General features: G+C 32.9%; 6 protein-coding genes across 6 annotated transcripts; 2 read left to right on the top strand and 4 right to left on the bottom strand.

Annotated features, from left to right (window-relative positions):
• The first annotated feature begins 663 nt into the window (after positions 1-663).
• Positions 664-1,281, top strand: LOC122586876 (histone H2B.5-like). The gene has a single exon (XM_043758891.1). It carries the CDS (start codon positions 745-747, stop codon positions 1,159-1,161), a length of 417 nt encoding a protein of 138 aa, XP_043614826.1. The 5' UTR covers positions 664-744; the 3' UTR covers positions 1,162-1,281.
• A 13,324-nt stretch (positions 1,282-14,605) lies between these two features.
• LOC122587920 (cyclin-dependent protein kinase inhibitor SMR2-like) lies at positions 14,606-15,001 on the bottom strand. Its single transcript, XM_043760073.1, has one exon. It carries the CDS (start codon positions 14,999-15,001, stop codon positions 14,606-14,608), a length of 396 nt encoding a protein of 131 aa, XP_043616008.1.
• A 73-nt stretch (positions 15,002-15,074) lies between these two features.
• On the top strand, positions 15,075-15,888 carry LOC122587919. Its single transcript, XM_043760072.1, has 2 exons — positions 15,075-15,250; positions 15,393-15,888. Exons 1-2 carry the CDS (start codon positions 15,075-15,077, stop codon positions 15,886-15,888), a joined length of 672 nt encoding a protein of 223 aa, XP_043616007.1.
• Positions 15,889-43,763: 27,875 nt separating this feature from the next.
• On the bottom strand, positions 43,764-46,790 carry LOC122586309 (protein SIEVE ELEMENT OCCLUSION B-like). The gene is made up of 7 exons (XM_043758311.1): positions 46,305-46,790; positions 46,112-46,216; positions 45,552-46,000; positions 45,353-45,468; positions 45,115-45,257; positions 44,544-45,035; positions 43,764-44,410 (listed from the first exon to the last, which is right to left on the bottom strand). The coding sequence occupies exons 1-7, from the start codon at positions 46,788-46,790 to the stop codon at positions 43,769-43,771; spliced, it is 2,433 nt and encodes an 810-aa protein (XP_043614246.1). The 3' UTR covers positions 43,764-43,768.
• A 1,630-nt stretch (positions 46,791-48,420) lies between these two features.
• On the bottom strand, positions 48,421-53,666 carry LOC122588559 (phosphoglucan phosphatase DSP4, amyloplastic-like). Its single transcript, XM_043760695.1, has 14 exons — positions 53,602-53,666; positions 53,428-53,500; positions 53,230-53,304; positions 52,300-52,405; positions 52,133-52,209; positions 51,973-52,049; positions 51,717-51,797; positions 51,438-51,570; positions 51,287-51,346; positions 51,003-51,059; positions 50,158-50,253; positions 49,842-49,901; positions 49,447-49,554; positions 48,421-48,979 (listed from the first exon to the last, which is right to left on the bottom strand). The coding sequence occupies exons 1-14, from the start codon at positions 53,625-53,627 to the stop codon at positions 48,848-48,850; spliced, it is 1,161 nt and encodes a 386-aa protein (XP_043616630.1). The 5' UTR covers positions 53,628-53,666; the 3' UTR covers positions 48,421-48,847.
• Positions 53,667-56,299: 2,633 nt separating this feature from the next.
• On the bottom strand, positions 56,300-57,214 carry LOC122587918. Its single transcript, XM_043760071.1, has one exon. The coding sequence runs from the start codon at positions 57,212-57,214 to the stop codon at positions 56,300-56,302; it is 915 nt and encodes a 304-aa protein (XP_043616006.1).
• Between the last annotated feature and the right edge of the window lie 14,875 nt (positions 57,215-72,089).

Genomic DNA, 72,089 nt, shown 5'->3' with positions numbered 1-72,089 from the left:
AAAGGCATTTGTAAATACACAACACTTGAAGAGTATAAATTGAAAATATCATAAAATACTAGACTAAAAAATCATAAAAAGACAAACTCACTTCATCTTCTTCATTCTAATGACCGGATAAAAATTTCTTCAAAACCACAAAAATTTTCTTCTTCAATCAACACACATATACCCCACACACATATTATATATATATAATATATAAACAGATTAAATAAAAGAAAAAACTCCACCCAACATTACTTTTGTCTCGGTCAACGTCAAAATCAAAAGGAAGGAGGGCGAACTGTGGAGGTCGGGCGAGAAGGAAGTCGGCCAAGGGGGTGGTGTGAGGGGCGACTTTTGATGACTTGGGGCGAGAGTCGGGCAGAGTCTGTACCACTCCGTTCAGTCTAAACAAATTAGTTAAATTTGTAATGAAAGATTCAGGATTTTTTGTAACCAAGGATCTTGTAGTGAAGATTGTTCAAATGTTTCAAAGTTTAAATTTTTACCAATAAATAATAGTGTACCATTATGCGCGAAAAGTGATTGCCCAGCACTCAATCTCATCGTTAAATCACATGGTCTCACAATCAACGGTTGTCGATCACGATCCGTGTGATAGAAAACCCACCAATCAAAACATCTTCCTAAATCCTATATAAACAAACTCCGCTCAATAATCAAAACCCATCACCACACCACTCTTTCAAAATCCCTCATCAGTTATCATCACGCATTCCATCTCTATTTCCTCAAAAAATGGCACCAAAGGCGGAGAAAAAACCAGCTGCCGAGAAAAAACCGGTCGCCGAGAAAGCCCCAAAACCCAAAGCCGAGAAGAAGATTCCGGCGAAAGACGCTTCATCTGCAGACAAGAAGAAAAAGAGGCACAAGAAATCGGTGGAGACGTACAAGATCTACATCTTCAAGGTCCTCAAACAGGTCCATCCCGATATCGGGATCTCCAGCAAGGCCATGGGGATCATGAACTCTTTCATCAACGACATCTTCGAGAAGCTCGCCCAGGAGGCCGCCAAGCTCGCCAGGTACAACAAGAAGAACACCCTTTCTTCCCGTGAGATCCAGACCGCCGTCAGACTCGTTCTCCCCGGTGAATTGGCGAAACACGCCGTCTCCGAGGGCACCAAGGCCGTCACCAAGTTTACCAGCGGTTAGATGAAGGTTTTATAAGTTTCAATTATGTTAGATTAGAATTTAGAATTCCTTAAAAATGTCTTTTGTAATATCCTGCTATTATTGGAAATCTGGTATGATAAATGGAACAGTTTGTCCGTATTCCGTTTTTTTTTTTTTTTTTTTTTTTTATCATTTATTGATTTATTGTTAAATTGAATTTGCTGCATAATCTGGTTTAATCTTTTAGTATATGGTTTTAGAAAATCATAACCTAATTACTATTAAGAACAAATGATCAGATTAAAATGAGGGATAATAATCCTTTTTTATACATCCAACTATGGTGTGAGTTAGTGTTCTAATTTGTCATATTTGGTCCTTCTTAGATATCCTTTTCATGAATGTAGATCCTTTCTGTGTTCTACCAGGTTTAGTCCCTGAAACTCAAAATCTAATCAGTAATCACATTATTTTGTATATTTAAATTTACTAAATGTTTTTAAAAAAAATAGACCACAATTATAATAAGATATATAGTCATATACCACTCCATATGCATACATCATACTTGTATATTCTATAAATTTAGTAAAAGAGTGGGGTATTTCACTATTTCTGTATGCATAGATGAGGCTTAGCTGTAGTAATGTATGCCATAGTAATTGGATGTTTCTAAAAAAGATCATTATATATCATTTGGTTCTGATTCAACATACTTTTGGATTGAAATTGTTTAAGTGAAGAGTTGCGTATATGGCTTTTGGTTGAACGTCTGTTCCATTTAGTTACGTATAGACGTTTGTTTCATGATGTTAACTTACCAGGCCGGGCAGGCAGAGCCATTATCGATCATCGTGTTTTGAAAATCTTTACATGGCTATTATCAATCCTAATGGTTTACCTATTAACAATGCATTTCTGATTTCTGCTCCTAGTATTCCATTTGAAACCTAAAATCTTATCTTTGAGGGGTGCTCTAGATAATTCGTTTTGACGTGCCTTACTGCCTTTGAGATGAGTCAGTTTCTTCTATTGTTTGTGCACATAACATATTCACGGCCCGTATGTTTTCTATCTAATACAATGATTCATGCCTCTTGACTGTACTTCGGTTCTGTTTTGAGGTTACAAGTATGATTGAAATACAATCTTCTGTCTCAACATTGAAGTTTGAAACTTCAGTGTAATAGTGTTTTGAGGTTAGTCTTTTTATGAAGCCCGGGAAATGAAGATGCACGCGATGGGCTCGTGATAATACATAGACCAAAATAGCGTGTCCTGTGAAGCCAACGTGTTACATAAGCTGCGACTCACCCATCTTGCTAACTAACTACTATATTGATTGGAGCTTCTACAATAACCAATATCTCAGGTTCTTGATTTTTATTTTTCTTATTTTTCAATAAGAGCTATTTAGATTTTATCTTGTTTTTTTTTTTAATTTATTTATTTCAATTGAGCATACTATCTTTTCATCTTTGAGTTGTCAAAAGTAGCAAGAGCTAGAGCTGTTTTCAAAAGTCTAAAGATACTATTGTTGAATGAGGCTACAAGCGCACTGGATGCCGAGTCAGAAAGAGTGGTTCAAGATGCTTTGGATCGGGTAATGGTTAACAGGACCATAGTGGTGGTTGCTCATTGATTATTGTCAACCATCAAGAATGAAGATGTGAATGCATTGGTCAAGAATGGAGTGATTGTTAAGAAAGTAAAGCATGAAAAACTAATCAATTTCAATGACGCCTTCTATGCATCTTAGTTGCACTTCACATGAGCTCTAACCATTTGCCATAGTTGCTTTGTTGCCAATCTGAATAGGCTATCAGGTATAGATTGATAGAGCGATAGGCTACCAATAACAAGTTCTTATATTCCTCATGAGTCTACCAATGCTAGAGTACAAAATGTCACTCAGCTCGATTCATTCATGAGTAAATGGAAGTTCCTGCATGTAAATTTATTATTATATGCTTTACTTTGTCTAGATATGTATCTAAATTTTCTATTAATTGATAGGTCTAGATATGCCGTCAGTTGAGTTGCCTTTGTTTACTGGTTTACTTGCATCAACAGGTTCTGGATTGAGATTCAAAAGTGAAGATCCGGCCAGCATGAAATATTTTATTGTTAGCATACAGAAGGTGACAGAACTGAAGGCTGCTTCTCAGGATAGACTAGAAGTAAACGATATTTTAGTACTTAACACTCGCTAGAAATAAACAAGTATGTACTTCACTGATTCATTTTTAACATTTTATTTAAATTATCTTCTCATTTAAGCTTGGGCAACAGGATATGATCCATGCCACGCCTCATGAGTCATGACTATTATTCAATAGGTTTACTAATAGAAAGATATTGCTAAGCGGGTCAGACATCAAACAAGTAAAAGGTAGACGTTCCTGTAAATAAACATTATAGTTAGGGGAGTAATGGATTGTGCTTCTGTTACAGTGTTTTCAATTTGCAGACGTTTAAATTATGGTGAAATTGATTATGTTTTTCCAAATTATACATGGGCCAAATGACCAGTTTAGGAGTAGGTGCAACATGACTGATTACTTCCAAATTCTGACTGTCATTTTTGTAATTACTTGGTCCATTAGTCTGGGTTTGTTGATGGCAGTGGATTATTTGACTGTCCCCAACAGTTTCTAGGTTCTATCTGTATCAAATATTAAATTTCTAGGTTCATGTACTAATATGTATCGCAATGAAGTTGTGTGCAAGGAAGATGATACAGTGCTTTCTTGTGACAACTTATTCAGGGTCTTCAACGAATACAAAAACTTTCTTATGCACGGAAATACAGAGGATTTATTTCTTTTGTCCCTGCTCCTGATTTTGAAGATACAGGAAACCCAACCAGTACAGGGCCAAAGGCTTGGAACCATGGTATGTATCTCATTTCGTTCATATTCAAAACACTCCGCATTTTCAAATTAATCCACAATATAATGTGTGGTTGTACATTTCTTAAGAGTTCTCTTTACGATGCTGGATTCTAATATATGGAAGCAGATGTACAAACTAATATAATTCTAGTTGCAATTAACACAATTATTGCCAAAGCCTCATTAATTTGATTAAATTTAATCTCATTCTATCCTACACCATAGTCAGGTTTATCTCTTATATGTGAATAGAGGAGCCTAGTGATATAGAAACTAAACAGCGACCAATTAAATAAAGATGAAACATACATCAAGTACCAATTGAATACAATGAAAAGAAAATTTTCCCCCCAAATTCACCAGAAAAGACATTATTTTCTTTACCCAGTGTACGCTGCCCAGAGTTGCCCATGACCATTTACCATCTCCGGACGGTTATCACTAAGATTGTACCTAAAATAATTTAAACCTGAGACATCCTGTAAAAATATCTAGAGTTGGTTGGTTTCAATAGTATGTGAAAATGAAAACCTTTGTAAGCAACTTTTGACAAGTCTGATGCACAAGCATTTAATTTTAAGTATCTACCCATGTCAAAATGGAAAAAGTTCTTTCAGTAAGCCTGAAATAAAATAATATATAAATGAATAAAATCAGTTATATCATCTTGTTCTAGAAAACAGAAGTTCATTAGTTCTGGCGTAAATTGGAAACAGATTTACATGCGTAAAACACATATAGAGCCATTATGCCAAAGAGATGACAATTTTGACAATACAAGTGTCAAAACACCACCAGGCACCATCCACCTCCTCTCTATATCTATATCTATAAATCTCCGCCATTTCTCAAAAGATGTGGTCTGTTGCGGCTTCAGCAGCTTCTATGCCAGCAGCACCAGTACAATAGCTGTTCCTAATGAACTGCTTGCCACACTTTTACCCCATTGATGGTCCTTCCACCGCGAGCCCAAAACAGCTGTGTGCTTATTAATATAAACATCCTCTGTGTATTTGCTCTTTGTAAGGGCCATTTCCTGCAAGACGCTCATCATTCATCAAGTCAGTTATATAATAACAAAGCTTCTTTAAAGATTTGAAGATAGGGAACATCCGTATTTTACAATAGTTAGGTCATTCAAAAGAAGGGCCCTATTTTAAAACATGAAAGCCTTCTTTGTTATAGTCTTTCTTTTTTTATATTCTAGAAAACAAAAACCCCTTTTATTTTCTAGAAAATTAAAATGAAAAACTAGAAAACATTTTCAACAACTAAACGCGTCCTAAATGTTTTTTGTGTCTGCAGTTATTATTATTATGATTTTATATGAAAGTATATGTTTATTTATTATATTTTGAAAGAGATATTGGTTCAGATTTCATTAGTTTTCGTGTTTTCCCAAATTGGATTAGGTTTTTGAAATTTAGGTTACAATTGAATTAAATTGTGTAAAGCGAGCTGTTTCTCAAATCTCAATATTTCCCTTGTGGTAATCATCGATTATATATCGTTGGCATGGTTAATTTGGTTATTGAATTTTGACGTGATTTTGTGGAGGTCCGTTGATATGATTGGCCCATACTTATATTTTTTTGGTTTGTATTGATATGTTTGGCCCGTAGTTGATTTCTTTGAAGCCCAACAAAACTTATGAAGATAAAAGGAATAGAAGAAACACGTTGTAAAACTAAATCTAAACAAAGTCCGAGTACCGTTTTTTATGAGTTTCAACTTTCAATACATTTTTGACGGTATATATAAAACTTTATTGCGATCTAAGGTGGAAGGGTTTTTAATTTAGGTCTACTTCAAAACAAAACTTCTGAGTAATGATCGAATTCATGCCTTCAATCTTTTGATTCCACAATATTATTCACTTAATTCCAGCCTTGTATCTAACGACATAAATTGATGTGACAAGGTTAAATAATTTACCTTATGATCCATATGCATTTTAAGGAGTTTTATATTTATGAATTTTGAGGTGTAACAAAAACAATTATATTATCAATTAATACTCCGTATAACTTATCATTTCTAAAATTAATACGAGTATAACTTATATGCATGTTCTATCGAGTCATTTCTATTTTGAAGTTTTTATATATTATTATTCCACTAAGAAATATATATACTCATGTGTTAAAACAATTGTACCGACGATTGGCGAAACCATTGACGGGGCCAACCATATTCACCTCGTATTACATGTACTAAATGAAGTTTAATAATTTGAATTTGAAAATATCTTAGAGAATGATATTCTTGTTATTGTGTGAAGTATAGTTTGATGAGAATTTATTCGGTAACAAATATGCAACATGGCTAAAGTAACAATATAATGAAAATAAACACGTACCACATGTACTTCTTACCATGGCTCCTTTGATCGAGGCATGTTAGAATTTTAACAGTTAAAACTATAAGTTCGTGAATTAACCTAGCTAGTGTCAAAATTGTTGTTGATGCTAGCTAGCCAAAGTTTTCCTATATCTCCTTTCTCACTCCCTCTCATCCAGTGTCACGTGTTAAGATAGCTTGCACCATATCTTTCATCATCTTGTACGCGTTATCTGTAAATTTGTACAAAAAGTTACAACCTCTGGTTAATTAAGTTCAGATTCTTTCGTGAGTTTGTTTAAACCGTAGAAAAAGATTTCTACGATCTCTGCCTTGTCGAGCCTGTGCCCATGCATGACGGTTTCTAAACATCGAATCAAACACGTGCCTCACACGTGAGAGCCAAAGCAAATAAGATAAGTTTCACATTGTCCTTCATGACATTGGCATATTTGAACATTGCATAAGGTAGTGAACTTGCTTATGTATTTGTGTGGAGTGTGTTTGGGGCGCCCGTTGTGTAGGTTGTCTTTAATCATCTTGAGGTGATGTCGATCGATTGACCGAGAACAAGTCTCTTAAGTTAGGAGGCAGGATGGACGATCCTGGTGCGAATGGAACAACCCTCGTTCTCTCCATCACCAGCTGGTCAAATCTATCCACCATTATGGTGTCGTTGACTGGTGAGTTTGGTTGAAGGTGTTTTGGGTGAGTTTGATATTGGTGATTCAGATACTCAAGTTGACTCGACTCAAACGGACTCAGATTAGATTACCAAACCACAAAAGATTATTAAGTGTTACCTATTAGCTAGATTGGTCATCAACAAATCTATATATACATTACAATGTTTGGAGTAAGAGTTGAACCTTCTTGAAAGTAACAAGTCCTTTGGTTATCGTTGGGTAATTAAGATATCGGCTAGACAAGTAGTTCGCAATGAAACTCAATGCAATGATTTATGTTTCTTGGAATTCATTTTATTTTGAGTTTTTGTTATTAGATTATATCTGTATTGTTGATATTAATGCTTTGCTATTATGTCATTGTTTGAGTGTTTTTCTCTCCAACTTTGACTGTAAATAAATTTGTATGTATTATATAATATTTGATTAATATTATACTAATAAATAATATAAATAAAACATTATCGATTCATATATTTTATAAATATTGTGCAACACATTTTAAAGTAAAAATTTAAAATGTTAAAGACATTTAAAGTAAAATGAAAAAAGTAATAAATATGGCATTTCAAAAAGAAAATCACAAGTAGTAACGTATACATTTTCAATGCGAAATGATTATCCACATAACTAAATAGCCTAAAGAAAACTAACTAAACTTGAAAAAAGAAACAACTAGATCTTGATGAAGTTATATATCACTCTACTTGATCTGGTAAAAAACCAGATTGTTGGTGAAAAGAAATATCATAAAAAGACATGGAAAGTGCATTCTAAATTGTAGAATAGATAGCGACATATAAAACTGTGTTTTGAATAAAATATAAGAAACTGGTTAGACACGTTTGTCACCAAATAAACATTGGATTCTCAGTTTCTCACCCAAACAAGGAACTGCTACCTTCAAATTGACCAACTCATTACCAACTATATATATCTTTAATCTTCAAAAAATGTTAATTATATATTTGATAAATACAATAAAAATACCAAAACATATTTTTACATAGTTAACCGGTTCAGTTGTTGGCATTCAATATCTGTCAAATAAAGTGCATATACACTACCACAGTACCACTTCTCATCGTGTTATTATTATTTCTTTTTAAGATATCAAGAGTTTTAACAATTAACAAATATAGATACATTCTCCTAATCGAATCAAGCTAGAAAGTATCAACTAAACTTTGCCATTGACGATCAAGAATGTTAAGTTAAGAATATGAGTTAGATAATTGAATATACTAATCAACAGAGTGATTCTTAAAAAGGATGATAAGGATAGCTAGTCATTAATTAGTCAATCATTTACATGGGTTTCTGTTTTTTTTATGAAAGATGAACTCAGCTGGAAATTTAGTATCGTGATTCGATATCGAGATGTCTAGATTTTTCCCTCATCGGTAGTGATGGAGTCAGGATACAGGTTTTTTGACTCATTGGAGGGGACTATACTATATAAACCTCGAAAATTTTTCTGTTTGACAATAAAAAAATTGTTGCATTTGTGCATATTGAGAAGACTTGGCACCCCTTAGCCCCCTGTCTCCGCCTCTACTCATCGGGTATTTGAAATAGGCTTGGGCAATTAAGACAACTTATATTAAATATTTCATTATCGAATCGCGACACGAAGTTTTCAACTATATTCAACTTTAAAAAAAAAAAACACAAACCCATGTAAAATGCTTGACCAATTAATTACTAGCTATCCTTATCATCCTTTTTAAGAATCACTCTGAGTTGATTAGTATATTCAATTAGCTAAGCGTATGCATTAGTAAAGTATTGATATAAGAATATAATATCTTATTTTCTGATTAACATAATTTATCAATGATTTTTCTGATTTGATTTGTATGTAGTCAACCATTGCTGCCTAGCTCGTCGCTTCATTCAAACGTCAATTGCATTAAACAAGCATAATACGTGAAGATTGTGTTGTAGATCATGAAGATTGCTTTTTCATGTTCTAGACCTTGTAGATTTTATTAAAAAAATGAGAAATATTAAACTCATGATCTTTTAGTTACAAGAATATCTCAAATATATAGGCCTTAAACCTATTTCTTTGCATTTTATTTTCTGTTGCATAACGTTGGATGGTATAATATCAGCAGTTTAACTAGCACACTACCCTTGAAATTCCCGTAAGTGTTTTTTTAGTTTTTACCAACTAGCTTTTATATCCTAAAGAATTGATATGACATAGGGGTTGCTAATAGCCTAATACCATAGTTAAATTTTTATTCAGGTCGACTTACACCAAAAAAGAGTTGACTCGTCAGGTGACTCATTTTTATCTAGACTCTTACAAGTCGCTGTGTGAACTTGAACCGAGTCATGAGTTGCAAACTTAGAATTATTGTAATTTAATACTATGGTTATATTTTATTGCAAATTTTGGAGATAAACTATAAGAATGTTTAAAAATTATTGGATATGTAAATTTTTGGTAAATTTATCAAGATAATAAATTTATAGTTTGCTCTAAAAACGTCATATATATATATAATTATATTATATTATATAGTGCTTAAAAATGTCATGACTTTTATTATTCGAATCATGTTTTAAGTCACGAGTCAAAAAGTCATGTTTTCGAATTGACTCTAGAAGTAAGAGTTCACAAGTTTGCATAAAAGACATTTCAAAAAAGTAACATTTAACATTTATTATCACAATGACTTTTTGAGTTCTTTCGGATGATATATATAATCGGATGATTATAACCGACTCATTATCAGCCCTTCGTCGAGCGATCATACAACCAACATACCCTTGTGAATTAATAAAGAGACATGAGTACATGACTTGATATTTGTCTCGCTAACAACCACTTCCCAATTACTAGGTACCATGGTGGAAGTTTATTACACGTCTTTCAATTTCAACCCAACTCGAAAAAAAATCAGGTTAGGGTTGAGTATTTTCGACCCACCAACCTGATTTTTTTTTTAGGTTGGGTCCGGGTTGGGTTGTTGGGTTGTCAGATTGACTCGCCAACCCAATATTTTTAAGATATAATAGTTCATACTCCATGTTACACTAATTCATACGTCCTATTCTCATTTTGTTATATTTCTAACCTAAAGTAACTTCAAATATGAAATAAGAGGAGGATTCAAAATTCTGTGAGATGATAAGTGATGTAGGATGAGACGGTAAGTTTGTTAACTTTGTGCCAAGTACTAACAATACCCTCGTATTTCTTTCTTTTTTGTACCCCTCGTTTTCGGCTTACACCATCAATGATAAAGCTTTATATTGGTTGATTTATTTCATTTTATATCTATATATATTTGCTTATCGGGTCACATGGGTTGGGTCATGGGTTGGCGGGTTGTGGGTCAAGGTTGAAATTTCTGACCTGGAACTTTTAGTGGGTTGGGTTAATGTGAAGTCCCTCACTCGATGGTTTAACCCACAAGTGTAGAATAACAAGTCAAGTAATCACTAGATAGGACTAGTATTAAACGTCAAGTAAGCACTAGATTGGACTAGTATTACGATAAATATAAATGCAAGAATATATATAACGTAATACGTACTTAAACAATATAAAGATAAGCAAGTAAGTAAATGGTGAGACACAATGTAATTTTCAAGTGTATTTTATTTATTGATGTTAAATAAAATACAAGGTTGTTGCGGAACAAGATATTACAAAGTAAGTATCTAAACAACCTATGAATTACAAGTGATCTAATCTTTGCTAAATAAACTCTTTGATCGAAATACTTAAAGTTGTGAAGTATGACTGTTTAGATCGAGAGTATTTGAGCAAAGGCACAAAATTGCAAAAGTATGTTGTTTGGACGAGGAAGTGACTTGATATTTATAGGCAAAAAGAATAAATATAATATTCTTTTTGCCGTACAAATATGGTTACCTGCATTTAAGGAAATTACTTTAATTTCTTAAAAACATTGATTAAAGTACAAGAATAAAGTCACATGATAGTGACTTGTCTTCTAATTAACCAACCACCTTTACATGTGTGTAAGGCTTTTAACAAAAGACAAATTGATTGTCCGGTTAAAGGCATGTAAAGGCATAAAGTCAATTCCTCGAAATCAGTGTTCAGACTTGTAAGGTCTAGAACACTGACGAGGACTCCAGTCAGGAGATCTGGTAAGTCTTCCAGTGAGCTCCGCTATTTGTCAGACTTCTTTCTTTAGACTTCAGTCTTCGACTTCAGTGAGAATGTTCTTCAGTGGAAAGATCTTGACTAGAGTGAAGTCCAGTGAACGAATCTGGTGGAATCCAGATTTCTATACAAGTAAGTTGTTCACTGGTCTTCACATAACGTCTGGAGCGAGTCCAGTAAATCTGGACCTAACAGTTAGGGTCGGAGTTTTTCAACCCGCCAACTCGAACCTGCCAACCCGAACCCATTGACAGCCCTATGTCATATACTAGCTACATATTGGGGTGTAAACGACACGATACAGTTCACAAGCTACCCGAATACGATTCGCAAATTATTCGAAATCGAGTCGGTTTTAGTTGAGTCGAGCTCGAGCTACTCGAGTAGACTTTCGAGTCGAGTTTGAACGTCAATATAGCCTACTAGAAAAGTTCGTGAGACTAATCGAGGTTGTACTTATTCACAATATTACCCTTGAGTATTATATGTTTCTACATACTTTACATTCTAGCGAGCCGAGTTTAATCGATTCGAGCTTGAAATTGTAGAACTTATAAAACAAATTTGATTTAAAACTTATTTTTAATTCTTAATTAAATCGAGCTCAAAAGTGTCGATTCATCAAGCGGGCCTGAGCTAGAGCTTGAAATTAAAGGCTCGGTCGAGCTCGAGTTGAGTTTTGAGCTTCAAGTTTTACAATTATATCGAGCTCGAGCTTGATACTGTATAAGCTCGATTCGGCTCAATTACACCTCAAGCTACACATTCTGTGATTTTTTACGTTTCACAAACAATGTAACAAGAAAAGACAACCTAGAAATTTAACATCAAACACTTGCAAGTTAAAAAATTAATAATTAATATTGTAACTAATTTATAAGTGTTCATTAAAATATAAGAAAGAATAGGTAAAAAGTACCTTAAAATTTCATCAGAGAGACGCATAAATTATTCGTTTTGACTATCTCTTTATAATTTATATATAGCTTCACAAAACTTTCAATGAGGTCATAGACTCATAGTAATAATAATAAGATAAAATCTCAACCAATGAGCTTCATGACATTTTATAATATTCTAGCAAAATTTCCACTTTCATTATCTTCACATTAATCACTCACAAATCTTTGGACCTTATAACTTACAATTTCTTTTTTTTAACATTTGTGTTACGAACGGCTAGCCGTTACATTCAGTTGGGCAGACAGTCACTAGCGACCGATCCACGAGTCAGGGAACCACATGGGAGGGAAAACCATACCAATTTAGCCGCTACTAGGGGTGTTCGTAGTCCGGTTTGGTCCGGTTTTGACTAAATCTCAAACTAAACCGGGATTCCCGGTTTCAACATATTTTAAACCAAACCAGACCAAGTGTGTTGTTTAACCGGACCAAACCAAACCATTTAACCCGGTCTAGTTTGACCGGTTCAACGGTTTTGTGATCTTTTTTTTCTTTTTTCTTTTCGTTTTTATATCCAAACACTTTTATGCATATTTTCCACATATATTTTTTTTCCTTTCTTTTATTACACAAATAGATATCACGAACACTATGATCTTGATGTTATTAATAAAAGCATTAATGAAGTTACAATTATATTGTGTTTTATATCACAAAATATGAAATATCAAAGGTGATAAAAGACTCATGGCTTACAATTTTGATCTTCGAGTAAAAAAATAGTGGAGAATTGAAGATAAAAAAAATAAAAGGATTAAGTGAAAATAGGAAAGAATGAAAGTAACAATAGATTGTCTACCAAAATATCTTTTACACTATATCTGAACTAAAATATCTGATAATATTTTACGCATACTACTAAAATATGCAAATGCTTAATAGAATATCTCCGGTAAAAGTTTATAAATATGTGAAGTAAATATATTTTTTATATACATATATATCTTTTGGTCCGGTCCGTTTTTGACGGTTTACGTTTTGCTTAAACCGTAACCAGACCAAGGAACCCAGTTTTTCAAAACTTAAAATGTCAGACCAGACTTTAACAACTCAATTCGACCAAACCAATCTAAGTACTCTGGTTTGGTCCGATTTACACGGTTTGACGGTTTGATGAACACCCTTAGCCGCTACAAAAAGCACATCGCTAAATTGGGGAAAACCCTTTGATTGCTTGGATTCGAACCCTGGTCTCCCAGGGCCCAAATATTCATTGCAACACAAGGATAACACTGCGCTATTAAAGCAGTTGCTATAACTTTCATTTTATTAGGGGTATGTTTGGCAAAACTAGCTGTTAGCTGGTAGCTATTAGCTGTAAGCTCGTAGCTGTAACTGATAGTTGATAGCTCTAGCTGTAAGCTGATAGTTGAAACTTTTTAGATTAATTTAAACGTTTGGCATTAAATGAACTGCATAAAATTACCAAAATGGACAAACATGTTTATATACTAAACGCAATGAACATGTAATATAAATATATATAATCTGAGCATAGTACATATATATAATACTTATACTAGTTGGTTATATAGATTAAAATATATATGGATCAAAACAAGCCACATAAGCTTGTATACGGTTGAAACACCACCCTTTATTTGATATACACATTAATGTTTCTTGCATTTTTTTAATGTAATTCATGCATCCTTGTATTTTAGTTACAAACATCGTATCATTGGCTCACATTATAAAATGTTGGAAGGTCAATTGTGGAATTATATTCAAAAGCTACAAGCTTTCTCCAAAACGCTTGCAAGAGTAGCGTTTGAATTTGAGAGCTTTTGGGTCTAATTAAAAGCTTGAAGCTCTATTAACGAAACAAAGCTTTTTATTAAGTAAGAGCTTTTTCTTAAAAGCTTAAAGCTTGAAGCTCCTAAAAGCTCCAAAAAGCTTCTTGCCAAACATACCCTAGGTGTTTTCTTTTAAAACATGTACGTTACTTCAATTATCCAAACAATTGTTAGAAAAATAAAAGAATTAAGCTTTATCCAAATAAAAAACATGACATAAATAATAATAAAAAGTACATTAAATTTGGTAGTGAATCCAAAACAGAAGCTCTGCTGCAGCAGCAGCTGTTAAGTTTTTATTCAAACAAATTACACCAACATTCAGAATTTTCAGGCCCTATAGCTTTTGGAATGTATCTAGAACCAATTACACAATATATATATATATATATAATATATATATATATATGTATAAGTCCACCAGTAACACACAAATTAGTCACAATAATTCAGATCTGAATCGTCTGAGTAACGATATTCAATAGAATGTAATCCGCAGATCACAAAAACAGAGACAGGGTGAATAAAAAGAAAAAATAAATATACGTACACATATTTATATATATCTATATATAATTCGATTTCGATCATATATCCTTGAATTTTGGATATAAATTCGTGATAATAATAATCGCTAAACTTTTTTTTTTTTCTTTACAAATTGTATAACTTTCGCTTCTTATTCGTATTATTAGAATTCAAATTAATGAATTCAAAGCTAGTATTGAAGAACGAATCGATTTCATCACTCGCAACGATTTCGAAGAATTCAAACTCAGATATTTTTAGTTTACAATTAGGTATAAAGTGCCGGATTTTTCTTGGCGCCGGCGGACACGTGAATATTTCCGGAATTTTATTTTCCGATGACATCGGCGTTGTACAGCTTTCAAGCTCTTCTTCTTCTTCTAATTCCGATTGAACCGTACATGATTCCTGATCAGATGTTGTTGAATTTGAATCATCAATTATCGGCGGTGATTCTGAAAGCTTGATTTTTATAGGTGTTAGTTTCATTTCAATTTCCGGTAATTGTAGATCCGTTGACATGCTGGCGTGGCGGTGGCTGTGAGTGGATGAGGAAGTTTTGGAGCTTTATGCAACCGAGTATTTGCGAAGACGCATGCCTGATGACATACAACGTTTGCTAAGCAAACATGAAGAACTTCATGGGTTTCCGGGGATGTTAGGAAGCATCGATTGTATGCATTGGTCATGGAAAAATTGTCCAAAATCATGGCAAGTGCAATACACTCGTGGTGATAAAGGACGTCCAACCATCATACTTGAAGCGGTTGCGTCTTACGATTTATGGATATGACATGCATATTTTGGCGCTGCAGGATCTACAACGACATAAACGTCCTGAATCAGTCAAATTTGTTTAGGTGTTTTTAAAATAATTTATCGCTTTTTAATATAATTTATTTATTAAATATAGGGAAATAATTGAGGATATGGCTCCCGGCACTTCATTTACCGTTAACGGGACCGAATATAAGAAGGCATACTACCTTGCTGATGGCATTTATCCAGAGTGGTCTATGTTTGTGAAGTCGTTCTCATGCCCGCAAGACGAAAAAAGGAAGAAGTTTAAGAAGTACCAAGAAAGTGCTAGAAAAGATGTTGAGCGGACATTCGGATATCTTCAAGGTCGATGGGAGATACTTCAGGCACCGGCAAAAGCCATGAGTGTTAATAAGATTCGCCGAACCATGTATGCGTGTGTTATATTGCATAACATGATTGTTGAGGATTCGGGAAATGCCATAACCTCTTACGAAGAGGATTTCATTAACAAGCCACGTAACTTACCACGGCGAACATTCGAGGAGAGGCTAAAGGTGGATGAGCGGACCATCAAGGAACTTCGAGACCGACACGTCCACCATTCTCTATGTCATGATCTCGTCGAGCATATTTGGAGTCTTCCTTAAATCTTGTTGCGCTTAAGTCATTATTAGGATTGTTTTTTTATTTTAAATGCATTTTAATGTTTTTTTTTCTTATGTACGCTGCTCGTTTTTTTTAATAAAATGGTATTTTAGGATTTAATATAATATTTGTGTTTATTTTATAAATTATATTTGTGGTTTTATTTATTAAAAGTTTAAAAATAAATATGTTGGAGTGTATTGGTTAGTATTGGATGTATTGGGTATTGGGTATTGGGTGTGAATTGAGGAAAACGTATTAAAAAGAGGTTTTATTGATGTGACACTGTATTGGTTAGTATTGGTATGGACCATTAAAGGTGCTCGAAAGACTAATACAACATAGGAGTTAACATAAAAGACATTTCAAAAAGTAACTTTTATCATTTATTATCACAAAACCTTTTGAGTTCTTTTCGATGATATATATATAATCGGATGATTATAACCGACTCATTATCAGCCCTTCATCGAGCGATCATAAACCAACATAGCCTTAAGAATTACAGTAATAAAGAGACATGATTACATGACTTGATATTTGAATCATGAAGTACCACTTCCCAATTACTAGGTACCATGATGGAAGTTTAAATTACACATCATATACTAGCTATACATACCGTCATTATTTACGTTTCACAAATGTGACAAGAAAACACAATTTGTCAATCTAGAAATATAACCCCAAACTTCTTGCGAGATGAAAAAAAAAATTTAACATTGTAACTAATTAGGGGTGTAAACGAGCCGAGCTAGGCCCTAGCTTGACAATGTTCGAGCTCAAGCTTGTTCGAACTTAGTATTTAAACTCCAATTCGGCTCGTTTGTAAAAAAAAAAAACAAGTTAGAGCTTAGCTCGAGCTCGGTAAGTGATTAAAACTAAACTCTATTATTAGAGGCTCGTGACAAAACTTGTTTAGGCCGACCCGATTAGTATATGAAAGCTCGATTAATATAATAATATGTATATATATTAGAATTATATTTTATATATGAGTTTGTTTAGGCTCGCGAGCATGGGCGGTACTAAAGGGGGCAAGGGGGTCCAATGTCCCCCTCCAAATTTAAATTTTGTCATGTATTTTTAAATTTTTCATAAATTTTTAAAAAATTTATATAGGTTTTTAACATTTTGCCCCATTTTAGATTTTGACCTGGTACCGCCTCTGCTCGCGAGCTTAATCGAATTATGGATTCGGAATTCGAGCTTGAACTCGATTAGTAACGAGTCAATAGGTAAGCTCGAATTTAACTCGAGCTCGTTTAAGCTCGGCTCGACACGAGTTTTTTACAAATTGATTTTGAATAGCGCACGAGTAGAACTTGACTCATTTACATCCCTGTAACTAATCTATACGTTTTCATTAAATATAAACAAAAAATTGCCAAAAAGTACCTTAAAATTTCATCAAAGACACGTACATAAATTATTCGTTTTGACTATCTTTATATATAGCTTTACAAAACTTTCAATGAGGTCATAGTAATACTCGTAGTAAGATAAAATCTCAACCAATGAGCTTCATGACACTTTTATACAATTCTAGCAAAATTTCCACCTTCATTATCCTCACATTAATCACTCAAAGATCTGAGGACCTTATAACTTTCATTTTATTAGGTGCTTTTCAGATCAAAATAACATAATCAGGTGAAACTTAAGGTGTAATTTAATCAATTTATTTCGCTTTTCTTTTTTAAAGACGTTATTTCAATTATCCAAACAATAGTTAGAAAAAATAAAAGAATTAAGCTTTATCCAAATAAAAAACATGACATAAATAATAATAAAAAGTACATTAAATTTGGTAGTAAATCCAAAACAGAAGCTCTGCTGCAGCAGCAGCTGTTCAGTTTTTATTCAAACAAATTACACCAACATTCAGAATTTTCATGCCCTATAGCTTTTGGAATCAATCTAGAAACAATTACACAATATATATATATACATATATATGTATAAGTCCACCAGTATCACACAAATTAGTCACAATAATTCAGATCTGAATCGTCTGAGTAACGATATTCAATAGAATGTAATCCGCAGATCACAAAAACAGAGACAGGGTGAATAAAAAGAAAAAATAAATATACGTACACATATTTATATATATCTATATATAATTCGATTTCGATCATATATCCTTGAATTTTGGATATAAATTCGTGATAATAATAATCGCTAAACTTTTTTTTTTTTCTTTACAAATTGTATAACTTTCGCTTCTTATTCGTATTATTAGAATTCAAATTAATGAATTCAAAGCTAGAATTGAAGAACGAATCGATTTCATCACTCGCAACGATTTCGAAGAATTCAAACTCGGATATTTTTCTCTTACAATTAGGTGTAAAGTGCCGTCGTTTTTTCGGCGCCGGCGGACACGTGAATATCTCCGGAATCCTATTTTCCGACGACGTCGGCGTCGTACAGCTTTCAAGCTCTTCTTCGTCTTCTTCTAATTCCGATTGAACCGTACATGATTCCTGATCAGATGTTGTTGAAATTGAATCAATAATCGGCGGTGATTCTGAAAGCTTGATTTTTATAGGTGTTAATTTGATTTCAATTTCCGGTAACTTTAGATCCGTTGACATGCTGACGTGGCGGTGGCGGTGGCTGTGAGTGGATGAGGAAGTTTTCTGATCAAGTTTAGAGAGAGAATGTTTTCTAGAGAGAGAGTGTGTGGACAAGAAGTGGTGGTGAAATGGCTGTGCTTTTGCATTGTGTACTATTTATATGTAAGTTTTGGAGAGAGAAAAATTCTTATTTCCAGATAAGAATTTGCTGAGTATAGAGAAAGTGCTTTTTATTAAGTTGTACGTCGTGGATTTAAATGTGTAAAATGGTTTGATAATAAAAGGATTACTGAAAGCGAGGTTAAAATAATGCAATAAATAGGTAGTTTCCTGGATTGGACAAGAATATAATAAAGGAGAGGTAGACTTCTTGTGTGACATAAGCCAAACCTTTTTTATTTGTTTTACTTTTTTTACTTTTAAACATTTTTAATAAGTTAAAATGATGAACTTTTCTTTTTAATAAACATTTTCAGTGTTTTTTTATTTTTAAATGAGTATAGTGTGTACTTTTTATTCTAGGAAAAAATAAAGTGACAAGCTTCTTGTTTTTTTTTTTTAAGTATTATTTTAGTACAATCAAATGGTAACAACTTATAAATGTGTTAGTTAACCGGCTTTTGTAAAGCCTTGCAAGTAGTATTATTTATGTATGAGTTCTTTATAGTTTTTAATAGTATATTGGTAAACATATTTCATATTATTCGATAATACAATATCCTAATACACAATTGATGATGTAAAACTAAAAAAAGATGGTTTGTAAGGGGGTGTTTGTTATTGAGATTGCAAAACAGATTTTGCGTTTTCAAAATAGATTATGCGTTTTCAAAACTGCGTTTTGAAAAAGCAGGTAGGTACATGCTTCTTTAAAACTGTGTTTTCATATTAGATAATCGCTTTTTTACACAAACACTTTTTCAGATTATCTGCATTTTACGAACGGAATAATCAGATAATAAATTCAAAACGTATTTCCAAACATCCTCTAACTCATTATCTATAAATTTAGTCCATTCTCGTTTAAGCTCGTTTTGGCTTAATTAAGCTTTTTTTTTTTTTTTTATAGTTTTTGTCTTTTTGAGCCGATTTTATTCATATACACCCCTAATGAGATTATATGAATGTACTATTACTTTTTATAAGCTTACCTTTTATTTATGTTATTTTCTTCCTCCTACTAGAAATGTCATGTTTTTAATTTTCAAATTCTAATATTTTTCAACTTTGATCTTAAATAAATATTTTTGAGTTAGATAATACTTGAAGAAAGTATTATGAATTGATTGTGTGTTAGAAGTGTATATATTGATATGATTTTCATTAAATTATATATATATATATATATATATATATATATATATATATATATATATATAAATCAAAGTTTAAAACTAAAGATATTAAATATTTAAAATATGACACATTTAATATAATGGAAAGAGTAGTTTAGTATAAAAATTAAAAATTATTTGTACATTGAAAAAAATTATGAATTAAAGTTAATTTTTTGAAACATGAATTTCGCATGAAACTTCGTGTCATGATTTGACAGCGAGAGGTCTATCATACGTTGTTTTAATCGGGTCCGTGTTAAAGAGCTCACTCGAAATAAAATTGCTAATCCGTCTGAAAATACGACGATTAATAGCAGTAAATTTTGACCTCTCAGACTTGAACCTAAATATATCCAAGTTTAATCTTTATAGAAAGACTACTTTATATCTGAAAGTTAGTTAAACAAAGATTTAAACTTAAAATCTATAATTCATCGGGGAACTCCAATATCAATGAAACGGTATGGGATAATCCAGGCATATACAATTAAGAACCACCTCAACTAGAAACATTAATAAATGATTGCATGTTACAAAACAACAAAGCTGATATGGTCTCATTCAATGTCATTTGCTACACGGATTTTGTAATTAGTACTTTTTCAGTTTAAGTATTTGGCTTAAATAAGCATCCCAATGAATGCTACATTAACTTATCTTCCACTTTCACAATGTGTGTTAACTGGAATATTTTCTACTAAAATTGTCTCCATTAATAGTACAACGATACCGCATATACTAAATCATTATTATTATTTTTTATTTTCTTTTTTCTAATTTCACTACTAAAAAAAGGCTATTCATCTATGTTTATTTTCCTCGGCTAACATATTTGCATAAGCTATTTTGATGGCCAATTCTTTTAAACGGGCTAGAGGCTCTGTCTGTTTAAGTTAACCAGTTGGTGCATACCTTAATACCTATAACCATTTAGGATGCCACGTATGGAGTGACCGACATTTAAATGAAGAATTTTGACACGGTTAATCAACCTTCCAACTATGTAAAAGTTGATTCGGAAAGTTTGACACGACTGATTATGTAAATTTATCATCTTTTTTATGTTCCTTGACTTTTAATTGTAAACATCATTTTTATTTGAATACTAATTTAATTTGTTTAAATTCTCTTGCATATTAACATTCTAGTTGTATTATATATTTTTTTAGGAATATACAAAATATAGTTATAAAATTTGTAGTTAACGTGAATAAAAATTGTATCTTTAAAAAAAAAAAACAGAGTTGTTGAGTTAAGGATTCGTTGACTAGACTTGGTCGCTGATGTGAGTTCATCAGCGAGCCATCAGTGATTCCAGTGACTATTTGCCAACAATGCATTCTTATCTAAATTGTTAGTCAAGGCGAAAAGAATTCAAACATAAAGAAGACAAGAGTCATATGATGTTTGTTCCAACTATAATGTACCTTATATGACAAAGGTGCAGTTGGAAAGAAAAGAAGGGGTTTCTGTTTCATACCCGATTTGGTAAATAAGACAAGAGACATCTGTCGCAAGTACTTCAGACTAATGAGTAATCGACAACTTAGGCTGACAATTTTGACACGAAACCTGTTAACACGACACGACCTGACCTGTTTTTAACAGGTTTCGCGTTTGACCTTAACAGGTTTCGTGTCTTAACAAATCCGGACCTGTTAGAACCTGCTAAGACCTGTTAAGATTATACATATATATAAAATAGTAAGAATTGATTTTATGATTTAATATATGATTTTTATAAGGTAAATGCCCATGAACTTTTATAATGTAGGGATTATTATTGCTATATAATAGTTGAGATTTGTAAGAGTTTTTGTATCGTTAAGTTTTTTTTTTTAATATTAGTCAAGAAGTTTATAAAATATATGTTAACAGGTTTCTTAACAGGTGCACCTGTTAATTTTCGTGTCGTGTTCGTGTTTGAAAAAAATGACATGATTAGTTAATAGGTCGTGTTCGTGTTTCACCTTAACAGGTTCGTGTGTTAACAGGTTCGTATTTTAACAGGTTTCGTGTGACTTGTTATGCCAGCCCTATCAACAATCACCATCCTTTCAACATCAAGACACGGTTGTGTTGCCCCCTCCCTATATAAAGCAACACAACCGCCTACAACATGTGTCTTTTTCACCCACTTAGAAAGTTAGTCACTTAGAAAGTTAGTCTTTCACAATTCTTGTTATTATTTAAGTTTCTAGTTAGTCTAAACTTAACAGTTGTAATTTCATTTACATGCTTGTAAGTCAAATTGTAATATCGACCATATATTCATTGTTTTTCAATGATACATATGATTTGACTTGCATAAACTATGTTCTTGAATCCGTACTCTTGTTTTTGTTCTTTAATTACGGTTCTTACTTTATTGTCTAACTAATTAATATAAGATTAACAAACTTATAGACTGTCCCTCTAACTTTTTTTTATAGTAAATGTATACCTAGTTTATACACCTTAACTATAGTCCTGGGGTGTATTATATTTACTAAAATCTTATATATATATATATATATATAAAAGGAAATACAAGGCTGTCCGACACTTAAGCTTAGGTGTGGAATCCCTCACATACTAATATTTTATTATTTCTTGTTTAATGAATAAATGCATGAGCTCCATGATTTTTATGGATTAAAAAAACAATATGTGAATGTTCCACAACTAAACTTAGATACCAGACAGCCTTATATTCTCATCCCCCATATATATATATATAATTTTGTTTTGTTAACTATAATAAATCTTTTAAATTATTTCGTAATATATGATAATAAGTTAATAACCTCATGTATTAAAATGTCTTCGCCAATGAGACATATATAGATTAATAGACAATTACATGAAGACTACGAGGAGACATCCCTAGTGTTTACTTATAGATATTAAGTTCTACTCTCTAAAGTGATAAATCAGGAGTCGTCTTTTGTGATCATGTCGCTGCGAGGATTATGTTAAAAGAAAATCAAATGTCACAAATCCCATGATCATCAAATAGATCCTAAGACTAGTACTACTATAAACATGCATGGAGGAGGCCACGAGTTCAAATAATGTATTCATATCAATTTACGTGATTAATGTATCTGGCGGGCGGGGGAGGGGATCGGGTAAGTTCGTGATATCCATTCCGGATACCCGTGATTCGGCCCTTGCTGTTCAAAAAAGAAATGTATCTTTCATATATCAATTACGGATCAGTCAGTAATGAAACAATGCGTTTTTAGTTGATTATGTAATTATTGTATTTGCATAACGCAAATAATGAAAAAATGCGTTTACAAAATAAGTGATTATCTACGTTTTGCTAGTAAAAGAAGACAGTTTTGGAAAAGGACATACTTTTATCAAAACACATAATGTATTTTATAAATACAAATACAAACACCCCTTAATGTTTTTTTTTTTGAAAAGTATATGTCAATAACATTATCATCCTACTCTGCAACTACGGAGTAGTGTCAATGATACAACAATTTAAGTTACATTGAAAATAATCCAATCTTTCCATCTAATACTATCTTTTTTTCATCCTACCTTTTTACCAATGAAACACGAACACGGAACACCCCTTAATTAAAAAAGGGTTAACTTTTATTACTTTTTTAGTATACAATAAACGCATACCAGATTTATATCAACCAAAACTTTGGATTTAAATATATATATATATATATTAAAACAATAGGAATCCTAACCTTTTAAAACCCTCCTTAATATAAAGCTATTTTTAAAATTTGCCACATAGGTTTTTATCCTATGTGTCATTATCATATTTTTTTGACAATATTTATCCATTAAATATTAAATAAAAAAGATATTTATACACAAACTTAAGAAACCAAATCCCTTATATTTAAGAAACAAATCCCATATGCAAAAAAGAAAACTAAAACCGTATAAACTTAAATATGAGTTTAAATTTTCTATATATCTTTTTTTCCCTGTAAAGGCAATATTCTTTATCTAACTTTTTTGATCTTGGATTCATTTAATCAAATCGTATATTATCAAAATCGTTTCATTATAGGAATTTAAATATTTCTAACTAGATAATGATATCACAATTTGATTCATTGAAGTTACGGGTTATGCATGTTCATTTCTTTCATGGGTAGCAATTGTTTTTAATAAAAACATAGGTTGTAATTACAATTATTCCTGATCAAATACGATATTTAGAGCAAATATGCAGCCACAAGATACTGTCAATCTCATTTAAACTAATTTTCACTATCCAAGTAGCACAACACCATTAGGATTCTAAATATGTTCAACTAAGTTTAATTTTTTTTGGTATTTAAATATTGAACATTATATATATTATTGATTTCAATGTCAATATTAAAACTTTTAAAAAATAAATTTAATATCCTTACATCGTGCGGGTAAAAAACCTTGTATATATATATATATTAAAAAGTGAATATAAGGTTGTCCGACATCTAAGCTTAGGTGTGGAACCCCTCATATACTAATTTTTTAATATTTGTTGAATTTTAATTAAATCACATGGCCTGAATTTTATGGATTAAAAAAAAAAATATGTAAATGTTCCACATCTAAGCTTAGGTACTTAACAGTCTTATATTCCCATCCCTATATCATCATCATCATCATCATCATCATCATCATCATCATCATCATCATCATCATCATCATCATCATCATGATGATGCAGTATATGTGAATTTGACACTTCTCGATCTTCCTATATATGTGGCACATATATATATATATAATATATATATAGATGATCAATCTGTTATGTCTCCACCACATTAAGTGTGTTATTATCACGCCAGCTAGTGGTTCGCAAAGGATCCCCTCTGTGTGACCACTCTAAATAACGTGAGAGTTTCCCGGCCTCTTTATAACTTTCTTTTAAAGGTTGTTAACTGAAAACATAATTAGATGCTCAATTCAAAGCTCAGTTAACTGATCTAATGGCACCATTTAGTCTTAATGCATGCTAAGCACATGTGGTTCACTACACAAAGTTATTAACATCTATATTAATTTATCAATGCTTCAATGACATGATGATGAAGTAAACTCATTACTTTAAGTTTTTGTTTCGATTTCTAATAATTGAGTCGAATGGCCGTCACTGTCTTGTGACGTAACTATATGCAGATATTGTTGGAAAAATATAATGATTCGTATTATAAATATAATGTAAACATGATTAATAATATTAACCTGAAGATCCTGTGGAACCTATTAGTTGATTCAGCATTCTTGCCATTGAGATTGGTTCCCAAATTACGGTGATTATAGGTTAGATGGGGAAGAAGAGAAAACACACACACAATTAAGGGGAGGGGCCGTGATTAGTGATTCATTAGTTCCTAATGATGATTAATTATGTTATATTTATATATATAACATTTACACTTAGCCCCCTTGGTGTTTTGTGTGATGTGCATTATAAGTCTCTTTAATTCTAATCACCTAATGGGAAACCCTATATTATGTAACTAATGGTAAATACGTCCATCGTATATTTACCGACATAAGGATTTCAATTATTTGTCAATTATCATATCGGACTGATATATGATCGGTGAAGGTCACAACTACGTGAGTCCAACATTCTCCCACTTGACCAAGCGATCATTTATCTATGAGTATCACAATTAATCCGGCCAGGATAATACTCATTTTGTTTTAAACCGAAATCATAGCCAATAAGTACAGTCGTAGAGAAGAACATCAACTCAGGACTCCCACTAGTTAAACTATGAATCAAACTTAAAACTAAATAAGCAATGATCAATTGACTAAGACAAATTTTGTTATAGTAATGTCCATACATCATTATGCATGCTGAATGTAAATAATAGACAAACAAAATCTGAATACAGAGGAAAACTTTATTAAATTTAGTAATAATGGCCATGACAAGTACAATATGCTATCAAATTAAATCTTTTGTAAGCCCCATCTTCGACACGTGTCCTACGAAGATATTAGGAGGAAGACCTTTGGTCATCGGATCCGCTAGCATATCATTTGTACTTATGTACTCAATACAAAGAACATTTTCCTCAACCCGTTCGCGTACAAACAGATACTTTGTATCGAGGTACAGTCCAGCGCCAGTCGAACTGTTACTGTTCGAGAAAGTTACGACAGCTGAGTTATCACAGTAAAGCTTCAATGGTCTAGAAATAGAATTGACGATTTTAAGTCCACTGACAAGGTTCCTTAACAACATCCCATGACAAGTGGCATTGTAAACGGCAATATATTCAGCCATCATGGTGGACGTTGCAGTCAGTTTCTGTTTATGACTCCGCCAAGAGATAGGTCCGCCAACTAACATGAAAATATATCCAGAAGTAGATTTCTTGTCCTCTTTGCTTTTAGCAAAATCGGAATCAGAATATCCTACTACTTCTAAGTCATCGCTCCTTCTAAAAGTTAGTTTGTAGTCTTTGGTCCCTTGCAGATATCGTAGAACCTTTTTAGCCGCTTTCCAGTGTGCCAATCCAGGATTAGACAAATAACGTCCTAGCATACCGGCGATGTAAGCGATATCTGGTCGAGTGCAGACTTGAGCATACATAATGCTCCCAACTACAAATGCATAAGGTATCACCCTTATCTGCTCCTTTTCAATCTCAGTACTCGGGGTTTGGAAAGAACCGAATACGTGTCCTTTAACTACTGGAGCTACAGTGGGCGAGCAGTCCTGCATTTTATAGCGTTCCAGAATACGGTCAATATAGGCCCTTTGAGAAAGACCCAAAACACCATTACGCCTATCCCGGTGTATTTCGATACCTATGACATAAGAGGCCTCACCGAGATCTTTCATGTCAAAATTCTGCGAAAGCATGCGCTTCGTTTCATGCAGCATATCCAAGTTGTTACTTGCAAGTAGGATGTCATCTACGTACAAAACGAGGATTATGAAGTCACTCCCACTGATCTTGAGATAGGTGCATTGATCCACTGGATTCTGTAAGAAATCTTGTCCTTTCATGACTTCATCGAACTTAAGGTACCATTGACGTGACGCTTGTTTCAACCCATATATGGACTTCTTCAACTTCCAGACCATGTGCTCTTTACCTTTTGGAATGAATCCTTCAGGCTGCCACATGTATACGTCTTCTTCCAAGTCTCCATTAAGAAAAGCGGTCTTGACATCCATTTGATGTAACTCAAGATCAAAATGAGCTACTAGTGCCATGACGATCCTTAGGGAATCTTTACGAGACACAGGAGAAAATGTCTCTTGATAATCGATTCCAGCCTTTTGAGTATAGCCTTTTGCAACCAATCTAGCCTTATAGCGTTCAACATTTCCATTCGGGTCTAGTTTGGTGTTGAAAACCCATTTACAACCTGTTGGTTTGGATCCTTCAGGAAGTTCAACCAAATCCCAAACGTCGTTATGTTTCATGGAATTAAGCTCCTCAATCATGGCGTCATTCCATTTAGAGGCTTGGTTACTATTAATGGCTTCTTGATAAGAGGTAGGATCAGTAAGCTTTCCAATTTCCTCATCTTCAGCTAAGAAGGTGACATAATCATCAAAATTTGTGGCCCTTCGTTGCCTGGATGATCTTCTAAGCTGAACTTCGAGTTCTGTAACGGAAGGTCCTTCATTATTCGCAACATCAACATTATGATTAGGAGGAGGATTTTGATTAGGAGAAGGATGATCATTGATATTAGCAGCGTTGTGATTAGGAGAAGGTTGATCAGTGGTTTGAGCAGCGTTGGGTACAAGAGGAATTATTGGAGGACTAATAACCGACGAGTGGTTTCCCCCCGCATCTTGTACATCATGCAAATCCAAGTTATGATTTGTCGTACTCCCACTGATCTCTGAGTTCTCAAGAAAAGTAGCATGCTGCGTGTCAGTGATGGAAGTAGTATGGGTAGGACAGTAAAACCGATAACCTTTTGAGTTATCTGGATAACCAACAAAGAAACATGTAATGGTTTTAGGGTCCAGTTTCTTTAGGTTTGGGTTATAGATTTTAGCTTCGGCAAGACAGCCCCATACTTTCATATATGCTAGACTTGGTTTCTTACCTGTCCAAATCTCATGAGGAGTTTTAGGGACAGATTTGGATGGAACCCTATTGAGTATATGAACGGCTGTTTTTAAGGCCTCAGTCCAAAGGAAATTAGGTAAGTTGGTGTTGGCAAGCATACTTCTCACCATGTCCATTAAGGTTCGGTTTCTCCTTTCAGCAACACCATTTTGTTGAGGAGAACTAGGCATGGTGTATTGGTTAATAATGCCATGGTCTTTGCAATAATTATGGAAAGGACCAGGAGCTTGACCAATGTCAGTATGTCTGCCATAATATTCACCTCCCCTATCTGATCTTACAACTTTTATCTTACGATCAAGTTGGTTTTCAACCATAGTTTTATAATCAATAAAAGTTTGTAAAGACTCAGATTTTTCCTTAATTAAATACAGGTGCATATAACGCGAATAATCGTCAATGAATGTAATAAATGATGTATGACCAGTAATTGATGTGGAATAAGGGCCACTAATGTCAGTATGAATTATTTCCAACAAGTTGGAACTCCTAGTGACTCCTTTCTTGTTACCTTTAGCCATTTTGCCTTTAAGGCACTTAATACATGTTTCAAAATCACTGAAATCGAGAGAAGGTAAGATTCCATCTTTCACGAGTCTTTTCATGCGATCTTGTGAGATGTGGCCAAGACGGTTATGCCACAACATAGAGGAATTCTCCAATTTCTTAGGTGATTTTGACTTTGTTTTAGTTACATCATCAACATTAAGAGACAACAAAGACTGGGAAAATTTATGATCTATTTCTAATTTGTACAGTAATCCATCCAAAAAACCACGACCAAGCAATTCATTATTTAAAGTAATAGCAATCTTGCCGCTACCATGAATCATTACATAACCTTCAAGATCAAGTTTACCAATAGATACAAGATTCCGAGTAATTCTCGGTACATATAAGGTATCTACTAGTCTAATAGTCTTTCCGGTACTCATATGTAAAATTAAAGTTCCCATGGCTTCGACATCTAAGAGATCACCACTTCCAACTCTAAGCTTTCTTTGGCCCTTTGGTAGCTTCCGGATTGTAAGGAATCCCTGCATTGAGTTGGTCACATGAACCATAGAACCAGAGTCACCCCACCATGTATTAATAGGTACATCAGTCATAAAAGAATCAAATATTGCATAAAGTACGTTACCTTTCTTAGCTAGCCATTCCTTGAATTTAGGGCAATTTTTCTGAGTGTGCCCATTTGCACGACAGAATTTACAATGAAGTTTGCCACTCAAGGGATTAGAGCTAGAAGCAACTGCACCAGGATTGGTCTTAGGGACTTTATTTGCATTCTTATTACCAGAATTACCAGATCTACCCTTCCTTTTCTTAGAATTAGCAGTGGTGGTAAGATGAACAGACTCAGGTTGTGCCAGTTTGAGGCGTTCCTCCTCTTGCACACACATCGAAATTAGTTCACTCGTTGACCACTTATCCTTCATAGCATTGTAATTCACTTTGAAGGTGTCAAAACGAGCAGGTAAGGATGTCAATATGAAATGCACAAGAAAGTTATCCGACACTTCCATTTCAAGGCTCTTAAGCTTATTTGCCATGTCAGTCATCTTCATAATGTGTTCACGAACACCACTGCTACCATCTTTTTTCAGAGTAAGCATTTGCAGCATCAAATTACTTGCCAGCGCCTTCGATGATCCCTTGAAATGATCCTCTACAGATTTGAGGTATTCCTTCACCTTGTCAGAATCAGGAATTGCTCCTCGGATGCTGAGGTGGATTGTATTCTTGACCAGCATAAGTGATAAGCGATTCGCCTTTTCCCATATATCATAAGTCGCCTTCTGCTCCCTAGTGGATTGCTCGGTAATGGCAACAGGTTCATCCTGACGAATGGCAAGGTCGTAATCTAACATGCCTAGAGTCAGCGTTAGTTGATCCTTCCAAGAAGCATAGTTCGCGCCAGTGAGTGGCTCAATGCCAAAGTTAGGTACTGACAGTGGAGATAAAGAGGATATGAATTTACGATACGAGTTAAGGAAGGTTATTATAGTGACGTAGTTAGCTGTGTAAAGCGGACTAAGTGAGGTCTCTTAGAGTAATGGAACTAAATCAAGTATGCCTAATGTTCCTAAAGTTATGAGACTGTGACCATTATATTAATGAAGCAAGTGATAAGTACGCTTATAGTAAACACCAAAACCATAAGCTAAAATTAGGCTCCACTTAGATGTTACATCACCTTTGGGCAGAAGTAATAATATCTAAGCGAAAAACATGAGCTTTAGGTTCATGCAACACAACACTTATCTTTTGACCTTTGGGCACAAAATTAAGCATCGTGTATATTATGCATGAAAAAGAGTTCCTTTTGCTACACATAACATATTAAATCACCTTTGGGCAGAATTAATACGCTAAGTGTTTATTATGCTAAAGGAAAAGAAAACGCAACACGAGAATCATATTTGACCTTTGGGCACAAACAATGAAACCATGTATTAGTGCGAATCCCCCAAGCATTATGGGGGTCCGGGGGCAGCGCCCCTGGAAGCGGGGTCCGAGGGGCAAAGCCCCTGGCTGGCTAAAGGAAAAGAAAATGCAACATGAGAATCATATTTGACCTTTGGGCACAAACAATGAAACCATGTATTAGTGGGAAGCCCCCAAGCATTACGGGGGTCCGGGGGCAGCGCCCCTGGAAGCGGGGTCCAAGGGGCAGAGCCCCTGGCTGGGAAAATTTTTTATTCCCATTAACTTGTTATGGCAAAAACGTCTCAGAAAAAATTATTTTTGAAAAATTAGAGACAAATTTGACCATAAAATTATGGGGTTATTTTAAGGCCATATAATTTCAGATTTTGATAAAGACTAAATCAAAAGACGACTTAAGTTAACTCAAGCTCAAATTCAATAAAGACTAAATCAAAATCGACTAAAATTAATGTCGATTTCAATAGAGACTAAATCAAAAAAGACGACTTAAGTTAACGTCGAATTGAATAAAGTCTAAATCAAAATTTAATACACGGTCAAATTTTAATAATGCAATAAGGTCGAGTAATGCTTTTATATTTAACTCGACTAGTATACTTTTAGGTCGACTTCGAGTAAATTAAATTAAGGTCGAAAACGACTAGCATTGAGGGTCGACTAGCACCACAATTTAGGTCGAAGTTTGACTAGTGCAAGATAAGGTCGAGCTTAGGAGGTCGAGCTCGAGGTCGAAGTAAGCTAGCTAGGTCGAGGTCGAGGTAACCTAGCTAGGTCGAGGTCGAGCTTAGACAAGCAACAGGTCGAGGTCGAGTTGAAGTGGTCGAGCTCGAGTTAAATGAGGTCGAGCTCGAGTTAAATGAGGTCGAGCTCGAGTAGAGTAGCTTAGGTCGAGTTCGAAAGGTCTGAAGCGAGTGAAAACACGATTTAAACATCAAGATTAAGAGTAATTAGGATCAAACTCAAAGAAAATTAGATGAGTTTTATCAAGAACACGAAGAACACAATTAAGATTCTTCAATTTTTCTAAGAAAACAAGGCTTTTTATGATCAAAATTATAACCAAAACCTTATTATTGTTTATTAAAATCACGTTTTTAATTTTATAAACCATTTTTTTTCCGGTTTTAATCAATAATACGAATCAAGATCAAAAGAACGAGGCTCTGATGCCAGATGTTGGAAAAACATAATGATTCGTATTATAAATATAATGTAAACATGATTAATAATACTAACCTGAAGATCCTGTGGAACCTGTTAGTTGATTCAGCATTCTTGCCATTGAGATTGGTTCCCAAATTAAGGTGATTGTAGGTTAGATGGGGAAGAAGAGAAAACACACACACAATTAAGGGGAGGGGCCGTGATTAGTGATTCATTAGTTCCTAATGATGATTAATTATGTTATATTTATATATATAACATTTACACTTAGCCCCTTGGTGTTTTGTGTGATGTGCATTATAAGTCTCTTTAATTCTAATCACCTAATGGGAAACCCTATATTATGTAACTAATGGTAAATACGCCCATCGTATATTTACCGACATAAGGATTTCAATTATTTGTCAATTATCATATCGGACTGATATATGATCGGTGAAGGTCACAACTACGTGAGTCCAACAGATATTTGTAACAGACAAAGGGTTAATTAGAGGAATGAGATCGAACAAACGAACTGAATGAGCTTGTCATCAGCATATGGTCTAAAATTTCTAGTCATTTAGTTGAAGAGATTATGGAAATTGAATTATTGGGTCAAAGACAACCAATATATTGCACATGGAGAACCATCAATATATATGGTGATCCAGTACTCATACACAAATTTAAAAGACTTTAAAGTGTATCATTACTCACCATGCCATGTAAAGACTTAATTGTAGTGAGTCACATACATTTGATTTTGGTACCTAATAAATTTACTTTCATGTGACCTGCAACGAGATACTGCAATATAATCAAGAAACTCAGAGCTGATTTTCTACTCCAGATAGATCGAATTGAAAATTCCAGTTACAACATAACCAGAGGCCAGCAGGGATGGAACTGCGTACGTACTATACATTATTAAAAGTAAGCTAGGGTAGCCCAGGTTACGAGTTGTAGTGTAAATTATTTTAGCATACATTGTACTGTATTATTTATTGGTGTCACGGGTAAAAGAAATATAAAATACTTGTCACTGTAGTTAAACTCTCTACCATGATTTCTAATTTAGATATTTTAATCACATTTGTACGCGTACGTAGTTGATAAAATGAAAACTGAAATGCAAGCAATAAAAATAAGAATTAAATGCCAGAAACTTGTCCAATGTAATTTTGTATATATATGAAAACACGGAACTGAAACTAAATTGAACATTTTCGATTTGATGTAACATTATGTTTTGGTTGTACTTGTACTCTGTATATATAGTTTGGTTTCATTTATCATTTCTAATCCAAACAAATTGATCGAGCTGTTCCAATGTACCATACCAATAAGGCGAACTCAAACATAAACGTACATCTATATATATATATGCATGCGTGTCTTTAATTATTAGTTTTGTTTATAAAATCTCATGTTGTTTTACTTTTAAATCTACGCCAAGGGTGAACAAAAAGATATATTAAATGCATATATAATTAATCGAGTTCATTATTAGTTAGTTAATACTCGTACTAGCTCCGGGTCCTTTCAAATATGTTTCGTTATATATACAAAACAAAAAGTGTTATAAAAGGCAAATTAACTTTCACCTTAACGTTACCAAACATTGAATTCAAATTCAATAATAATATTAATAAAACTGAAGCTTCAAAGTTGAATAATATTATCAACATCATTGATAGATAATTATAATATAACTTACAACTTATAACATCATTGGTAGATAATTATAATATAACTTACAACTTATAAAAAGAAAACACAATTCACATATCTATAAGCATAAACTCGAAACAATAAAGGAGCAAAACCTATATAGTTATGTATTTTAACTAAAATAAATTTTTATTTTAAGATAGATATAAAAAAAATATTATTAATTTAAATTTATAAATATTTCATCGACTTATATAGAAATTTTGAACTATGATAGACCAAAGAAAGAATATGCTAAATTAAAATAAATATATTTTTGTAATGTGACATCATCTTTAATTATATAAAATGTAGGAAAAAATTATAACATTACACATCATATTTTTTCTTCTATAAACAATCTTTCTTTATTAATAATAGAGATAGAGATTATTTTTTGGTTTGCTAAAAATAGCAAAATATTTTGACAAAACATCAATTACCAAGCTGAAAAATGACAGATAGAATAAGATCGATTTGCTTACAAGTAATATTTATTTTTTAATACTGTACGCGAGCTAAAGGAATAAGCGAAGTTCTTGTAATGATCAATTTCATGTACGTCAACTTTTACATAATTTGATAAATAAGACAAAATTGTGTTGTATAGATAAAATTAAAAAAGGTAAAAGCCTAAAGCCAATAATCTAACTCTTATTTTATACATTAAATTACCAACTAAAAATGAGTAGAAAAATATTTGTTGAACAACCAAACTGCTCCAAAACCATTTGAAACAACCCACTTTAATTAGTATACTAACTTTTCATTTTTTTAACGTCTAACTAAGATTAATACCCGGCAATTCAGTATTACCTAATGACGAAGGACACTTCATACATCTACGAATGACAAACATTAATTAGTACAGTACATCGCTGCTATCTAGCTAAAACGTACCTACTAATACCACCAATTCTTAAAAAACTTATTGCTTAAAGACCCATTGCGATAATCTCGTTTATCTTAAGACATTGATTAGCGGATATGGTGTTTTAATTTGTTATCAATATCTCATCTATGAGAAGGCACATGCGTACGTCACAGTGACAAAAATTCAACTACCCACCAAGAATGATTGAAAGCCCATTTACGTGTGTACAAAGCAAGAAGGAATTGTCTAAAAGTTTGACTTTTGACTCTGAATATATAAGTACAAGCATCGGATCCGAGGAGCAACTTCTGTTAATCATCAAAGTTTCTACACCACGTACTTTCTTTATCATTTGACTTTCCTCTTAATTTGTCAAGGTCAGACTATTACTGATTTTGAAAATAAAATTTACGTGTTATATTGTACTAGTACTAATCTAATTACAGTATTAAATAACCTTGGTTAATCGGTAACTTATTTTAACTGGATTTTTTTTCTTAACATTCAATGGGTATACGATATCAGGAAAATCTCGCCGTATAATGGTGGACCGTTATAAGTATTTAGAGTAAAAGCCCCCAAGATTTACCAATCATGATGATCGAACTCAAAATCTTAGGTAAAAACCGAAAGTACAGCTGATCATTCCCAAAAGATAATCCTAAATACGTAGTTATCAAGTATTTAATTATTTATACTTGACTAACACCCAAAGAGACAAATCTCTCTATCATGTACTGGGTATCGATCAATTTGTGCTAACAAGGTGATTTTTAATTACTAGCTCACAAAATGTACTTTTATAGTTCCATGTGAGATAGCAAAATTATTTTGGATTTTATCATTCGAGATATCATGCCAGGAATATATGGTACAAAAACTGAAAATCAATCAAGGTAAATAATTATTCTGTACTATCACCTCTGTTTTAATGAATGCACATGACAATATATATACAATGTTTTGGCGTGACATAAAAACTTAAAGGGATATAAGACAGTTTAATACAAACTAGCCATGTAAAGTAACAACGATAGATAATTTACACTTTGTTAAATAAATTTGGGTTAAGCATCTAGTGAAGAATGTAACTTTTATATTTTTATTATTGGTTGAAAACAACTTTCACCTGGTTAATTCATTATATGTAATTAATTTATGAAACTGAACGAATCGTGTACGAAATCGGCCGGATACAGACGTACGTGGCACCATCTGACATCTGAGACGTGACACAATGAGTGACATCCACATTAACATTAATCCCATTTCTTACATGATTCATTCAAATCTCTATGTTAATTAAATACAATGAATCAAATGAAAGTTGTTTCACACAATAAAAAAGATAACAAGTTACACTAGAGTGAAGGCCGTGCGTTGCACGGCCGGGCTTCACAGGTTGTTTTGTACGTTTATAAGATTGTCTTAATTTGAGGTTTATTATTGTTAAGTTCGAGTTTGATGTCGGTGTGCGTGTTGATGAGCTGAGTTTGTTGCAATAGAATGAAGGTATGGAATGTACATATCGGAAGACATGAGTGATGATGATCTCTGATATATGACGGTTTCAAATTGGGTAATTAGAGATGTCCTGCTTCTTGCGTTTAGTTAATGTTTGTGAATGATCCAACAATTAATGTTTTTTTTACACATTAGATTGTTTTGTATGCAATGATAGAGTGAAGACTCGTACGATGCACGACTCTATACCACTCTAAACCCAATTATGGTATGCCTAATCTAACACCAAAAATGGATAGAAAATACCAATATTTCATTCCATACAAATCATAAATCACAAAAAATAGGATTAGAGAAATATGTAGGCAACATGATAATGCATAATATCGAAGGATGCACATATGATATCGAAGATACAAATGACATGATCAAAGATCATCGCCATCAACTAACAGAGTCGAAGAAGAACTCGATAGACAAAGGTTATTTTAGTTTTACACAAAAGAACCGGGGGTGGGGTATTAAAGGCGCACATAAAAGACGAAAAAACACCACAAAAAAGTTAAAAGCATACTCGTAAGACATGGCTATCATGGATGTTAGAATAAGCGGATAAATACGATATATTCCATCTTTCTTCTGGATTATTGGATCCCCTAAATCCCCCCACAGGGTCGCTTGTACCTCCCTTTGAACGAACAACTTTTGACATGATCAATCCTTTAAGAGTAGCCACACACAAATACATTGCATATCGTAACCACTTGCAACCAGTTTATTTTTGTTTATGTGTTTAATATTCCAGTAATTTGTATTTATATTTGAGACAATTTATAATCAACATGTTTCAGAATTTGATGATACAAATATACACATACTATTGATATTTACTACTACATCTGTCCCATATTAAATGTTCAATTTTGGCTTGTCAAGTCTTCTGCTTGCAACCTTGACTATAAATATCTTTTTTTTTGTTATATAATAGTTGACGAAAGTTATATCAATGAAAAGTACATTGAAACTCAATTTGTCCATATATTTTATATGAAGTGTTATATAATATAGACAAATATTTTTACGGTCAAAGTTTAAAGCAGAAGACTTAATAAGTTAATTAAATTGGACATTTAATATGGGACGGATGGAGTATTTAGAATACACAATACAATATCAGTAACAATTGCAAAATCAGTAACAATTGAAGGATCCAAAGAATAAAAACCATACCAACCAAATATAAATTATCAGAAGGCACCAGCCTTTCAAGCGGAGTAAGTTGGAAATAATAACGCACAAAGCCGTTGGTATCACCAACTACTTTCCTAGTACTTGTTGAACCATCGAAATCAAGAATATATGCACTTTCTTTCATGATTCGAAAATCCTTCTTATTAGGCTTAACTTTGAACCCGGACAACACAAACACAAAATCTTCATGGACCATCTCCAAAAACTTGTGTGCCATAGTATGCGATGAAATACAGTGCATGGCATTTCTCTACACAACCATAACCCCAATAAGGCAATAAGTACTCATATAATTATAACTACAAACAAACATCTAAAAGGAAAAAACCAAGTGATACACCTTATGGTCTGTGATAATGAAATCGGTGCTCATGTATGCTCCCTTATTATTGTACACATCCCATTTGCGGTTGATCATTACCATCACAGGACATCCAGAGCCAGGCTGAAGATCGTCAAGGAACATATGAGATTGATTAGCACGGTTCAAAGGCACCTGAATGTTATTTGCCATTTTATTACAAAGCAACAACTAATTTTGATGACCTTGTAAGTTGAAAACCATGTTCACTTATCCCTCGTATATATACCAGTTCAAGAATCTATATATGACTGTCCATCACCCGCCATCAACAGTTACAATTCAAGCATTTCATTAATGAAACAAAGATATAAATAACTCTAAAATGCATGAACCAAACCCATAAGTAATAACCCACGTATGTATTGGCATACGAAAAGTTTTTAACACATCACATAACAATATCTTTATTATTTTATTCATGATCATCCAACCATAACATTCAGTAAGCAAAAAATAGTACTAATTCGAAACATTAGACATATATACACCAAAATAAGCAAATATAAACAACTATCTTAATCTTAATATATACTATAAGACAGTTGAACTAATGACTAATTAACCAATCACATCGTTCGATTTCACCAAATTGACTTTTGATGATGTCATCATTTAGATAAACTACAAATTAAAAATCCTAATAATCCTTATCCAAATATATTATTATATTAATATTTATATTAATTTGTAAAAAAATTCTCATTAATTTACACTTTTTTGTTTTCCATCAAGAATTTACACTTTTTAGCCCTGAATACTTAATTTATATTTATTTTTAGCCATCAACTTGAGAGAATTTTTTAAAATTTACAATCATTTAATTAAATAAAAAAAATTTAACATATGAAATATTTTCTACAAAAAATTATTTGAAAACCTAATGACTTATTAACAAATATTAGAAGAGTCCTAATTATTATCAAAGAATAGAAAAACAATCTTAATTGTTATCATATTATCATAGAACAAGTGATTGAAAATAAACATATGCGTGTTATGAACGCGCATCATGATTAAATACATATACTTGAATGTCAAGTTCGGGATCACAAATATGTTTATATTTTAATTATTAATTATTTTTCATAATAATGTCACATTATGAGTATATTTGTTTCAAAATATATTATAATGGAGAAATTATTATATATAGCATGTGTCTTGTGGAATGACTACGACAAACAATTCCATCAATATGTCTAGGCTAATAATGACAGTGAGGAACCTATGATTATTGTACTACAACTTGCAAAATATAACACTTAAAATCGTGTTTTTTTTTAAATTGTAAGCTTTTATGACTTAAATGTATGAAAATATAATATTGTTAATATCGTAAATCCCGTGTCCAGTGTTGGACACGGGTCTAAAATCTAGTATTATTATATATACATTACACGAATCTATAAACAATTTTTACAAATCAAAAAATTGCATTGCATAACAAAAGCCCGTATAGATACATATTCCTATCAAAATAAGCAATAAACCTCCTAATTAATATCAATTAATTAACCCTTATTAAGTACCCTAATAAGTACCATCAATGAAATGATAGAAATCGGCATGAAAACGATAGAAATCAGTAAAATTTGAAAAAATTGAGGATGCATCATTCATCCATCCATTAATTCGGTGACTCATTGATGCATTAACATTAACACATACAGATATCATTTGCACATTAAATATTCTAAAGGAAGCTAATTACACCTATTAAGTAGACAACGATAAAGCGTCAAGAATGGGTTAAATTTTTCCACCACCATCACAGAACTTTTATATAGATATAGATAGATATAGATTATCAATACCAACATACATCTACCTTAAACTATATATATTAAATAGATAGATAAGCATTCAATACCCTAATAATCCTATTAAGTCATTAACCTTATTAAGTATCCTAATAAACCCTATTAAGTACATATCGATAAAGCGTCAAGAATGCGCTAATTTTTTCATGATATAGATTTTAGTTATATATAGATACATTCAAATACTTAACCCATATTTGTTTTTTTAGTTTTTGATGATGGCGTCGTCAATTTTACTGTCAATAGTGCATTGGTAATTAATTAATTATTGTGGTGTTACAAGAAGAAAAAAATATATGTTTTTCAATCTTTAGTAATTGACTCTTGACATTATTCTACTTTTTCAGATGAGACTTTTATTTTCTTGTGCATTAATTCATAATTGTATGTATGTAAATAAAATAAAGTCGGATAATACAGTCAATATGTTTGATTAAATGTCTGAATATAAAACGAAAATAAAACTGTCGGGAAGAAAATTACAAAAACAACAAATCACATAAATGATTTTGTAGAAGTGAGAAAAAGGTGATATGAAATGATAAAAATAATCCCTTCACGTGACTTGCACGTGTGGAAACAGAAAGAGGGGGGGGGGGGGGGGTTAGCAGAGATACAGACGTAGTGCAAACCATTAAAAGTTAATGGTAGGGATAAAAACTAAAAAAATGACAGACCATAAGGAATATTTTTGCACTTTACCCTTTATTACTATAGTAAATTATATTTTTTGTCCTTTGATTTGATAACTTTTGCACTATAAACTCTTATGTTAATTAATGGGAGGGGGTTATAATTACAATTTGCCTCTAAAATTGGCAAAATTTTACAATTAAGGTCTAACACTGGTCGTTAGCCCCGCACGTGACATAGATGTGAGGATAGATTTGTCATTATCCTTTTCCAATGTTCTAGTATATTGAGTAAGTTAAAGTTTCTGTTCCTTAAATTGTGAAGTTTTTTATATGACATTGTAAGGTATATTACCTAGCTATGTATGATTCATCTTCATTTGTCCTTCCTCTTTTCCTCCCAGAGGCCAGAACCTTCAAATCCAAAATATATTTAGAATTAAACGTATTCTTTTTTATCTTTTTTATATATAAAAAAATATCTAATGTGAATACATTTTAAGTAAATTAACAGTGGCGGAGCCAGGAAATTTGTTCGGGATGAACCAAATTAACAATAATAAGTCAAAACCCATATAAGAGCCATATATCAAGTTTAGTATACATATATTGCATGTTAAAAAATCGAAGTTTAGGGCGGGCCACAGCCCATCCAAGTCATAAGGTGGCTTCGCCACTGAGTAAATATATTATAATATTAAGAACGAAATTCATTCATACAAAATTTTTAAGCAATAGCTATTCTATATAATCTCGATATAAAGGAAAAGGACACATTACAAAGAGAAGTAAAAGATGAAGTTGGGTAATTTCTTGGAATACAAATATAGATCTATAATGAGTGGCGATACCTAAGTGGCGGTGGGGTTTTTATGGTGTTTTGCGACAATAATAGTGGAATCTCGTATTGAGAGGGGAAAATCATCAAGGAGTGTTTGGTTCGTGAAATTATCTGGAATTCATGAAAATTGAAATCTGAATTTCATCCTTTACCATGTTTAGTTGGAAATAAGAAGAAATTGGAATTGAAAACATTCCCTTAAATTTTCTAAAACATTGAATTCAACATTCCTTTAAAATATGAAAAGAATGTTTGACATTCCAATATGGAATGTGTATAAATTACCCAAAAAACTCTTAAACAAATAAATGATTATTATTATTATTATTATTATTATCATTATTATTGTTATTATTATTAGAAATTCATAATATTAAAATAAATTATTATTATTACTATTTCATTTATTATTATTATTAATGAAAATATTATAAATAACATAATTTATTATTTATATTATTAATATTTTATATATTTATATTAATATTATATATATATAATAATAATAATATATAAAAATATGGAAAAAGTTAGGTAAAACATGCAGTACCCATCTTAAGTAAAACATGGAGGATTATGTAAAATTCTTTTTTTTTAAGTGACAGTAACTAAGCTTAGGTAAAGTCTGCAATACGGATTATTTTCCCATAAAAATAATGAATAATATTAAGATTATATAAAAATAATAAATAATAATAATATAAAATAATATTATATAAAAACAATAAATAATAATAATATAAATAATACAACAATAATATTATTAATTATATTATTAATATTATTATATATTTATATTCTTTTTATTCTTTTTATATATTTATAATAAAATTATATAAAAAAGTATAATAATATTATATAAAAATAAATATTAATAATATAAGTAAAATAATATTATTATATTATTTATATTATTAATATATTTATTATATCTATAGTATTATTATTTTTTATATATTTATAATAATATTATATAAAAATAATAAATAATAATACTGCCTCCGTCCTATTATATGTGTTCTAATTTGAATTTTTAAAGTCTTCATTTTATAACTTTAACCATAAATAAATGTAATTGTGTTATATAATATTCGATAAAAGTTATATCAATAGAAAAACATTTAAAACTTAGACAATTCATATAACTTTTATCAAGTATCATATAACACAAACATATATATTTAAGGTCAAAGTTGCACAAAAAACTTTGAAAATTCAAAACTGGACATTCTAGTGGGACAGAGGGAATAATATAATTAATACAATATAATAACAATATTACTTATATTATTAACATTTAAATTTATTATTATTGTTTATATTTAATAATTATTAATATTCATATCTGTTTTATTATTAATAAAAGGTATTCTTGTCATTTTTATAAATTAAATTCAGATTCTTTTCACTGAATTCCATTGAATTTTGTCAACCAAACACATGACAGATTTTAAAACTTTCAAATTTCAATTCCTTTAGATTCCAATTCCTTTAACAGATTTCAATTCTTGCAAAAACATTTTGTGAATCAAACGTTTCCGATCCAATTGTCTTAGATGAAAATTCAATTAATTCAATTAGTCTTATGGAAACCAAGGGAGTTTTTGGTTGAAAAGTAATTAAGTTGGGTTAATGTATTTTAGTATTTATTTAAAGATACAAAAATTGTCATGTTTTCACATAATTTGATTCTGACTCTCAATTATAAATCAGTACTAGTACTTGCAAAAGGATATTCATTCATACTTGTAAAACGCTTAGAAAACAAAACGGGCAGAAGTTATACGTGTAATTAACTATATTTAGGGAAATTGTTAACTAATGGTGGGTGTTTAATAAACTGCATTTTCTTAAAATATCGATAAACGTAATTAATAATTAATGAAAATACATTTAATTAACTAATTCTTACCATTTTAATCATAAATACATACAGTATTAGTTTATTTTAAGAAACTAACTAGTGTCTCAACCCATTAGTTGTTATCTTAACGTAAACTTTCATACAATATAAAGATTGAAAATATACGCGTATAAATATGGTAACTTTTGAGTAAATAAATATGGTAACTTTTGAGTAAATAAATATGGTAACTTTTGAGTAAAATATATCACTCGTATTTTACGCGTATTATTTACGAAATTTCTCATGAACTAGAACTCCCGTGTCTATGTGTGTATATATGTAAGATTAACAATTACTTCGTATATTCGATTAGTTTCGCTAAAACCCTACCGTTCGTAAAATTAACACACTAAAACCCTAAATTCGATTTCAAATCATCGAAAATAATCTTTCCTCCGGCCGATCGAATGGGCAAAACCACCGTCGATACTTGCGCCTCAAAAGTTGATTCTGCTGTTGATGTTGTGGTTGACCAACAAGCTAAAACCATGAATAAAGGCAAGAGGGATGCAGTGGAGATAATTGAGAATAAAGTAAAGAAGCCGAAGATAGTCAACGATGTTGTTGACCAGGCTGAATTTAGAGAGGAAATCTTGGAAGAGAGTTTATTGATGACTCAGATGAAGAAAAAGATTATAGAAGATGTAAAATCCAGCACAAAAGAAGAGTTAATTAACCCGCGGATGGGTGGTAAATTTAGGTGGTTTGCACCACGACGTACACCTGTTCGGATCAAAGACTACGCTTGGACACGAGAAGAAGAAAACGCTCTGTTTGATGCCTTTAATATAGTTTCAGAAACCGATGATCAAACTCAAGATGACTGCTTTTGGGATAGAGTGTGGATGGAGTTTCATATGCTGTTAGACAAATACTCTGGTCATAGCGTCAAGGCGATTCAGTTGAAATGGGACTACGCTGAGAATTGGGGTTGGACTTATGCTAGTTAATGTATTTGATCATGCCATATATGATTACTTATTCTTTTTCCCTGATCATTGTAATTAATGATGTTTATGTGAGCTTATTGTATGAGATGTTATCAGAAGTCTAGAATGTATAATGTGGCAGAAACTGAGATTCAAATTTTGTATTTTGTTGAATATTTTGTTGTTAGTAGTGTTTTATGTGTGATATCTGTTTGTTTATTTCCGGATTCGGATACTATCACTTGACATTTAGGCAGAATTTCTGTTACTCTGTTAGTAACTTAGTATAGATACTCTTATCCCTTTCTCTGAAGATTTTTGCTAAAGCATAGAACATAGACAACTTAAAAAGCTATAAAAACTCTGACCAAATGATATAAAGCTCTCATTAACATTAGTTAAAAAATAACGAAACAACAAACAACACTCGTTTATTCAAGTAATATGAAAACTTTATTGTAAAAAGAGTGCATGAAAGATATGCAGATAGTCAGTAGTGCTTAATAGGTATCAAGAAGGCCTCCATGATCATGGCAACAAAGGAAGGCAATGTATTTCTCCATGAGGCGATGACACTCTGGGCACCGCATACCTTCAGGGATTCTACCTGCAGCAATTGGAAACTCAAAGCGGCAGCAATTGTTTGCTGCGACATGAAGCTTGTTGTGGTACTCGGTAAATGACAAGTCAAAGCCTTTTGACGGAATATCTCCCTTCCACAAGTCAAAGTCAGCCGGTGTTTGCACCATGGTGGTTCCATGCCCATTGGTCAAGATATTTGAACCTCTGCAGAACAAAGCCCACGACCCATCCTTGTCGTAGCTTAGCAGTTTCTTGATCTGTTGCATCAAGGGGTCTTGATCATCGGCCTTTTGTAGTTGAATCTTGGAGTATAACATGCTCTCCAACCGTGTCCAAAAGAACCACATTAGTGTACTTTCTTGCCAGCAGTAGCTAAGCTTCTCGACAGTGATGGTTGCAATAGCCCGTCTGACACGATCCTTTTTCTTGCTTTTCCCAACATATACCATCTCTAATGGAATGCGTGCAGCAGTTGCCATAGCCCGTGCTGTGGTTGTGAATTTGCGTATCCACTCAATGTCATCTCCTCCATACAGGAATATGTATTTGTCATCTCTTATCTGAAAAATGTATTGTGATACCAATTTATCATATAAAACACTTTTTTAGGAACAGAACATTCTTTTCATTGGCATTGAATATTATGCCTATATATAATGATTAGCAGAAAAAAGGATCATTGGAAGAACTCACCCAATTCAGTATGGTCGGGTCCATGCTACTGACTAGCAACTCGAGCCTCCAAGTTTCATCCCGCCACAATAGTTCCTCTTTGTTACTGGTGAAAGGAAAGGCATTGGTCCCCCAAATCCACATCATGTGGATAGCATTCGGGCTCAACTCCCTTCCCTGTTGGTCTAGTACTACTAAAATTGCTTTGTTCCTAAAATGCCATCTATCTCCAATGGACTTGACAACAACCTTGTCAATGATGGAGGGGTGGTACACGGAGTACCATGGCATTTTGTTTCTTGTCTCCTCAAATTTTGCGTTCATTTCATCGGTGTACTGTACAGACGGGTCAACTATGGGTATCCACACAACCTCATATGGACCATCCATTCTTGTTCCCTGAATACGGGAGTCGTTATAAATTTCCTCAAGAATTGAAAGCTCATCTCCGTGCATTTCTAGCCCCGATATCAACAACAATACATTCCTCTTCCGCAGAACTTCCAGTCTGACCTGCATGTTCATGTATTAACAAGGTATTAATTAAAATATATGTATAAATTCGGATAATTGGATTCAAAATTAATTATACCCTCTTCTTAGTAGAACCATCATAGAGTGGTGGTATATCATCTCTTGGACTAATCAAGATTTTCAGGATTTTCATATTATCAATATGAACTGTTTCAAACAGATGATTGAAAGAGTTCCTGAATTCAATTTCTTTCTTGTCTCCTGTATTAGTCAAACAAGAAAATACTTAGCACTAGTTATATACAAGTATTCAATTCACGTTTTTTCATTTTTATGCTAAAGATCCTAAAACGTACCAACAACAATACGGCATCTTTCCAGTTGCTGCCTGAGAAACTCATGTATGTGATTGATCTTTAGACTTAAGGTGGATAGTTCCCAAGATTGCAATTCTGTTGATGAAATCCCATACCTGGAATTTTTTCAAGTTACTATCTTCACAACGATATGTACATTAAAAATAGAATTTCAGAAAAAGGGAAGAAGTTTCTTTACTCATGGCCCACGCTGGTCAAGCTGGCAACTTGCGAGGCACAAGCAATGATACCTCTGATGTTCCAGTAAACAGCAGTAGGAATGGTATTTATAGCCGAGGCCATGGCTGGCATATCAGGGGTTATGTACATTGGTGGAAGATCTTTAAATTGAACAATGCACTGTGTTAGTTCCAAAATAGAGTGAATAAGTTTGTTAAGGGCATCAAACCGAGGTTTCAATGGAGTTGTATGCTCCATGATTGTTGGAACTTGTCTAAGGATTGCCATGGATTTAGCAAGTTGGTTTGATGAGTAAATCTGAACCAGCAACCAGAATTCCCCGTAATTGAGAGCAAAAGCTGCGAGGGCTAGAACCAACTTTGCGTCCCAGTGAAAGTTTCCAACGGTGTGGAAAAGTGCAAGGGCTGTCGTATGCCCATCACCACCCGTTAAGCATTTTAATGCCATCTGCATATACGAACACAAGTTTTTACGTAGCCAGATGTTTATAGTTAACTACATTCTTGATCTCACAGAAAATAAAAATGTTATTATAATAACGTGTTTTTTAGATAGTACCTCGCTTGCGAGTTTGTCAATGATATGAGACAGTGAATTGAGCATGACAACGACATTAGACTGATGGTATTTATGATCAAGTTTATCTCCATTTGTATGTGCACCCTACACCAGATATCAGAAGCATGTTCAATATAAGATGTATAGATAAAAAAACGAAAAAACGGAGTTGCATTTAAAATAGTACTAATACCGATGAAATGGGATCAGCATTGATCGTAGAATGTTTGAGAATGTCTTCTACAATGTTAAGAAGAGGTTTAACATCTACATCAGAGCCATCAGGGAGATGGGTGTCGATAACTTGCTTCATGATCACATTATCATCTGATGCACTGAAGATGGAATTTCCGTGGCTTCTGCTCAGCTTCTGCTGCATTGGGTTATGCACAGGACCCACCGTCTGGTGCACTGATGGGTTGGTCATTTGATGAGTCATTAAGTTATGGGTCGGGTTGTGGTTTGAACCATACAGTCTCTGCTGAAACGGGTTACTTGCAAGACCCATTAGCTGTTGAGCCACTTGGTTATTACCCACAGGGACGGTAAATTGCTGTTGGTACTGAGGGCGTTCTTGCTGGTGCATTTGGTTCGTTTCAGAACTGGTCTCTGGTAACGTCTTCTTTTCACTAGTAAGTGCTGGTATGCCCTTCAAAAAGTTTGATAATGCAGGATCCATTTTTGATATCGGAAAGGAAGATAATGGATTTAAGGTATAATTTGTTCGGTTATGTTCTTTCTGATGAGTAACCTGGTCAGGTTTTTATATGCATTTACAATGGAATAAAGTGGTAGTCCAATTTACTGAATCAACTTCCTTGCTTCAGTTAATAACCTCAATATTAATCTACTTTTACCTTTTTTCATGTGGGGAGACCAGCATTGGCGAAGCAACAAGATTCATGAGTTTGAATAATACAGTTAACGAACGTTATATAGTTAAGAATTGGTTGATTGCAGATTTGCAGCAGACCGATTTTCTTACATAAAATCAAAAACAAAAAATACTAATTCTAAATTTTAAATTAATCAACAGGGTTGGTAATGGACCACAACAAAGCTGCATCATCTGATAGCATGATACTGAAGTAAAGGTAATCAAATAGTTAAGATTTAAGAATGTGTGTTTATGTTAATGTTTCTTTTCTCCTTTTGCTTTAAAACTATTTAATTATTAATTAGTACAACATATAATGATACTTTGCTTCTTTTCCAAATTGCTTTTGCAGGACAAAGGAGTTTTAATCAACTGCTGCAAATGTGTAGGATTTGACAAAAGCAGTAACATACAGTTATAGTTTTAATGACCATGATTCCTTCATTTGTGTGGTTAACTTTCCGGGAATACTTAAACCCGTAAGATAAACTATTTCTATTTAGATTGACGTAGACAATACCGAAATTTGTTTTTGATAATGAAATCGAAATGTGGTTATACTGGCATGCTTATAATATGGTTTCAACTAGAACAATGGTTTGTGCTTCGTTAAGCTTGAAAGTTGAAACTTCAACCTTGTTGATGTTAATATTCTGTCTATTGTTTGTAATTTGTAAAGTTATTTTGGAAAAAGGTTTACAGTTCGTAACAAAATATCTGTATATTGATTTTGTTGATTTCTGTCGATATTTCTCTCTTTTTCCCACAAGCAAAAGGAATGTGTGTTTTTTGACCTGTAATGTTGAGGTAAATTGAATATGGCAATATACTTTATATAATTTTATAATATAGATAAAGCATATATACCACTTAAATCTCTTAAATTCAAGTCAAAAATAAATATCATCCATCCATTTTATCTGAATCCGACAACTTTCAATCTATCTATCACTTTCACTTATTTCTTTTTAATCGTTACATTCCTCTTCCATCTCTCTGCCCCCATCTTCCAAGAAACAACATCCACACAAATACACACTTACGCAAAGGCTCGGAAGCGATAGCAACTATTGTCGCTGCCGGCGCTATTCGCAGTAACCTGCTGTGATTTCAAATAATGTTAAGCCAAATACCCCCAAATCTCAAAAAATGTGAACTTTGACCCACAATTAGTGTATAAATAAAACAGTATTGCCACTCTAAGAAATTCATCAGTTATCACTTTATCAGTTATCATGACCATTTATCAGTCCTTAACTCTTATATCACACATTGAGCTGACAGTTAAAACAGATGAAGTTTTAACTCATTTAAACGTTTCTTCAATTCATTGCTTTTATGTGTTGGACTTTTACTTATATTCTTTTTATTATACATTTCGATGAAATGGATCATGGAATAGGTATATTAAGATTGTGACAGGAAGGAAACAGGTGCAAACATTGCACAGTAAGCACAAGTTTCATACCATGGATCCAATGAGCCAATAGAAGTTAGCAAAATCCAAAGGTTTAAACCATTACATCACTATTAAACTCACTAAATTGTAGAACATATTCCTACTTATATTAAACTTCTAGTAAGGTAGTATACATAATAACCGGATATAGTTCTATTTCATTAAGAATTCTACATTGTTAGTGCAAATGTTCACTATGGTTACGTATATTTCTAGACGACCAACATCATCTGTAACCGCGTGCTACTATAACTCTTGCATCATGCACTGAAAGTCGGATTTTGCAAAGAAGCCCGTAAAACTGATGCACACGTTCTAGTCGAGCGTATTTGTGGCATCTGTAAACAGGTAAACAGTTGTACATGCATATACAAGTGGTGTACTGTGTTTGTGTTCAGGTTTACTCTTCATCTGGGCACTCATCAAGAAACTTCATTATGATCTCTCGCTCATTGGATGTTAGATCAAAATCATCACTACCCAATCTCTCCCGTAATGCAGTGCTTACGCTCTCTGGGTCATTATCAATTACCTGCAGCGTTTAAAGAGTTGACTTTGACTACTATTTTGTATACAAACCAACATCAAATACAGCTGGGACCCAATATAGCCCGAAAAAACTAAAAAGTTACTGCCTTTGCAATTAGAAGGTTATAGGTTCCGTCTTTTAATGTAAAGCATACAGGTGGCAGTTTCAACTCATTTACTTTATGAATGAGTTGACTTGGGTTATTTGTTATCTTTAATAGGTCAAGTGGGTAAAATAAAGAGAGATTTGGTCTAAAAAGAAAATGGGTCATCTGGGTAGAACAGGTTGGAAGTTGGCCAAATTGTATTCTAATGTACACAACCTCCTTAATCATTATAACAAAGAGACTATTACAAAATTGTAATAATATTCTTTCTGTGGTGAAGACAAATAGTGATTGTGGGTCAACACAAGCTGTGGTTTAATAAACTAAACCTGAACCTTGTAATCGTTATTGAAATGAATCATACCTCAATGTAGTTGTTGACGTTATAATCTTTGTCGATCTGAGTTAGAAGTTCATCTTTATTTGTCAGCCATTCGCCATTTACAATGTACTTGTACTCATAACGCCCTTCCTGTCATATATGCAAAAACAACAATGGTACATGAACTTCTGGATGTCACTCAAGATGATATTTCATTGAGTTCAATATTGCCTGATGTAACTTTTCTGTTTGTTGTAAAAATGGTATTGATTAATCCAATTATCTTTATGAATATGTCATTAATGTAAACATTCTCTTTTCTTCAAGCATACAGTGAATATTAGCATTAGCATTGATAGATTTAGCAGCAGCACAACATGCCTTTTATAACTCAAACATTACATACATAGACGTTAAAATATCAGAGAGATGATTACCGGCAGATTTCTATGAAGAATCCACAAGCCTTGATTCTTGTCATATTTCAGTGAAACTTTCTGCAATGAATCAAAATCGTTAGCAGTTACCAATGCATACATTACTGACACCAAAGACATGATGTTTATTTACAGAAGTAATTTTGGTTTATCTAACGCATCGTTCAGCAATAGAGAGAGGGGTATTTTTGGGTTTTATCGAATAATAGGAAGTTCTGGATTTCACTGTCCATTCCAAATCCAAAAACTAAATGACATAGATGGACCATAATGAAATGAAGCCACTTTGAGGTTGAAACTGAGATCTCATAGTTACCTGACCCCATCCGATATCAAGTCCAGATATTTCAACTGTAGAAGACTCGTCACCCTTCCATGTCAACGTGACAGCTTTCCTTTTTAGGCCTGTAAGCTGTAGACAATTTTTGATTCAAGAGAAATTACTAAACATTAACTCATGTGCTATTTTTTCCAACTACATAAGTGTCAAAAAGCAAAATCAATGTTGGTAACATGGTTACACGCAGGAAGACAGATCAAACCAAACAAATGAAAAAGGATACATAAAGCGTGATTTACATGTTTACACTATGAGAATATGTTAAGTATGTTATATGAATAGCATCTCATGTTTTCATACTTCTTCATTCTTGTCAGACTCAACCTCATAAAAGACATTTTAAAAGTACTGGAATATATAGCTCTTCAGAAAGAAAGTTGGGCCTTTCCCTTCAGCATACAAGCAAGACACATATGAGAGATATTCTTAATGAGGTATGTTACATACTCACAGGTTAAAGTAGGATGGTAATTGTATGGAGAATGACCAGTTTCTGAAGTTTCAAATCTCAATGTGAACTTATATATCCATATCGAACAGACCCATGTGAATGTTGGAAAGTTAAATAGTAATCTTTCCTTTATACGATGATCCAGTTCACAAGAATATGGAGCCTCTCGGTTACTAGTTTTAACTAAAGAGCTGATCTTTTACATAAAAGTTTTCACTAAAAGCTGAATACAGCTTCTAACAACCCTTTATGAATATAACATAAAGAAACCACATTTTTAGCATTAACCAAAAAAGCTTCAGTGTTGATAATGCATATTGATCCATAGATATAATTGGTGGATTATAAAATATAAGCAAGAATGACTCACAATGTCGGCAGTGGCACTTTTTATAGCATCCACTTTCGGGAAACATGGACGCTTACTCTGCAGACAAAGGAAGAGGAAGTTAGATAAACAGCATTGAATGACATTGCCTGTTTTCACATGTTATTCATGCCAGATACATATTATCTTTACAGAATTAAATGCTTGCTTTTCCGTATTACAATTCACATCCAGTCCTATATCTACATAAGAACTATGAAATATTCAAACTAAATTTATAATGCGGAACTTTATCCGATGACCTTATTATTAGATAAGTTAATTACCAGGAGCAAAGTGACTGCATCCTTTAGCTTGTAACCTTGAACCCAAAACATGTATGCCAACTGTAATTCTTAGAAATCACATTAGTAGTCCATAAAATTTATATCAAAAGAATTTGTGTCTTTGCATATTCTCTAAAAAAATGTGGCATACCGCAGTTGCAGGAGCTCTTCCAAGTCCAGCTGTGCAATGTATATAAGTTATTCCCCCATTTCGCTTAACAGCTTTGTGCAGCTTGCTGATCACATATGGAAGCCGTAACCTCAAGTCAAATGCATCAAAGTCCCTGATCCATACACCAATTTGACTCAAATTTAATCAGAATGAATGAAGAGGGTCAACTATTGATCAAACAGCAACTTTAAATGATAAGTAACACAAGTATATATAGAAGATTAGAAAAATGAAGCCAAACAGAAAACAGATCATAACCTTATTTCTGCACGCAAGTGTTCAATGTCGTCAAATGTGCTGGCATATTCACGAATAGCACTAATGTCCACGCTAAAATATCTGAAAACATGTGAAGGGAAAAAAATGTCCAACTCCAGAGAAAGGATTATGTTGGCCAAGAAATTATCGTGTAGTATAGCATTATTTGTATTTGACTTGCAAGCATTACAAATTGACGTAACAAAATCATAGCTTCATATACAGAGGCTTTTATTATATAATTTCTTTTGGATACTCAAGATCTGAATTTTGTTGCAAACAATAAACGGTTTTCACTCCAATGCTCCGAAGCTTGTCTATGTCTGCAGGAGTCTGTCATTAATAAATTAAGTCAAACATCATAAAGTAGTCAACAAACAAAGTATACATCCAATGTTGACAAGATAAAAGATCACCTGCAGACATGATCCAACAATTAAATCTGGAGAAATGAAGTCATAGTTCATTCCGAGTTCGTGCCTATAAGTCAAGACTGAAAATCAACTTATTAGCAACAAATTATTTTCCGAAGATTCATTTTCCCACTTAATGTACAATATTAGAATTATATGAAGAGACTAACCAGCACCCATTGCTTCAGTCATGTTACTACTATAAACTTCAGATTTCTCCTCCTCACTCTCTTTAGCATCTTCGGTGTTAATACTGGATGCCGAACCAGGTGTTGCCTATGGAATTAGGTATTCAGGTTATAACAAAGATGTTTTCTAGTTTCTATCTTTAAACAATCACTTCTATGTTTGATGTTAAAAATTAGTCTAGAAGTAACTCCCAATGCCGTCTTCCACGGGTTTTGGGTCCCAATACCGTCTTCGACGGTGTATGGGGGAGGTTGATATGTAGACAGCCTTACTCCTACCAAAGGTAGAGACTAGAGAGGCTGCTTCCAGGTTCTACCATAGGTAGAAAAGGACCTCCAGCCTTGCTGGGCATGAGGATCGAACCCATGACCTCTGTTTCCAGAGACATGAGCTCCAACCACTGATCCAACCCAGTTGGTTGATGTTAAAAATTAGTCTGTTTCGTTTAATTCCCAATGTAGCCTTTGTTTTAATGTGGCTGATCTTTTATCATTTAAAATATTAACCAACTTATATCATTGCTCGCTATATAACGAACAGTTCTAACTTCTAAGTTTTGCATATTAGGTGCAGAAAGACCACTCAATATATGTACAACTTTTCCAAACTATAAGGCAGTTACAATATAATGTTAAAATGGTTATGCTTATAATAGTAATCAAAAGGAAGTTATGACTAGTCAAACACATATCAAATATACTTCGAAATCGAAAGGAAAATAATAATAACAATGATCAGTACACCACATTGAGGCAAATCCGTATGAATGGGGTATTTTTTATTCTTGGTGAATTTCAATTAACTTATTATATATCCTAAGCAATCTTTTCTCTAACATTTCTAATTTCACATAACATCCAAAAAACCAAATGAGCAAGTTAAAACTCAATTTATTAACAAGATAACCTTACCTTAACCATACTACATCGACGAAAACCAGCAGTAGTAGCAGTATCATTCATAACCCTCTTTTCATTATGATTAGTCTAAAAAAAAAAATACTAAAATCAGAATCAAAAACAAAATCCATATGGATCAACAATCAAATATACATTTACACATATCAGATACACAACTCGCAATCATAACTTAAGAAAAAAAAATATTACCATTAAGTTAACAAAACATGGTTTAATTACAGACTGAATTCTGAAACTCCCAGAAGACAAAACTGAAAATGGCCTGTTACAAACATATTAATTAATTAAATAACAAACAAATGACAATGACAATGTAAGTAATTTAAATAACTGACAGAAAATTTAGTAAAATGTGAAACAAACCTTGGAAGGTTTTGAAGACAGTTCATGTTTGTATGTGTGTGTGTGAGAAGTAGAAAAAATCTATAGTAGTGAGATGGGAGAGATATTTTCTTTCAATGTATGGGGTTTAAATAGGTTGGTTATTTTTGTTACATAAGAGGATTGACTTTCCAGATATTCTCAGAAATGCCATTCGCTTTTTCCAAAATGGCATCGACATGTACATGTGGTTATTGTGTGCATTTCATCCTAGACTGTGCCACGTGCTTGCGTGATTAACACTTTAAAACTGTTTAGCGTCAATCCTGTGCTATGTCTAATGTGAAAGTGATTCCTTGTTTGTGATTTCAATATCATCTGATCATTTTATGTACTTATTAGAACAGGAATTTGTTACAAGCTATTTAATCGAATAAGAATCACCAAATTGAAATGTTATATCTTGTTTTATCATCAAAATATTTAACTTATGTGATATAGTCCAATTATTCACACACACCTTTCATCAAATTAAAGATACAACGTTTAAGATCAAAAGATACGAGCATGGTACCCGTGTAAAGTGGCGGCGGTGGTGGGAAAACGGTCTAATGGTATCGGTGATAGTATTATTGGTGGTAGTGGCGGTGTCAAGTGGTGTAGGTTGATGTAATTGTGATAGTAAAAATTTTTAGAAGATAAGGGCTTAAAGTGTTAATTATTGAAATAAAAGTTTAGAATGTAAATTATAATTTATTAAGGGCAAAACATAAAAAACCAAGGGTAATTCTGGTAATTAAAAAGTAAAATTACCTAAAATAAAAAAAGGTTATTTCCAATGTTTTGAAAACCGGACCGGACACTAAACCGGGATCACAACGGTTCAGTCTGGTTCAATTTCCACCATTGGGCCGGGGTCAATCCGACCGGAAGACTTCAAAAATCCGGTCAAACCGCGGTCTGATCGGTTCGACCGACCAGTTTAAAAACATTGGCTATGTTTTTTATAAGGAGAGTAAAGATAAAGATAAAGATTATCTTTCGAATTCAAAATTTTATAACATTTTATGCATTATATATACATAATTCTTGTCTTTGAGTTGTTTTCTTTCTAACTTTTATATAACAATATAAAGACTTCGTAAAACCCCAAGACAATACATGAAGTCAAAATAATTAATCGGGACATTATACTTTACACGATTCGAATGTTTATCCTTTCATTCCCGAACCCTATTTACCAACTTCGACATTGATCATGTCAATTTTCGACTGTAGGACCTCCATCAAACGTGGTAGCTAGTTCGTGTAAATTAAAGGGACAACACGACTCATGTGGCCATGCGTCATGGCATAGGGTTTTTATTTCATATTATTCAAAAATTAAAAGCGTAATTATGCCATCTACCAATATACTAAAACAAGATTGAATACTTTTTAATTCAACAAGTGGCGTATTCCTTAACCGATACATGTCTTTTTATTTTTTAATCAAAATAAATTATTTTATTATTATTATTTATTTACTTAATAGATTTTTAATCGATCTTTACCTCTAAGGCCTGCCTATAAAAACAAGACATGGTAACCTTATTATCGTTTGTCTTATTTTATAAAACTTACATTAGGTGATATCGTGATATCCAATCCATAAGATCGTCAAGGTATTACTATTAATTAATTTTTGTTCTTTTGTAATTTAAGATTTTATCTAGACTTAAATTTATGTGTTTACGGTTATCTATACATGGCGTATTGTTATTCACTTAATTGAGATGATATAGGTTACGGGGTTTAACATGCTACAAGCAAATTGGTGATATTAATGAAGTTTGGGTTTTAGCTTCCACCTACGGATGGTTTCATGCAAATTGGTTTAATCTGTTTACGATATTTATTTTTTATTTTTGAGTGGTCACAAGTATTTTTTTTCCAAACATTCAATCGAAACACGACATTTGGAAAATCTCACTGTATAATGGTGAAGCGTTACACGTATACTAGACAACGAGATGTTGACCATAGGCCACAAGTATTTGAAGGGAAAAACCTCAAGACTTTCCATCTATGAGGAATAAAATCAAGATCTTGGATAAAACCAGAAGTGCCTCTACAGCTGGCTAGTTCAAATGGGTGAGATTCTACTCCAGACCTTTAGATGATAAGATTTAAGTTCAATATTTATTTTGCAAGAGGCTCCCTAAGATTTTTTTTTGTAAGTTAGTTTCGATTCAGACGTGCTGGAGGCAATTTTAACCAACAAATCGGTGGACCTCCAACCTCTCATCTTGGAAAATATCTTTAGATGAGAAACCCAAGACTCGAACCCGAGACCTTGGGGAAAACTCACATCCGGGGCCCACATAGTGGATTTGGAAGATACCCTTGGCCAACCCACCTAATGTTGGTTTTCACAGGGTACTTTCGATACACAATGCTATGTTTCGATATATAAACTTGCTATAATATACACATAATTGTTTTATAAATACAAACTATTGACACTTGTTTATTGTGGTGGTTGTTTCCTTATATAGACAGCCAACAGACACATCTGATAGTCACGACCCTTCATAAACGACCCTTTACGTACAGACACAACTTTTCACATATAACCACCTATTCGGTTATAAGCTTTCTAACTTGACACTTTTAACCCAAAGTTTAGGTTTACAATCAACACTCCCCCTTAAACTAAACTTTTGGTTTAAAGTGGGTCTTCAACTTGCTTTGTCTTGCTTTACAGTAATGATGGTTCTTCGTATTCTGAGATAATAAGTGCTTCTTGCTCATTGTCTTTCCACTTCGTGCATTCTTTCGCGAAATGTCCATGATCACCATATTCATAACACCTTAGCTTGCTTTTGTCAATGCTTCCATGACTAGTACCTCTTCCATAGCTACTTTTGTTTTGGTTGAAGTTTCTTCCACGTCCTATACCATAGCTTCGATTATTCGAATTAGCCAATAGAAGTTTGTTTTGATAATTATCTTCTTGTTCGTCTTGACTCTTGAGTCGTTCTTCAAAAGCTGTTATTCTTCCTACGGCTTCTTCAAATTGCATTGTATCAATCTCTTGATATTGTTCGATAGACGCCACGATGGGTAGAAACTTCTTTGGTACCGAGTTAAGTAGTTTTCTCACGAGTACTTTATCCTTCAGAGTACCTCCAAGGCTTTTAAACTTTGCTTGTATGCTACTTAACTTTCCCGCAAATTTGCTTGCACTTTCATCCGGTTTCATCTTTAGCATTTCCAACTTAGTCCTTAAAGTTTGCAAACGTACTTTCTGAACCAAATCAGCTCCAAGATATCTAACTTTGATTGAGTTCCATACTTCCTTTGCAGTAGGGTATTGTGCAACTTGCATTAACATGTCTTGTGGTAACATTTGGAATATCATTCCTTTCGCTGTATTTTCTGTCTTCTCATCTATTACTGTTTCTTTCTTTCCATCCGCTTCTTTCTTGCCATCTGCCTCGTTCTTGTCATTTGTTGTCTTCTTTGCATCAATCACTTCCCAAAGTCCATACGCCTTTAATATCGTTTCCATCATCAGTGCCCAAGTTGTGTAATTTGTATCCGTCAATTTAGGACATTGAAGTGGAACATTCCCTTGTTCACGTACTGAACTACTTGATGCACCTCCTGACATTCTTTCTTGCTGTTGATCCTAAGATCAAATTTCTTGCGGTTTGGGCTACTTGCTACCCAATGAACTTGCTATATGGGCTACTTGCTACCCAATGGACTTGTTTTCTGGGCTACTTGCTACCCAGTACGAACGTTGACCAACTTGCTAATCAACCTTCATGCTCCTAGCCAAGTCGCTAATTAGGGCCTAACTTGCTTGCTATGACCAAAATAATTGATCCTTTCTTGCTGATGAACCACAATGATCCTACTTGCTTGCTAGATTGAATCAAGGGTTCTACTTGCTATTGAATCTTAAGGTTTGGAACTTGCTATGAACCTAAGGATTCGGTTTAACTTGCTATGAACCACAAAGGTTTGGGTAACTTGCCACTTGCTTAAACGAATTTTTTTTTTACAAAAAATTCGTTTATCTTACTATGAATCTCAAAAGATTCGCTCCTTGCTAATTTAATCAATCGGGAATTTTCTTGCTAATAGGGGATTTCTTATCTAACTAGCAATCTAAATTTGTCCTTACAATCTTCTTTCTATATTTAAATAAAAAAACTTGTGTCTTTATGTTATTTGTGTCAAAATCTTTAAGAAAAACTTTTGTTTTTGTATAAAATCACCAACACAAATCTTACTTTAAAAAGGAAAAAAACGATTGATATGGACAATTGTTTTCTTATAATTAAGGAATTCTTTTTCATTTAACTTTTATATATACTCCAATATAATATGAAAAATCAAAGTAAAGAAAACTTATTCAACTTTGGTGTCCCCTGATTGTAGTCAAAACGTGTGACGCTCCTTTGTTTCAGATCTCACAAATTTGGATCAAAAAACAACTCCCCCTTTTGCTTCTTTCTCTGGTTGTTATCGAAACCAAAAAAACCCAATAGTCAGCAACACGATCTTCTTCTTCTTTCGCTTAAAATAATGGGTGGTTCGGTGGTTACGATTTTCAATTCTTCACCGGCGATGACGGTTACTCGACGGTTCTTCCTTTTTCTGGTTCGTGATTCCAAATCAACGAACAGGTATGTTTTAGTATCCTTCCCTCCTCCTTAATATCCCTCTGATTGATTAAACAAAAACTTGCCCGAAATCAATTTCTGTATTCTTGCTTTTCGTTCGGTAAAGATTCAGACAGAAATCGGTTTCTTCTTCTTGGTTCTTAAATCAACAACAGAATTGTTGTTTTCTTCCTTCCCTGGGTCGATTAACCGTTGGCTCTGATGCCAATTGTTGGTTTTCACAGGGTACTTTCGATAAACAATGCTATGTTTCGATGTATAAACTTGCTATAATATACACATAATTGTTTTACAAATACAAACTATCGACACTTGTTTATTATGGTGGTTGTTTCCTTATATAGACAACCAACAGACACATCTAATAGTCAAGACCCTTCACAAACGACCCTTTACGTACAGACACGACTTTTCACATATAACCGCCTATTCGGTTATAAACTTTCTAACTTGACACTTTTAACCCAAAGTTTAGGTTAACAATCAACACCTAAGTGGAGTTGGTTAGAGGCTCAAGCCACAATTTTCTGTTTAAACGCAACCACAAGCCAGACGAGATTTATTCCACATACAAAACAAAAAACGCAGTCCTCTTAAAAGAAAAAAAAAACCTCCGACCATCAACCTTTTTGTGTCCATATTCCGGCTATTTATCCCCTCACCATCTATATCAACAATCCGGCTGCCCCCTTTTTCTTGGCGCAATTCCGGCGACCCGACTCATTTTCTGGCAAGTTTTCAAGCGAAGCATCCTTTTTGTGTCCATATTCTGTCCATCTATCCCCTCACCCTTGTTATCAACAATCCAGCCACCCTCCAATTTGTTTTTGACAAAATTCCGGCGCCCCGGGCCCAATTTTCAGATGAGGTATTAGCGGTGACTGTTTTCCGGCGACCCATTATTCCGGCGAACCAATTTTCATAAATTATTGATAGTTTATGATTATTGTAAATATGATTGTTATAGAAATGTTATATGTTATTATTAGTTATAGAAATGTTATAGTATTATAGTTAGAAATTACACGTTTGTTAGTTTGATTGTAAAATATTCATAGGATATGATTGTTATAAATTATTGATAGTTTATGATTATTGTAAATATGATTGTTAGTATTATGTTAGAAAAACCATTTTGTTAATATGATTGTTAGAAATTATTGTTAGAAATGTTATATTATTATAGTTAGAAATGATATGATTGTTACAAATTAAATGATTTTTAGGAATTATTGGTAGCTTATGATTATTGATAATATGAAAAGTTATTATGATTGTAATTAGTGTTTAAAATGTTATATTATCATAGTTAGAAATTATATGATTGTTAGAAATTTTATGGTTATTGTTAATATAATTGTTAGTATTATGTTAGAAAACACTTGTTAGTATGATTATAATTGTTAATATAGTTGTTATTAGGTTAATATTATTGTTAGAAAAGAATGTTGGAAAAATAAGTTAGAAAAATGTGCTCATTTTAGGTATAATAAGTTGGAAAAATTAATTTTGTGTCCAAAATATGTTAATTTCATTTGCGCCTTTTTTAACCTTGATAATTGTTTTTATTGATTTATAAGTTGTGTATAACTTATGTAGGTTAAAATAGTTGCCGTTCATGGCAGAGATGGTGGCAATGACCCTCCAAATTGGGGGTGGAATCCCCAATGGGGTTGCAGGCGTACCGGGGGTAAGTATATATAGATGTATGTCAGATATATATATATATATATAAGGGTGAGATATTTTGAGACCATCTCTTATTTTAGGACCAACTAGGACCATTGATTTTTGTACACCATCATCATCTACTATGATATACAAGACTTTTTTGTAAAAACACTAAGACTTTCCGGCGACAGGCCCACCAGAAAATCATGTGTAAGTTAACTTACACATGTGCCACATGTGTAAGTTACTTAGGATTTAGGGTATGAAGTTGTAGGGTTAGCCTAAACCCTAAGTAACTTACACATGTGTAAGTTAACTTACACATGATTTTCTGGTGAGCCCGTCGCTGGAAAGTCTTAGCGTTTTTACAAAAAAGTATATTGTAGTAGATCATGATGGTGGTGTGTAAGTTACGAAAATCAATGGTCCTTTTTTGGACTTTTTTTAGTTGGTCTCAAATTATTTTTCCTCTAGATACACATACATATATATAACTTTGATTAAAATATATACAGAGTACTAATGAGGAGCAACATATGCGGGTGCCCTCAGAGGGCCCTAACATTCACATATACCCATCGAGATCAGATTCAAACTCCTCGAGCATCTGCGTACGAACCCACTCCGAACCGTAGTCCTCATCTAGCCCCAAAGCAACAGAGGTTGCGCGAAATCCACAATTACCATCTCCTTTGACAATCTATGTGTCGACAATGTACGGGCGTATGTATGATGGTAGCTCTCGTACTACCCAATCATAATCTTGGGACATCCTGGCGTTCAAAGGTTCCGCAACATACCCAACCCAACTGGCCGGGGACTCTACCTCTGACTCTGGCTCAGACACCTGCTCTTGTGTTGTTTCATATATGGGTGCATAGTTAGGTTGTGTCAGTGGTGCCCGGAACAAGTCATCAACAAAGTTGGAATATGGTTGCTCAGACTTGACCCCATAGGATTGGGACCATTCCCTGAAGCCATATAATTTTTGGACCACATAGGACGTTTCCTCGAAGCTATATACATTTCCGGCCCCGTAGGATTGGGACGGGTCCCTGAAGGTATATATATCATCTAGACCTGGATATGGGTGTAGGTTTCCGAAAAAGTCAGGATTGTCTTTGACCCACTCGGATTGGGACTGCTCCCCGAACAAGTGTCCTGTCTCGGGGAGACGACAGGATTGGGACGGCTCGTACATACTGTGTCGCGCACCCTGTGGGTCATCAAAAAAGTTATGTGTGTTGTCGAACCGTGATGTTGTGGGCATGTACTCACTTTGTCTGGCAGGCTGCGCAGGTGGCGATTTGTTCAGATCGGGCACCTCTTCTTCCCTAGGTCGACTGGACTTGGATTTCCGGAGCCCAGGTGGGTTTTTGTTTAGATCGGGCACCTACACCATTAGTAAAAAACAATTAGTTAAAATCAGGTTGTTAGATATTATATCTTTAATCACCAAAAAAGTTTATAATGTATTTGGTCTACCTTTGGCGGCTTTTGTTTCGACCCGACTGGTCTTCCGCATGTGCTCTTCTGAACGAGAGGATCTTTCACTTGTGTGTCACCCAGCTTAAACATGTCCTTTATCTTTGACAACCAATGTTTCCGTTAGGCCTTGGGATGCTCAACCAAGAAATTCGTAAGATCACCTACGACTTCATGGACATCTTCTTCATCGTCTACATCTTTTAGGCATGTCGACGGCGTTAAGTCAAGCTTTCTTCAAAATGGGTCTATCACATTCGACTGAATACGACTCTCTGCATTTTTTGATATCAATAAGTTTACGACATTAAGTATTTATGATTTTAAAAAAAAAAGGTATTAAAACATACTAACCGCGCTGCATGTACTCGACAATCTTGCATGCACATGGTAGCCCATAACTTGACCGAACCTTGCACCCGCACTTTTTCACCTGTTTTTTCAGTTGTTTGTCTAAGCGAACGATTTCATCAGCCATTATGTCTACTGCTTTATGTGAAACCTTTCCCAGCAAGGCCTTCATACAGTTGTAGTTGTGTTTACCCTGCTGGGTTCCTTTGCTATACCTTAGTTTCCCCCTTAATTCTGTGTCTTGACCGATGAGGACAGAATCAACACATTGTAGAATTCCGGTAAATGTACATTTCCCCTTCAGCTCTTCCTTCAGCAGGTGGTGCTCGGCCTCGACTCTGTTTGTGGTGTGGTTCTGATAGTTGAGATATTCATCGACCTAACATGACACAAATTGCTCTCGGTACGGGGACAACCAATTATCTTTCAGGTAGTTATAGACAGATGGAAAAGCTTTCAATTTTTTCTTTAACTCTTTCTCGTTTGAGTTAAAGTCGTCAACAATCCGAGATTCATAGACCCCTTTCACCAGACCTTAAGCCTTTCAATGGAAACATCTTTCAGCCGCAATGTCGGTTCGCAGTGTTTGGTTATGTTTTGCCATATGTGGAACCTACACAACAGTTGTTTCGCTTCCGGCATAACAACCTTCAATGCTCTCATCAGGGCCAGCTCCCTGTCAGTTAGAACGACACGAACGACAAAGCCTTCAACAAGGGTAGACTTCAGAGATTGTAACACCCATCGATAATTCGCCTCCTACTCGTTTACGATAAAAGCATATGCTAAACTAAAGGTCCTGCCCGTTGAAGTCACGCCGACAATCTCAACAAGCGGCATGTTGTACACGTTGGTTTTATACGTAGACTCAATTTCAATCACCCAGGGAAATGCGCGCCATAGGGTCATTGATGTTGGATGCATAAAAAAAAAGGTTCTCCAACCGTCCATTTTTACTATTTGTAGTGAACTGGTAAAAGTAGTTTTTCTCTTGCAGCAATGAGAACATAACCTGCGAAAAGTGAACAAAATATATTAAATAAGTCACTTCCAACAACGTAGTACATAATCACTAATATGATGTTTGTACCTGCATTGGAGTACGCCCAACTTGGCCCGACCTCCATCTCGATTTCAGAAAGTTGGTAATGTCTCCTCTTCGAGTCAGGTTTCCCGAAAATTCATGTTTGAGGTTTACCAAGATCTGACGTGGGTACAAACCACGATCCGATTGGTTTCCCACATATTCCTTTTCTTCTTCCGTCATCCGTCTCGCGTATGCATTTCCATGCAGATCGGTAGTTGGATCATGATTGTGTCTCAAGTCCTTGACAATTACCCTCCAATCACCATCACGCCTAGGGCGGCCTTCCAAAGTAAAGGGACATCCTATCTTGTTGGACCGTTTTGGTGGCCCAATTAACCTCTTATCGCGTGGTCCACCGTGGTGACATATTAGTGTCATTTTATTGACCACCTTTAACGAGTTTTTGTTCGTCCGCCGTATGACTAGAACATAACCCAACTCCATTGTTGTTCTTTGAGCCCACTCCGTCAAGTCTTCGACGGAATCAAACACCTCCGGTTTATAAGTCTCCAGCTTCGCAGTCAAATTCACCGTCTGCATCAGGTATCTCAAACACATTATCCGGCACTTCAATACGTACGTTTTCTAGGTCTGCCCAAATATCCTCGAAACTATCAATCTGAATCAATTCAAGTAAACAAGTAAACATCTAGTTCAGTAACTATTGATGGTATCCATACTATATACATAATTTACACATAGGTATAATATCTATATCTATATTCATAATATATATATATATATATATATATATATATATATATATATATATATATATATGTATACGTAAGAAATATACCTGTGCAAAAGATAAATGTCTGCAGGTTTGAAAACGATAGTGCGAAAGATATCAATATTGGTCTGCAGCTTTGAAAACGAAATTGCGAAAGGAATAACTTATGTGCCTTCGAAAACGAAATAATACTAGGTGTTTAATCTCATTTTAAAGGTTATATAATTTGTTTATCGTATATTCGTATATGCTATCAACAAAATAATACTACATGTGTTTTATTTGAATTTTTAAAGAGTCTCATATATTTGAGAGTTGTATGTGTTATTAATGTTGTATGACTTTTTTTTTCTCTAATATTTATATAAGATGCTATCAACTTTTTGATTAAACAAAATTGAATTTTTATTTTCCCTTTGTTTAAAATGAATGGCAATGGTAATTTTGAGAGAATACTGATTGTTTGGTAATAGTGTGTTAGATAGATTAAATTCTGAGAGAAAAAAAAAATGTGAACATTGGGAGCCCGTTAAAAGGTTATTGACAAATGACAACTTTACTCTTTTCATATCTTCCGAGTAAATTTTACTCGCTCAACCAAAAAGGTAAGTGTAAATTTTTGACGGCTTTCATATCTGGCCCGTTTTCTTGGGCTTCAGATGTGGATCACACCTGTCTCTTAGCCTTTCAGGACAGATATCTATTTTTTTCTTTCTTGGGCTATCTAATTTTCAACTAGCTAATCATCCATACTTTATAGTTTATACATTTAGCAATACTGTTTTAGGTCTATTAAACAAACTTTAATGTTCTTATGTACATTTTATTGTACTTTATAGTTTATACATTTAGCAATACTCTTTTCGTACGTTTAGCTATACTCTCTCTCTTTTTCTTTTTTTTTTTTGTATATTTTACAGGTTTTATAATATTGTAAAACCTTGTAATAGTTAACGAACATGAAAATAATCTATTTCATTTTTGGTTTGAGGTAACAAAGATCCGTCCAATATTATATTTATAAGGAAGATTATAAATCTTATTAGAGATTGTAATTGTAATAGGTTTTATGTTAATAACAATTATGACATGAACAATCGAGAATTGTGATTGTCTGTAGAAATTAAAAAAAAGGAGGGGGGGGGGAGAATTTCATATATATCGTACATATAAATTTTTAGCGCATTTTAAAGCATGTTATATGTCAATAAAGAAAATAAAACCAAAGTAAAAGTCCATTTTTGTGTTTAAATATTCGAATTGAAAACTTTTCTAGAAAAATATCATCAGTATTACAAAGTGTTAGTTGTGTAATATTAATTATTACAACCTTTCAAAAAATAAAAAATAATAAAAAAATATAAAATATCAATGCAAAAAGACAAACTTTTAACTAGCAGATAAGTCGATCAGTTCTGATTTGGATAAATTTTAAACTAATGATATACTATCTTTTACTAATTGAAAAGAGGCATCACTAATTGATCACTATGGCTAATTGGCTATCATTAGTATACTTGTATTTTCCCTACACTAATCAACTAGCTTTTGAATCCATTTGGTCCTTTCTTGGTGGTTTGTGACGAAATACGCATTTTATTATTTCTTCTCTTGCTCTTAAAAATAACTAGAAAATTTTGGACCCCGCAAATTTCTTTGTTGAAACGGTTCGTTATTTTAGTATATATGCCTTGAATTTTCGACAGCTTAATAGAAATAATTTTGTCATTAATATGTTTGTTTAAAAGTATGTAAGAAAACAAAACGTAACCCGTAGTAGAAACATGAACGGGATGTGATATGACAAAAATATTAATATATTAGTTCAGATATCAGGTGGATGCGATATAACAAAATGCAAGTAGTGGTACGGGGGTATCACAATAAGGTTGAATGACAATTAAAAAGTGTGAAAAAAACAAAAGAAGTAACCCGTAATAAAAAATCCGAAAAAGAAAAACAAAACTAAAAAAGAAAAAGACGTGACAAAATTTGAACATGATGCAATGTGGCAAAATCCAAACTATAGGAAACGTGCGATGTGTCACTTTATAACCGATGCGACATGTCAAGTTTTAATAAGCATGGTGACTATTGATAACCATGCCAAAAAAAAAAGAAAGAAAAAACTCAAAATGGGATCCGTAATGTCAGAATCTAAATAGTGATGCGGGGTATATGATGAACCAATAAAAGAGATCATATAAGCAAAAAAAAGGTATCAAAAAACCAAGAAAAACCAAAAGATAAATAAACTTAACGAAAATAAAAATAACAAAAGAAAAATTAAATATTGTGTAAAAGTTTCCAATATATTAATTCAGAACACAAAAGCCAAAAAACTATGATAAACACAAAAAAAAACCCCAAACGGGATCCAAAATGGCAAAATTTAAATAGTGATGGGGGGTATACGATGAACCAATAGAAAGAATGTTCACAAAAGCAAAAAAACTATGTAATAAACCAACAAAAACCGAAAGAAAAATAACCTTAACGGGATCCGATATAGCAAAATTCGAAAAAACGCGGGGTATAGGTGAACCAATAGAAAGAAAATACAAAAGCAAAAAAAACTATGTACGAAACCAAGAAAAACCGAACAAAAAATAACCTTAACGGAATCCGATATGGCAAAATCTGAAAAAAACGCGAGGTACATACGAGACCAATAGAACAGTGTCATGTGGCACCTGGCACGTGACACTGTTCATAAACTTTGGCATTAATTAGATTATATATATATATATATATATATATATATATATATATATATATATATATATATATATAATACAATACAATATAGTAAACAACTATGCTAATATTTTCACATTATATATTTTCATGTGGGTCGGCATCTACAAATATGCGTAGATGCTATTCATATATAGAGTAATAATGATCTTTACTTATATCATCAATTTTTAGCCATATTATCATATTACATATACCTTAAACATGTTTTAAGATGTTTCGTAGTTATATGTTGTTCCCAAAGGATGTGTATATTATAATAACTTGAAACATATTTCATAATGTATGATTAGTAGCGGAGAGAGGGGAGGGGCAGGGGTGCTGAGCCCCCTCTAATAAGCCCAATTACATTAGTTTTTTATTGTCCATGAATACTAATCAAATGTGTAGCCACCTTTAATAAGCCCAATAAGAAATTTCAAGCTAAATGTTGAGTAAATAACATTATTTTCTTAATTAACCGAATGATTTTGAGAGAATATGAATGTGTTGGTGATGAAGGATTCTATTAATTAAATGTATAGCCACTAGTAAATAACTAAATATAGATCGGGTATTGACATTCACAACTTTGAAGATTATTTTTTTTTACAAAACTTATGTATTTACTCGATGCTTAACTTGTAAGTGTTGATTACCTTTTGTCATTCTAGTTACAATACTTTATATTTTGTTTCGAAATTATATACTCCCTCCGTTCCATTAAACTTGTCCACTTTTAAATCTTTAAAGTCAAACTTTACGAACTTTGACCATAAATACTTTTGTTTGTTTTATATAATATTCGATGAAAGTTATATGTATTGATTGTGTTTTAGATGTGTGTTTCATTGATATAACTTTCGTCAACTATTATATAACACATCATGGAGTTTGACTTTGAAAATTCAAAAGTTGACAATTTTCTGTTATTACGATTTTATATAACGTAAGCCCCCCTCAACTTCAAATCCTGGCTCCACCTCTATGTATGGTTAAAATTTAATGGTGTATACAAATCACTATGCATATAATGTAAAAAGAAAAAAAAAAGAAAAAAAAAGATAATTTCTAACCGATGAAAATATTACCACTAATAAAACTTTATTTCAAGAACTATCTGGGGTAACTAGTTTTAGACTTTTAGCTTGGTTTCACACGCAATATGTTACCGGGTCAAAGTCAATAGTTTTTTTAAAAAAAATGTATATCAACATAAACACCAATAATAATAATATTAGCCAAACGTCAGCATGATGCGGCAGTGAGATGGTGGTGGTGACAGTGGTAACGTTAGCGGTATGGTTATTGATGTAAAAGTAATTACTGTAAAATGGTGGTAATGTTGTTATTATATGGGTTGATAAATGTATGTTGCAAATTATTTTATTAAATGTATTATAGTTATTTTAGCTGAAAATATTTAAATTAGTGAACAAAGAATACATGCATAATGCATTATAGGTAAATTTAGTTGAATTTGGAAAAAGAAAAAAAAGGAACAAATGCTTTATAGAACTAGAAGAATTTGACGACATTGGTTAACTAGTGTTTAGGCCCGTCCATTAGACGGGTAGTCTCAAGATTTACAAATCTTATAATAATTGTGAAACAAAAAATGTATGACCAATATTACAACTTAATGAATACGAAAGCTAAAGAAGAAAAATATCAAAATTAACTCTATATAAATATTGATTCCAGTTTACCCCCTTATTTTTTTTTTCTAACTTTAGTTAAATAAAAAGATAAACAAAAAGTGTATAACCAATATCACAGCTTAATGACTATGAAAGCTAAATAAGAAACATATGAAAATTAACTCCATATAAATATTGATTCCAGTTCACCATTTTTTTTCCAACTTTAGTTAAATAAAAAGAGAAACAAAAAGTGTAAAGTACACAAAGTCGTAGATGATGTTTAACATGTGTTGGCTTAATAGCTTAAGAGATAATAATAATAACATAAGAATTCAATGTTAAATAATAATAATAATAATAATAATAATAATAATAATAATAATTAAATATGAACAATGTATATAAAAAAAAACTTTTTTGATAGTCGATCGTATTTTTTTTTTTTTTGCCATAGGTTTTATCTTAGGGTTGAGAATATGTGAGAGTTTTTTTTTAAAGTGGTATATATATGTCTAGTAATAATAATAATAAAGATTTTTTTATAAATTTCTTTTATTAAAAATCAGCCATTTTTTATTAAATAAATATTAAAAAAATAGAAGATTAATAAGAATGGAATATTAGGTTAAAGGAAGGAGATTAAAGATGTTGAGTGTACCTTCAACCCCCTCTTTTAGTTATATTATAGATAAATTGTGTTTAGGCTGAAGGTTTAATTGATTGGGCCATAAGTTTCTACAAATAGATCCATTGAACTTTTTAAAAAGTCAATCAAATGCCTTGAAAGCGATATGGTGTGAATATATTTATTTAGTCTATATTATTTGTGATATCTGTGATTTGTTCGAAATGTTTGGTCTCATATTTAGAGATGTGCATGTTATCGGTCTTGTCCTATTTCCTGTTTCTATGATTTATTTTGCTCAAATACTTATTTTACCATAGCTTGCTCTTAAAGTAATACTATGTTTTACGGGGTGATCTTAGGTCGGTTTGAGTTAGCTAACTGACAAGACAACTTTGACCACCCAAAAAAGGATCTCAAGTAATTAGGTGAGGACATAATTCAAACGGTTTTAGGTTAAAACTGAAACCCAAATTGAATGTTTTAGTTTTTCATTTTTTAAACCTAAAACCAATTCAAATCTACAATTCGTTTTGTCGGTTTTGAGTTTATTTTGGATCGGTTTTGGTTTGATTTTGGTTTTTATCTTTTGAAAAAATAAATAAATATCGTTCATAATCATTGGTGAAGGTGGTGATCAAACTAAATCAATTCCCAAAAGACCAGAAAAATCAAAGTTAGATTACACTTTCCCAGCTTTTGCTCGTGTCTCTAGAACTATGTTATTTATTAGATTTCATCATTCTTATTAAAATCTCTAAAGTGCTAGACCATGTTCATCTTTATCAAAATAGTATTGTTGTTCCACCATAATATTGGCTTAGGTCATCCTCCTTTAGTAGATGTTTTAGGGGTATATATGGGTGTAGTGCCAATGTTTTGGCAATGTGTTAAGTTTTGGCAAAAAACTAACTATTAGGAGCTTGACACATGAGTTTACCAAAAAACTTGTCAATCCTAGCCGATCCTTGCCAATGTTGAAGGTGTAATGCCATTTTTTTTTTTTTTTTGTCAATTTGTGCCAATTCTTGCCAAGCGGTCACTTTTGACAAAAAAAAAAAACACGCTCCCAACGTTCACATGTCAGGCCCCAACGTTCATTTCCATCGGCCAAAACTAGCCGATATACCTTGCTAAAATTTGCCGATACAAGCCGATGCACGTGCTATAGCTTTGCCAAATTGCCGATGCTTGTCGATGGGTTTTGCTGATAAAACAAGCCGACTACACCCTTGCCCCTTATATCATAGTATACTTGATCGTATCTTTTGCTTATTGCTGAAAGTCTTGAACTTGTAGTTATGCACTTATGCTTGAAGGTTCGCTCTTTTGACCACTATATTCTTGATATGGAGGCTTGGATGGTCATGTAATTATATCAACGAGGTAGTTTGGAAACCGGTGTTGTCGAGCCACAGTTAATTATTGTTTACATCTTATCGTATTTATGTGATTTTGATTTAACATTTTCCTTTAGCAAGAAGTTCAAATTATACTTTATACTTGATGATTTTTTAGATACACATATATTGTTTGATTAAATGTAAACTTTTACATACATAAAATTTATATATTTTTTTTCTTTTACCAAAGTTTTTTATATAATTCATTGATTATATTTTGTTTGATTTAATTTTTTATATAGGTAATATTTTTTTCATCATTGTATGGTGATATTGAATATTTTTAAACATGCTATTATATAATTGTTTATATGTTATCAATTTATTTAGTTAGAAAATTTTTTATAATATATCATAAAGTCACAAAACATATTGAAACAAAAAAGACATATGCTTTGAAGCTACCCGTCACTCTTCTTTATTTATTAATTTAAACATCTTTACCTAATATATACATATAAATACCCTTAATGAGAAATAACCACATAAATCCCCCTATCCCTAAAATAACTACATTATCTCTTTTAACATCAATTACTTTTACATTTACCATTATCGCCATCCAAACCACCCGTCATTGCCACCACTGTTGCCCCTTTTTCGGTACCGCCCTTAATCTTCGTATCATGTGAGCATGTGATTAGTGTATAAAATTAATTTAGAGAATGAGAATGTCAATTTGAATTCAAATAATTTTGAATTTTCAGATAAAATTTTTTTTGAATTACGTATGGAATTACATAATTTGGTGACGTAAGTTTCTAGAGGAAAGTATCGAGAGTCAAAGACTTGGCAAGAAACAGAAACTTTGTAGAAGAAAAGAAACTATGAGGGCTGGGCTTCGGCTAATGCTTCTAGAAAGTATCGCCGTAGGGGCGGGGCAAAGAAGTTTAGCACTAGCCGTCAAAAAGTCAGAATTGGCTAACCAGCCTGTCATTCTTACACGGCTCCACTTAAATGCCACCTGGCCTACTAATCATCTCATTAATCATTACACTTATCCAAATTCTTAAACAACGTCTTAAACAGTTCGAATTGACCCTCGCAATTGAGTATTTACGAATGGCTGGAGTTTTTGTTCGATTTTTTTTGAGTTGAATGGTCGATTTGGTAAACGAAATAGTTAGTTACTTTAGTCATTTGATGGTACCCTGAACGATAAGTTGACTGGAGAAAAAAAATTCTTAAATATTAATGAAGTTAAATATATAAAAAAGTTTAAACGGTGATAGTAGGGAAGAAAATTTACATCTCTATCATTAAACTTTTTAAACAGTGATAAATTTACAACATTATTTTGTTATAATTAGGGAATTTATATTTCTATCATTATACTTTTTACATCAATACATTTTATAATTAGGGAAGGAAATTTACATCTCTATCATTAAACTTTTTAGACGATGATAAATTTACAACATTATTTTATTATAATTAGGGAATTTACATCTCTATCATTAAACTTTTTACATCAATACTTTTTACCCTGAATTTACATCTCTATCATTAAACTTTTTACGTCAATACATTTTGTTATCATCAAACTTTTTACAACATTAAACAAAATATAATTAGGGAAGGAAATTTACCTATCATTAAAAAAGTTTAAACGGTGATAAATTTACAACATTATTTGTAAATTTACGTCAATACATTTTTTATACAGTTGTGCACTGCATAGTGTAATGAGGACATTTGATATATAAGATATACGGGAAATATTGTTTGCTCTTTGCGGCGGTGAGATGGTCGGGGTGATAGGTCAATAGGAGGTGATAACTAATAAGTCATAGAGTGTGATAGCAAATGCTTTACCCATACGGGCTTCGCCCTCGGATTTAAAAATTTGTCGAAAGTATATCGAATAACATCTTTAATGAAAGAGCATGAAATTTTAAGAACATCCATACATGTTTTATAATTTAATGATATACGGTTATTGAGATAAATGATTTTGAACGAATTACAGAAATTAAATGATTTACGACGGAGATGAAAAAAAATAAATGGTTGAGGTTTGAGAAAAAGAAAAAAAAAAAAATGAGTGGTTGAAATTTAAGGGTATAATAGGTATATACTATCTTTTTATGCAAGCTAGATTCTCCTAACAATGATTATTA

This window comes from Erigeron canadensis, chromosome 2 (genome assembly GCF_010389155.1).
Source record: "Erigeron canadensis isolate Cc75 chromosome 2, C_canadensis_v1, whole genome shotgun sequence".
NCBI classification, from domain to species: Eukaryota; Viridiplantae; Streptophyta; class Magnoliopsida; order Asterales; family Asteraceae; genus Erigeron; species Erigeron canadensis.
Note: the sequence above shows the minus strand (reverse complement) of the source record. Positions and strands in the feature narration are given on the sequence as shown.

What these genes read in the sequence shown, in the direction of transcription:
- LOC122587918 (XM_043760071.1), bottom strand. Translation starts at nt 57,214, where the DNA reads ATGTCAGGAGGTGCATCAAGTAGTTCAGTACGTGAACAAGGGAATGTT.
- LOC122587920 (XM_043760073.1), bottom strand. Translation starts at nt 15,001, where the DNA reads ATGTCAACGGATCTACAATTACCGGAAATTGAAATGAAACTAACACCT.
- LOC122586876 (XM_043758891.1), top strand. Translation starts at nt 745, where the DNA reads ATGGCACCAAAGGCGGAGAAAAAACCAGCTGCCGAGAAAAAACCGGTC.
- LOC122586309 (XM_043758311.1), bottom strand. Translation starts at nt 46,790, where the DNA reads ATGGATCCTGCATTATCAAACTTTTTGAAGGGCATACCAGCACTTACT. An exon ending in TTGACCAGCGTGGGCCATGA is followed by an intron (nt 45,469 to 45,551) that starts GTAAAGAAACTT and finishes AAAAAATTCCAG; the next exon opens with GTATGGGATTTCATCAACAG. An exon ending in ATGGTTCTACTAAGAAGAGG is followed by an intron (nt 45,036 to 45,114) that starts GTATAATTAATT and finishes ATGAACATGCAG; the next exon opens with GTCAGACTGGAAGTTCTGCG.
- LOC122588559 (XM_043760695.1), bottom strand. Translation starts at nt 53,627, where the DNA reads ATGAACTGTCTTCAAAACCTTCCAAG. An exon ending in CATGTTTTGTTAACTTAATG is followed by an intron (nt 53,305 to 53,427) that starts GTAATATTTTTT and finishes TTTTTTTTTTAG; the next exon opens with ACTAATCATAATGAAAAGAG. An exon ending in GAAGAGCTCCTGCAACTGCG is followed by an intron (nt 51,347 to 51,437) that starts GTATGCCACATT and finishes TAAGAATTACAG; the next exon opens with TTGGCATACATGTTTTGGGT.
- LOC122587919 (XM_043760072.1), top strand. Translation starts at nt 15,075, where the DNA reads ATGCCTGATGACATACAACGTTTGCTAAGCAAACATGAAGAACTTCAT. An exon ending in ATCATACTTGAAGCGGTTGC is followed by an intron (nt 15,251 to 15,392) that starts GTCTTACGATTT and finishes TATTAAATATAG; the next exon opens with GGAAATAATTGAGGATATGG.